The sequence below is a fragment of the Protomyctophum parallelum genome (genome assembly GCF_964188405.1).
Source record: "Protomyctophum parallelum genome assembly, chromosome: 2".
NCBI lineage: Eukaryota > Metazoa > Chordata > Actinopteri > Myctophiformes > Myctophidae > Protomyctophum > Protomyctophum parallelum.
This window is the reverse complement of record NC_139699.1, coordinates 3,037,202-3,109,290: the sequence shown is the minus strand read 5'-3', so window position 1 is coordinate 3,109,290 and position 72,089 is coordinate 3,037,202. Positions and strand designations below refer to the sequence as shown.

Below are 72,089 nucleotides of genomic sequence, written 5' to 3'. Positions count from 1 at the left end.
CAGCTGTCTGAAACTGAGGGTTCAGTGTTCACATGGATTCAGCTGTCTGAAACCGAGGGTTCAGTGTTCACATGGATTCATTCAGCTGTCTGAAACTGAGGGTTCAGTGTTCACATGGATTCAGCTGTCTGAAACTGAGGGTTCAGTGTTCACATGGATTCATTCAGCTGTCTGAAACTGAGGGTTCAGTGTTCACATGGATTCATTCAGCTGTCTGAAACTGAGGGTTCAGTGTTCACATGGATTCATTCAGCTGTCTGAAACTGAGGGTTCAGTGTTCACATGGATTCATTCAGCTGTCTGAAACTGAGGGTTCAGTGTTCACATGGATTCATTCAGCTGTCTGAAACTGAGGGTTCAGTGTTCACATGGATTCATTCAGCTGTCTGAAACTGAGGGTTCAGTGTTCACATGGATTCAGCTGTCTGAAACCGAGGGTTCAGTGTTCACATGGATTCATTCAGCTGTCTGAAACTGAGGGTTCAGTGTTCACATGGATTCATTCAGCTGTCTGAAACTGAGGGTTCAGTGTTCACATGGATTCAGCTGTCTGAAACCGAGGGTTCAGTGTTCACATGGATTCATTCAGCTGTCTGAAACTGAGGGTTCAGTGTTCACATGGATTCAGCTGTCTGAAACTGAGGGTTCAGTGTTCACATGGATTCATTCAGCTGTCTGAAACTGAGGGTTCAGTGTTCACATGGATTCATTCAGCTGTCTGAAACTGAGGGTTCAGTGTTCACATGGATTCATTCAGCTGTCTGAAACTGAGGGTTCAGTGTTCACATGGATTCATTCAGCTGTCTGAAACTGAGGGTTCAGTGTTCACATGGATTCATTCAGCTGTCTGAAACTGAGGGTTCAGTGTTCACATGGATTCATTCAGCTGTCTGAAACTGAGGGTTCAGTGTTCACATGGATTCAGCTGTCTGAAACCGAGGGTTCAGTGTTCACATGGATTCATTCAGCTGTCTGAAACTGAGGGTTCAGTGTTCACATGGATTCAGCTGTCTGAAACTGAGGGTTCAGTGTTCACATGGATTCATTCAGCTGTCTGAAACTGAGGGTTCAGTGTTCACATGGATTCATTCAGCTGTCTGAAACTGAGGGTTCAGTGTTCACATGGATTCATTCAGCTGTCTGAAACTGAGGGTTCAGTGTTCACATGGATTCATTCAGCTGTCTGAAACTGAGGGTTCAGTGTTCACATGGATTCATTCAGCTGTCTGAAACTGAGGGTTCAGTGTTCACATGGATTCATTCAGCTGTCTGAAACTGAGGGTTCAGTGTTCACATGGATTCATTCAGCTGTCTGAAACCGAGGGTTCAGTGTTCACATGGATTCAGCTGTCTGAAACTGAGGGTTCAGTGTTCACATGGATTCATTCAGCTGTCTGAAACTGAGGGTTCAGTGTTCACATGGATTCATTCAGCTGTCTGAAACTGAGGGTTCAGTGTTCACATGGATTCATTCAGCTGTCTGAAACTGAGGGTTCAGTGTTCACATGGATTCATTCAGCTGTCTGAAACTGAGGGTTCAGTGTTCACATGGATTCATTCAGCTGTCTGAAACTGAGGGTTCAGTGTTCACATGGATTCATTCAGCTGTCTGAAACTGAGGGTTCAGTGTTCACATGGATTCAGCTGTCTGAAACTGAGGGTTCAGTGTTCACATGGATTCAGCTGTCTGAAACCGAGGGTTCAGTGTTCACATGGATTCATTCAGCTGTCTGAAACTGAGGGTTCAGTGTTCACATGGATTCAGCTGTCTGAAACTGAGGGTTCAGTGTTCACATGGATTCATTCAGCTGTCTGAAACTGAGGGTTCAGTGTTCACATGGATTCATTCAGCTGTCTGAAACTGAGGGTTCAGTGTTCACATGGATTCATTCAGCTGTCTGAAACTGAGGGTTCAGTGTTCACATGGATTCATTCAGCTGTCTGAAACTGAGGGTTCAGTGTTCACATGGATTCATTCAGCTGTCTGAAACTGAGGGTTCAGTGTTCACATGGATTCATTCAGCTGTCTGAAACTGAGGGTTCAGTGTTCACATGGATTCATTCAGCTGTCTGAAACCGAGGGTTCAGTGTTCACATGGATTCAGCTGTCTGAAACTGAGGGTTCAGTGTTCACATGGATTCATTCAGCTGTCTGAAACTGAGGGTTCAGTGTTCACATGGATTCATTCAGCTGTCTGAAACTGAGGGTTCAGTGTTCACATGGATTCATTCAGCTGTCTGAAACTGAGGGTTCAGTGTTCACATGGATTCATTCAGCTGTCTGAAACTGAGGGTTCAGTGTTCACATGGATTCATTCAGCTGTCTGAAACTGAGGGTTCAGTGTTCACATGGATTCATTCAGCTGTCTGAAACTGAGGGTTCAGTGTTCACATGGATTCAGCTGTCTGAAACTGAGGGTTCAGTGTTCACATGGATTCATTCAGCTGTCTGAAACCGAGGGTTCAGTGTTCACATGGATTCATTCAGCTGTCTGAAACAGAGGGTTCAGTGTTCACATGGATTCATTCAGCTGTCTGAAACTGAGGGTTCAGTGTTCACATGGATTCATTCAGCTGTCTGAAACTGAGGGTTCAGTGTTCACATGGATTCATTCAGCTGTCTGAAACTGAGGGTTCAGTGTTCACATGGATTCAGCTGTCTGAAACCGAGGGTTCAGTGTTCACATGGATTCAGCTGTCTGAAACTGAGGGTTCAGTGTTCACATGGATTCATTCAGCTGTCTGAAACTGAGGGTTCAGTGTTCACATGGATTCATTCAGCTGTCTGAAACTGAGGGTTCAGTGTTCACATGGATTCATTCAGCTGTCTGAAACTGAGGGTTCAGTGTTCACATGGATTCATTCAGCTGTCTGAAACTGAGGGTTCAGTGTTCACATGGATTCAGCTGTCTGAAACTGAGGGTTCAGTGTTCACATGGATTCAGCTGTCTGAAACTGAGGGTTCAGTGTTCACATGGATTCATTCAGCTGTCTGAAACTGAGGGTTCAGTGTTCACATGGATTCAGCTGTCTGAAACTGAGGGTTCAGTGTTCACATGGGTCCAAGTTGTCAGTCGCCTTCGAGTCAATCGGTTAGTCGACCTGCAAGCTCACTACACGTCACAGTGCGACGTGTAGTGAGCTTGTAGATCCTTGAGATGCGTTTCTCCTCGATGGCGATGGACAGTATACTGCGTGGACAGTTGGACACACAGACCTGATCATGAGTCCAGCCTGTGTCGCGGGACATATTTCCTAATTTTGTTACTTCCCTTTCCTGTTTCTCCCCACTAATTTTGTGTGTGTGTGTGTGTGTGTGTGTGTGTGTGTGCGTGCGTGTGTGTGTGTGTGTGTGTGTGTGTGTGTGTGCGTGTGTGTGTCCATGGTACATGATCCAGGGCGTAAACAAGCAGATGCAGATGCACTTTCAGTTCCAGGACGGCCGGCCCAAACAGAAGAGGCATCGCTGCAGGAACCCCAACAAGATCGACGTCAACAGCCTGACGGGAGAGGAGAGGGTCCAGATCATTAACAGGAGAAATGCACGCAAAGTGAGTCTGTGTGTCTGTGTTTGTGTTACTGTACTTTGATGTCCCCACACGTATACTAGAATAATGTATGTATGTGTTACTGTACTTTGATGTCCCCACATGTATAACCCATTCTGAACGGGCACCCATTTTGGTGTCAGCATCATGTTATGCTTTAGCTATTGAAAAATAGCAGATCTACAAGCTCATATCGCGCCACCGAGTGGCGCGCTATGAGCTTGTAGGTCTGCTATTTTTGAAAAATCGAAGAACGACTGACATTTTTAGAATCTGATCTCAGGTCAGAATGGGTTAATCAGACCAGTGTGTGTCCAGTGGAAACCTCGTAATGAATCTGATCTCAGGTCAGAATGGGATAATAATGCTAGTTTGTGTGTCTGTGTTTGTATTACTGTACTTTGATGTCCCCACACCTATACTAGAATAATGTATGTATGTATTACTGTACTCTGATGTCCCCACACGTATACTAGAATAATGCTAAATCCACACTGTGAGGACGACTTTTGTGGACCTCACAAGAAAATGGTTGCTTTATGGTAAAAAAAAAAAAAAAAAAAACTATTACAAAACGTTGTGTTTCGGGTTAGGATTAGACATTTAGAGGTTAAACATGATTTAGTCATGCACCGAAAAATTGCCGATCAGCATGACACGTTGTGAGCTTGATTTTCAGAAAGGAAAAAAAAAGGTTAAATGTATAAAAAAAATGTCCCGCTGAGCAGAAATGTTGATGGAAAATTGCTGATCAGCATGACACGTTCGGGGCTGCTATTTCTCAGCAAGGCTTATGGTAAAAAAAACAAATGCTAAATGTATATATATTTCCTTTATTTAACCCATTCTGACCTGAGATCAGATTCATACAAGGTTTCCGCCGGACACACACTGGTCTGATGAACCCATTCTGACCTGAGATCAGATTCTAAAAATGTCAGTCGCTCTTCGATTTAAAAAAAATAGCAGACCTACAAGCTCGTATCGCGCCACTCGGTGGCGCGATATGAGCTTGTAGATCTGCTATTTTTAAATAGCTAAAGCATAACATGATGCTGACACCAAAATGGGTGCCCGTTCAGAATGGGCTAGAATAATGCTAAATCGACACTGTGAGGACGACTTTTGTGGACCTCACAAGAAAATGGTTGCTTTATGGTAAAAAAAAAAAAAAAAAAACTATTACAAAACGTTGTGTTTCGGGTTAGGATTAGACATTTAGAGGTTAAACATGATTTAGTCATGCACCGAAAAATTGCCGATCAGCATGACACGTTGTGAGCTTGATTTTCAGAAAGAAAAAAAAAAGGTTAAATGTATAAAAAAATGTCCCGCTGAGCAGAAATGTTGATGGAAAATTGCTGATCAGCAGGACACGTTCAGAGATGCTATTTCTCAGCAAGGCTTATGGTAAAAAAAACAAATGCTAAATGTATATATATTTCCTTTATTTAACCCATTCTGACCTGAGATCAGATTCATACGAGGTTTCCCACTGGACACACACTGGTCTGATGAACCCATTCTGACCTGAGATCAGATTCTAAAAATGTCAGTCGTTCTTCGATTTTTTTCAAAAATAGCAGACCTACAAGCTCGTATCGCGCCACTCGGTGGCGCGATATGAGCTTGTAGATCTGCTATTTTTAAATAGATAAAGCATAACATGATGCCGACACCAAAATGGGTGCCCGTTCAGAATGGGTTAAAAAACATTTTTTTTTAGCTTTTATTTAACCAGTAAAAACACATTGAGACTGCGTCTCTTTTACAAGTGGGAACTGGCTTCAATGCTACATCATACATGCTTGGTGCTAACAAGTACTGTTCACTGCAGGTTGGCGGTGCCTTCGCCCCTCCTCTGAAGGACCTGTGTCGCTTCCTTCAAGAGAACCCAGAGTACGGGGTTCCACCAGAGTGGGCAGATGTGGTCAAACAATCTGTGAGTCAACTATTTACATGTCATTTCCAATAGTCAAAACACCAGCTCTGACAACAATATACCTGTGCATGTTTATACCGTTTTAATTATATATATTTTACTATTATGAATTAATCAAATTGAACTTACACCTGAGGAGCAGCGACTGTGTGTTCTTTATGACCTGGGAGTTGTAGAGGATGACTTTCATTTTGTTTTCGTCCACTATACCATGATTTAAGAAACTCATTATTTGAAAAGAATTCAGGATAAGAATCCAGATTTGTTTTGGATGTCTGAATTTTTGATGTTAAATTGGTTGTTCAGCAATGAAGTTTTTGTTTTAGGACAATCTGTAGAGAAGGCAGTTACCTTGGAGAACGGTGTATCCATAAGTAACTGTCTATGTATTTTGTTTATGATGTATCACTGTGTATGTAAAGTTCATCTATCTATCTATCTATCTATCTATCTATCTATCTATCTATCTATCTATCTATCTATCTATCTATCTATCTATCTATCTATCTATCTATCTATCTATCTATCTATCTATCTATCTATCTATCTATCTATCTATCTACCTACCTACCTACCTACCTACCTACCTACCTACCTACCTACCTACCTACCTACCTCCCTCCCTCCCTCCCTCCCTCCCTCCCTCCCTACCTACCTACCTACCTACATCTTCAAATCAAGGTGATGAAGGTGATGACTTTAGGCCCAGGCTGTGAGCTAATCCATGTGTTTATTGTTCTGTGTACGATGCAGGGCTACCTCCTAATCCATGTGTTTATTGTTCTGTGTACGATGCAGGGCTACCTCCTTATTAGACCTTATTGTTCTGTGTACGATGCAGGGCTAATCCATGTGTTTATTGTTCTGTGTACGATGCAGGGCTACCTCCTAATCCATGTGTTTATTGTTCTGTGTACGATGCAGGGCTACCTCCTCCTCTAATCCATGTGTTTATTGTTCTGTGTACGATGCAGGGCTACCTCCTCCTCTAATCCATGTGTTTATTGTTCTGTGTACGATGCAGGGCTACCTCCTCCTCTAATCCATGTGTTTATTGTTCTGTGTACGATGCAGGGCTACCTCCTCCTCTAATCCATGTGTTTATTGTTCTGTGTACGATGCAGGGCTACCTCCTAATCCATGTGTTTATTGTTCTGTGTCCGATGCAGGGCTACCTCCTAATCCATGTGTTTATTGTTCTGTGTACGATGCAGGGCTACCTCCTCCTCTAATCCATGTGTTTATTGTTCTGTGTACGATGCAGGGCTACCTCCTCCTCTAATCCATGTGTTTATGGTTCTGTGTACGATGCAGGGCTACCTCCTCCTCTAATCCATGTGTTTATGGTTCTGTGTACGATGCAGGGCTACCTCCTAATCCATGTGTTTATTGTTCTGTGTTCGATGCAGGGCTACCTCCTAATCCATGTGTTTATTGTTCTGTGTTCGATGCAGGGCTACCTCCTAATCCATGTGTTTATTGTTCTGTGTCCGATGCAGGGCTACCTCCTAATCCATGTGTTTATGGTTCTGTGTACGATGCAGGGCTACCTCCTAATCCATGTGTTTATTGTTCTGTGTTCGATGCAGGGCTACCTCCTAATCCATGTGTTTATTGTTCTGTGTCCGATGCAGGGCTACCTCCTAATCCATGTGTTTATTGTTCTGTGTGATGCAGGGCTACCTCCTCCTCTAATCCATGTGTTTATTGTTCTGTGTACGATGCAGGGCTACCTCCTCCTCTAATCCATGTGTTTATGGTTCTGTGTACGATGCAGGGCTACCTCCCAGAGAGCATGTTTGACCGGATCCTAACGGGCCCCATCGTTCCTGAAGAGGTGAGTCGGCGGGGACGCCGTCCCAAAAACCCTCTGGCCAAGGCGGCGGCGGCGGCGGCGGCGGCTGCTGCCAGCCCGGCCTCCTCCTCTCTGGGCCTGAACCCTCTGCTGGCCAACGGCCTGCTCTCTGGAATGGACCTCCCCAGCCTGCAGGCCTTCCAGCAGAACCTCCAGAGCCTGCAGTCCCTGCAGCTCACCGCCGGCCTCATGGGCTTGCCCACGGACGCCGGTAACCTGGCCGCCAGCAACCTGGCCGCCATGTTCCCCATGATGCTCTCTGGCATGGCCGGCTTGCCCAATCTGCTGGGCATGAGCAGCATGCTGCAGGGGAAGCCTCCTCAGGAGGCCTCGTCTGGGGACAAGGCCAAGGATCCCTCTGCCTCCAAAGCCCCCTCCTCCCACACCTCAAACACCAAAGGAGAAAGGACAGAGGGGATCCCCAGCGGGGATCATCATCCGCCCTCCACCTCCGGCACCGCTGCCTCCTCCTCCTCCTCCTCCTCCGTCACCACCGCCGCACTAAGTGCTTCGGCTGCCTCTGCGTCCTCAGGTCACCCCCTGTCTCTAAACCCCTTGCTCCTGTCCAGTATGAATCTGATGTACCCAGGGATGCTTCTCACTCCAGGCCTTAACCTCCCAATGTCCACAGCGGCGCAGCAGCAGCAGCCGCAGCCGCAGAGCTCAAACCACACAGACCCCAGCCGCGCGGAGCACCCCGCGCGGCCCACCGCCTCCTCCCAGCCGGCATCCCACAAGACAGATCGGCCGCCCGCGCCACAGACTTTAGGAGGAGGAGGAGCCGACGACGATGAGGAAGAAGGGGAGGAGGAAGACATGCAGGAGGATGAGGAGGATTTGGCAGAACAGAAGGACAACAGTGGTGCCGAGGGCTCGGGGAAAGGTGAGTCCTCGTCATCGGGGTCCGAGGGCTCCTCGTCCTCATCAGACGACACAGACTCAAGCGACTCAGATTGATCCCCCATGAATATATAAATATAAATATATTTATGTATTACTTAGAAATGTATACATATATATACACATATATATATATATATGGATTTCCCTGCACTTAACGTTGTGATTTCTTTACATGTAAATATGAGAACTAACTAAAATGTTGTGTAATAAAGACTTGGAAAAAAAAGAAAAAAAAAAAGATAAACAAAAGAACCACGACTTAAAAAGGAACTGAAATGAAATTTCAGTGTTTGTTCACAAGGTACAGTCTTGTTTTGAGAGACATTTTGCATGTCAGATTTTAGTAGGTTTCTGAAACTCTTTGTGAACTTGTATTACACCATTATGTACAATTGCAACAAACAAACAAAAAGAAAAAAAGAAATCAAAATGGCATTATTGTAATTACCATGTCAGGATTTAATTTTATTAAAAAAAGTGAAACTACATACACGCTCCTGTCGAGCTGTACTAGTAATATATTTTGAGTGTGGAGGGGAGGGAGGGGGGGTGGGGGGGGGACTCTTTGGTTCCATTTTGTAAATATACTTTTTCCAGGTTCCTTTGACACTTATGCTTTGCAGATCATACTTTGGATATGTCAGCAATAACTCGGGCAGCTAATGAATGTCACTGAAGCTGTAGAGATCCTCTCGTGTCGGCCATTTGCAAACCCCAACTGCACAAAGTCACGCAGCCTCGCCCACCCACCCACCCACCCACCTATCTACAGCACCACCACTAAAGCCTGAGCTATACTTGGGTCACGACACAGACTCGCAGCCAAGTATAAATCAGCCCAACTGAAACGTCATATCAAACCCAAGAGTTCATTTCTAAAAATGCCATAGCTTCATTGTGGGGGTGAAAATACTTACCTGAATTTCATCATTCAGTGTCTCTATACTATTGGGGTTATTGTGTGATCTTTTTGCCAACCAATTATTTTGAGCTGGTATCTTATCGACAACAACAACAAAAACAATTTGTTTTAATTATGTGCTATCATTCTGTAAAAGTAGAGGTCAGATTTGTATTGTTGGATATGGATATTTCATATTGGAATGAAAACTCTGGTGCACTTTAGCTACACATAAAAGGCTTACACCCACACTCACTTGAGCATCCACTTGATTCCTAATACAGTGTATATGTCCAATAAAACCCGCTGGGACTATGAAGACAGAAATCAACCTTTTACTGTGTGCCAAATACTGCCCTTGTTGACTGTAGTGGAGTCTGGTCATCAGTCAGTGGTCTCTGTGTACTTCTGGTTCACATCCAGAGACTACGTCTATATACCTGCTGGTGTGTTTCAAATGCATCGTACCTCAACTGAAGCTTAAAGGGATTGGGTTCACTGTGCTAATATGCCCTCTAATTTACACGCGCGCATGGGCTTGGTGTGCTCGTGCACACGGATATCAACATGCACCTGTCTGTGTGCGACGAGGTCTTCTTGCCTTTGCCTTTCCCCCACTGAAATGTGTGTTAGTTAGAGCCATTCTCCAGAGCTTCCTTTCACTGTGTTCTGCCCGTGTGCTTGAGGTTGGCTGGGCTTCTTTTTTTCCCCATTTGGACTTGGCTTGTTGACTCCGTTGGTATTGACCGCCTCCATAACGTTCCAATCTGTATGCTTTGTATTAAGGAACAACTTAAATTGACAAGAAGACCAGGATGTGACAAGTGAAAACCACATAATATACACTCTGAGCTATTGCCTTGGTCTCTGTATTTATGCTATTTATGCCATTCTGGTTTGGAAATCATGTTGCATGACAATAATGTGCCTACTGAAGGAAGGGGTACAATACATGGTACAAGCAGTTAGCAGTTTAAAATACGGATGAGGTGGCAATTTCATTTATCAGGTGCTGAATTGTATACAGTACTTGACATGCTTACTGTAGGAAGGGCTCAATATAGCGCCTGTATTGCTGGCAGTTCTTAGGCTTTGTTTATTTAATTTCACCTGGTCTGCAAGTCTACTGGTCCACTGACAAAGGAAGCATCAGCTAGCTGTAGAAGTGTCCTTACTCTGTACCTCGCCATCTCTCTTGTCTGCTTCTGTCCCAGCAGCTCATTCCTTAACCATTGCCTGTTGTTGCTCTTTCTTTTCTCTCTCTAGTTGCCCAGGCATGTTATTTTCTTATTGCTACCACACACTACGCTGCTTATTTCAGGTGTAACAAAGACAACATGTAAACACTGGAATTCATTCAAGCCCCCCAAATAAATACCTTCTGTGGTTTATGTTTTTGGTTGAACATGGCACTCTTCCCCCAAGGGCCACGCATGCTTTTTCTTGGCCTGCTGGTACACATGAGGGCTGTTCGGTACACATTCTGAAATGAGGACAAAGCAAGATGTTTGTGTTTGAATTGGTGGACAATGGAGTGACACAGGATTACGTTGATGTCGGAGCAACCTGTGGTCACTGACTCGGTCAGTGTTTGTTTTAGTGGTTCTCTGTTGCTATATACAAACCCATTCATCAGTGGATTCACAATCACCTGGTTCAATGTGGCTTCAAAGGTCTTTATTTATCCGTCATGTGGTTTTCACTTACGATATGATTTTCTTTTTTCATTATTTTTCTTTGCTTTGTTTCAACTCCCACCGCTGAGCAGCTCTAATGAACTTAAGGAACAATTCTGTCTTATTTCGCTATTCCTTCAACTTGTAGTGTCCTTGGACAAAAATGCTCACCCACACTGTTGATTCTGCCATGGATTCACTTATTCCTTGAATGATTGTGAAGCAGACTTTGTGCTGTCAGTTCCCCACAGCGAGACACTTGGTGGGTCGACTGTGTGTGGCCGAGTCTCGTCGACCTTGACATTGTTGAACACCTTAACTGAGAACACGGAATGACATTTAGACGGGGGTGTTCGCTCTTAACATTTTTGCTTTTATTGCTTTTGTTTAGCTTTCTTTTTAATCTGATTTAGTAGGTTTTTACTAGGATTCCAAGTGTCACACATACTGTACACACACACACACACACACACACACACACACACACACACACACACACACACACACACACACACACACACACACACACACACACACGTACATACACATAGCCTACGTACACATGACCAGAAGCAGTCTTATGCCTGCTTTTAAAACAGTCAAGGAAACAATGACCAATATGCAAGCAAAAAGTCTACAACCCAACACACTACTACTGCTGTATATGGAGGTTCATTTGACTTTTACATAATGTGTAAAGTAGTCACTGAGATGACAAAAAAATAACTAGAATTATTGCCTTTGTATTATTTTTTCAAGCTTGGTAATATCCTAAATGTCACCTTGAAGTCAATTTCTTATTGTTATTTTATTTTTGTTTTTGTTTTATTGGACAGTTGCAATATTTGCAAGTTGTGGTCTGTGTAGTCAAATAATGCTTTATGTAGTAGTGGAGGAAAAAGCGTCTTAAAAAAGTTGTTTGTAATTTATTGAATTACTTTCTATGAAGTTCTATAGAGGAAATTGAGGTTTAATTATTTTTATTAAACATATTCTTCTGACTATCCATAACATCTGTGTTTGTTCGTCATTTTCCAAGTCAAGTGAAGAATATGGAATGCAGAAAAACGTTATAGCCCATTACGGACCTATAGCTAAATGATGATCCAGTTTTTGTGTGTAGACGGTGAAAAAGCACAATGTTAATAGCATAATTATGTACGGGTCGCCCCAGTAGGAATTAAACCCTCCAATGTGGTTCATTTCTCACCCACTGGGCTTCTTCTAGGGAATGGAGAACCCGTAACCCTGGCAGAGGAGTAAGGCTGGGACCGAGATTATAAACCTGGAGGTTTTTGTGTCATGCAGCTCGACCCATGGACCTATGTTTCTTTGCATAACGCGTATTATTTGCGCTGCATCAGACGTAGCCTGGAGGGGACCAGCTGGATATCGCTGACCGTCAGGGGCGTGCACACATAGACATCAAAGGCTGCCCTTTTACCCGTCTGCCCTTTCCAGACCACGAATGCATTTGCTATGCATGCCAGCATTCAGGAGAACTGCTTTTTCTACCCGAAGTCTCCTGAACTTGAACCAGGGGGGGGCAGTCAGACAGATATTTTGTGAAGCCACTGAGGAAATCGGGATTTCCTGAAAGTTCATATAATGGCCTGTTGTGGCGCTGTCACTGGGCCCAGAAAACCCCATAGCCCCATAGAAGTCCATGTATTTGGGCCCAACTTCACCTTTTATTATTACCTTAATAAACATGGTCATGAATACTTTCTGCTTCCAGTCACTAGTTTAAAGTCTCATTTCTAATGTCATAATATTCTTTTTGGAAAGTTATGGTCCCATTTATAAAAAAGATTACCATAAAGTCGCGCATCTTCTGAGGGGCGTGGCTACCGTTACAGTCTATGATCGGGATTCCCCTCCCACTCGAGTCAAAATAAAAACCAACGAAAAAGAAGGGGGGAAGTCCCGCCTCGTTGTCTGGGCCAGCCAATGGCTCAGCTGGGCCCAAATGGAGCCAGCCAATGGCTCAGCTGGGCCCAAACGGATCTAGAAAGATGGCGACTTACAATTCAAGGACTGACAGGCTTCATTTTACGTTCATGTTAGACCCGGGGAACGCTTTGTCCATATTCTTTACAGTCTATGACTTGAACACAGTATTTTGCGTTGATCAAATTTGTTTAGAAATCCATGTCGTTACACCATACATCTCCACTAGCTAAAGAGTGCTGGGTGGCCCCCCGAAAATAGCTGTATATGGGATTTCAGCCCCTGCTCCTCTGACTCTATGCACATCATGCTTACCATAGCAGCTATGGTAACTCAGTGAATGGACAAGTGACTGATGTTAGTCTGCCTCAAACGTTACTCTTTTACCTGCTTTTTACTAACACTAACATTACAAAGATGCCCAGAACATCGGGATGAACCTGTGTAGTGTATGGTTGCTCCAACAGTAGTGGCAACTACAAAAAAAAAAAAAAAAAAAAAGAATGTCAAAATATCCACCGCGGTGGCTGAGACCAGAGCCATGGAGTAATGGTTGGGACAAAGCAGTGAAAGGGCCTGAAAGATACATAAGGCCAGTCTTGCGCAATACCCAATCTTTCTGTTTTATGAGCACAAGGCTGCTGTACTTTATACCTCATACTATGGATTTAAAGTATGAGGTATAAAGTACAGCAGCCTTGTGTTCATAAAACAGAAAGATATTGGGTATTGGGTAAGACAGACGTATCAGTCCAGAGTGGCGCCTGGCTATAGCTGTGTGTCCCTACGTTACTGCTTCGCACCGACCACCCTGCCCTGGTGCGGGAGGCGGTACAAGGGGAAGTCAATAAGGAAGTCAAGGAAGAGAGAGAGGAGAGAGAATTTCAGAGAAGCCAAAACTTAAAAAAAAAAAAGATTAAAAATACTTAACGGCATCGGCGGTTAATGCAGTTTCTCCCACGTTTCTGTTGTCTTCTATAGCCGTGTTATGCATCTTTGAAACATCTCACCAACACTCAAGCGGCATCTCAATGTGCATCTGCATCCCATGGAGAGTGGATTAACCGATCAGGGACCCTAGGGGAAGCAACGTCCAAACTTCAGAAAAGCTTAACCGAGGGTTCGGAAAGGGGCTACTTCCACCCCTGCCCCCTATAGTGACACCGGCACTTTGACACCGGGAACATTATTGCAATATGAACAATAACTCTGCACTACACTCTGCATTTATTTTCCCTGCACGGTGTTGTCTTGTGTCTGTTGTTGGTTGTTGTATTTTTTGTGAAAAAAAGAATTGAACGCACACAAAACACATTCCTATGTGTGTGTATACACAATGGCAAATAAAGGAATCTGAATCTGAAAAAGGTAGGAAAAAAGTGAATGGAGATAAGAGGTTGTGATGATAACAGTGATATGTGGCTCACAGCCCGTCTTCTAGCTCTGCCAGAGTTGAACAGGGTGCTAAATGGTTTTATCATTCCTCCAGTCATCATAATCGCAGGCCCTGCTGTGTTGCGTCATCCATCCTGCTGCATCACAGCTTCACAGTAACCCTGCCCTCCGGTTGAGTCACCTCCGCCTCCTCCTCCTCCCCCCCGGCCCACTGGGAGCTTTATCATCATAGCAACCACATGCAGATGACAAGTCAGGGCATGTCTTCTGTAGGCCAATCAGCTGAACTTCCTGCAGGCTTGCAGAACCATTGCACCCTGCTTGCCTGTATGCTCTCTCTCTCTCTCTCTCTCTCTCTCTCTCTCTCTCCCTCTCTCCCTCTCTCCCTCTCCCCTCCACCACCACACATGCTGCCCTGCACACAGAGGCTTCTCTGTGAAGGAGACACTACTACTGTATTTGGTCTACAATAGGCTTTCTGTGAAGGCACACTTACTCACAACAAGACTCCATTTGTACATGTAAGTACTGTAGTAACTGCATTGCCTTTGGGCCTGTCATCTGTGTTAGTTGGTCTATTTTAGTCTTTAACATGAAAAACATCATCAGGCAACAGGTTGTGTTACCCTTCCTGACAGATGGCAGGTCGTGTGAGTCGGTTGTTGAAAGAGACCTCACACACCCTCTCAAGCAAAAATGAATTTACTTTCATTTATGCCTTTTTTTGCCTCTCCTTTTGGTTTCATTCTTCTCTGATTAACTGTGCTGTGGTGTGGAACATTTTTAACTTGGCCTACTGTGTTGTCCGCACACTGATTTTTTATTTAATTGAAACAAGTGTTCTTGTAGTAGCAGCAGTGTACTGTTGCCCTTACTTGACATCAGGGGTGATTCACTCCAGATTGCACTGTACTGTCACAAAGTGGACAGTGGCTCATTCTGGTGACATGGTTCTGTCACTGTGTACAGCACTGCTTCCCAAACACTGGGTCGGGACACATTTTTATGGATCTCCTTGTTTTTAGTTTTCTACATTTAGTTTTTTAAGTGGTGCAACCACTTCATTAAGCAGCTTTGTGTGTCTCTGCCTGGCTGCCTGTGTCTGTCCCTGGCTGGCTGTGTCTGTCCCTGGCTGGCTGACTGTGTCTGTCCCTGGCTGCCTGTGTCTGTCCCTGGCTGGCTGCCTGTGTCTGTCCCTGGCTGCCTGGGTCTGTCCCTGGCTGGCTGGCTGGCTGCCTGTGTCTGTCCCTGGCTGGCTGCCTGTGTCTGTCCCTGGCTGCCTGTGTCTGTCCCTGGCTGCCTGTGTCTGTCCCTGGCTGGCTGGCTGGCTGGCTGCCTGTGTCTGTCCCTGGCTGGCTGCCTGTGTCTGTCCCTGGCTGGCTGCCTGTGTCTGTCCCTGGCTGCCTGTGTCTGTCCCTGGCTGCCTGGGTCTGTCCCTGGCTGGCTGGCTGGCTGCCTGTGTCTGTCCCTGGCTGGCTGCCTGTGTCTGTCCCTGGCTGCCTGTGTCTGTCCCTGGCTGCCTGGGTCTGTCCCTGGCTGGCTGCCTGGGTCTGTCCCTGGCTGCCTGGGTCTGTCCCTGGCTGGCTGCCTGGGTCTGTCCCTGGCTGCCTGTGTCTGTCCCTGGCTGCCTGGGTCTGTCCCTGGCTGGCTGGGTCTGTCCCTGGCTGCCTGGGTCTGTCCCTGGCTGGCTGCCTGGGTCTGTCCCTGGCTGCCTGGGTCTGTCCCTGGCTGCCTGGGTCTGTCCCTGGCTGGCTGGGTCTGTCCCTGGCTGCCTGGGTCTGTCCCTGGCTGCCTGTGTCTGTCCCTGGCTGCCTGTGTCTGTCCCTGGCTGGCTGCCTGTGTCTGTCCCTGGCTGCCTGGGTCTGTCCCTGGCTGCCTGTGTCTGTCCCTGGCTGGCTGCCTGGCTGCCTGTGTCTGTCCCTGGCTGGCTGCCTGTGTCTGTCCCTGGCTGGCTGCCTGGCTGCCTGTGTCTGTCCCTGGCTGCCTGTGTCTGTCCCTGGCTGGCTGCCTGTGTCTGTCCCTGGCTGCCTGTGTCTGTCCCTGGCTGCCTGTGTCTGTCCCTGGCTGCCTGTGTCTGTCCCTGGCTGCCTGTGTCTGTCCCTGGCTGGCTGCCTGTGTCTGTCCCTGGCTGGCTGGCTGCAGGGTCTGAGCACGAAAATAGCGTTTGGTTGGTTTTCACAACCAAGTGTCACTGTTGCACAGCCTAACACACACACACACACACACACACACACACACACACACACACACACACACACACACACACACACACATATTAACTGTGATGATTTTGGGTGTGACAGTACAGTACAGTGACAGTAAAGTACTGTACAGTACAGTAGAGGGACCCCCACACGGTAACTCTGTCACTTCTCCACCATTTCGGACGCAGGGCCGCTCACCGGAACCGGAAAGACATTCCCAATTATTTTTCCAGTAATGTCATGAAGATAAAAGAAAAATCTAAGAAATGTAGTAAATTAGAAAGCAAATGTTTAAGAAGTAGTGAAAACCGATCTACAAGCAACAAAGTGACACGTTGTTGATACAAAATGGATGTGTCAAAAAGTAATTAATTTTGATAATATTCAGAAGACCATAGAATAAGCCATTATCGCCAAAATGTAATGAAAATCCAAATCTGATAGTGAAAAAACTCAAGGCGGGCTTCAAAAGGCCCATTGACCAAATATGCAGGGGGGGAAACACACCATTGGCTGTCAAAGTGTAAAAACTCTGATTCCCTTTTATCATACAGGCATTTATAATAAATAATAATAATAATAAAACTTTATTTGTATAGCACCTTTCATGACATGAAATGCAGCTCAAAGTGCTTTACAGAACAATGGAGAATAAAAGAAAAGCAAGGCAACGACATTAAAAAAACAAGCAGTAATGCAATACAGTGAGGACATGAATAACAAAAAATAAAAAATAAATTATCAATTAAAAGCAACGTTGTAGAAGTGGGTCTTGAGCTGAGCTTTAAAAATGTCTACAGAGGCTGCCTGACGAAGGTACAGTGGGAGCTTGTTCCATGCCGACGGCCCGTAGAAGCAAAAAGCTGCTTCCCCGTATTTTTTAGTTGCCATTTTCTTTAGGCAAAGCGAGCAGGCCAGCAGTGGAAGACCTTAGCGGGCGGTTTGGGACATATTTAGGCAGGCAGTCATGTAGGTAGGAAGGTGCGAGACCATTGAGAGCTTTATAGACAAGTAAAATAATTTTTGTAATCTGTAATTTAAAGCCTTAACACCAGAAAAATGTCATTACCAATATAGAAAAGCTGTTAACTCTCTAACACCCGCATTAATTTCTACTTGCAAAAAATAGATTTAAAAAAAAGTAAACACTTGGTAGAAGGGTTTTAAACATTAAAGTGAATAATCATAAATAAGCGGGAAAATATTAGAGTAAAAAAATATCTATAAGGAGTCTGAACTGAAAGAGGAACTGAAATGTAGGAAGAAATGTCCTAGTTTTGTTCTCTCAAATAAAAGGTTACAATGTCGGAGTACCTACAATACACCAAATTCACAGTCATCAATCAGTCCCAAATGTACATAAGAATGTCTCTGAGTAGTATAAGTATTCGTTGTGACGTAAGCATCTGATGATGAGTGACAGCTTGGCCTGGTGAAGAGAAGTGCGATGATTAGCTTGATGGTGAGGGAGGTGTCTGGGCACCCCGGGTGGCCCAATTGGCTGTGGTCTCCACCTCTGATCGGATTTGAAATCTCACTGTGGCTAAAGGATTGTTTGGCCTAACTTAACCATAACACTGGGACCCCATTTCCACTGCTTGGTTCCCAATGTGAACCGTTCAGTTCTTTTTGAGCCAGAGCCCCAAAATTGGTAGGAAAAACTAGACTAATATTAAATTGATTATAGTATCAATACAGTACAAGTAAATTAACCCATTTTGGGCGGGAACCCCTTTTGGTGTTAGCATCATGTTATGCTTTAGCTATTGAAAAATAGCAGATCTACAAGCTCTACGCGCTACGAGCTATTCTTGAAAAATCGAAGAACGACTGACATAGAAACATAGCTTTTTCAGAAAATATGACATTTTTAGAATCTGATCTCAGGTCAATACATGATAACCCTTCCACAGTAGTAGCTTCTTCATATTTTCGATTATTTTGCATATTTTCCTACATAATGCCTCATTTGCATATTTAAAAATGTTAAATTTGTAATACAATAAATCATTGTCTTCGTGTAAGTTCGGGGAAGTTTCATGGTGATAACAATCTAATATAGGTATGGTTTTGCACACTCAATTCATAATTAACGTTCCAGTTTTGGAGCCCTAGCTGGCTCATGGACTAAAAACCAAAAAGAACTGAACCCGTTCCCATTCAACCAACCTGTGGAAAAGGGGCCTGTGAGAGAGAGCAGACAGGAGCAAGTCATCTTGGTGTACAGTAACGTCTGTCTGTCTGTCTGTCTGTCTGTCTGTCTGTCTGTCTGTCTGTCTGTCTGTCTGTCTGTCTGTCTGTCTGTCTGTCAGTCAGAAATAAAATCACCACTCTTTATCTACTTGTATCTCTGAGAGTATATAGAAATGGATAATACTAATTATTATAATATTCTCAGAGTTAACACTGAGAATGCTGGATGGACTGCAGAGGGGTAGAGCTATAAGAAGAGGGCTGTACGTTTCCTTGACATAATGACAAGACATGCAATACTGTACAGTGCACTGTACACAGTAAAATCCTCTATACAAGAATTTCACTCTCTGAGCCACAAATTGATACATTAACAGGATTAGTTTTTACTGTGAATGTCAACGGGTTGAGCATGGCACTGACACAGACAGGGTTCAGGGTTTGAATCCTGATTCCACCATTACTTCATTTATTATAGGATACAGTAGAGCAGGGGTAGGCAACCTTAGGCACCAGTGTATTTATTATAGGATACAGTAGAGCAGGGGTAGGCAACCTTAGGCACCAGTGTATTTATTATAGGATACAGTAGAGCAGGGGTAGGCAACCTTAGGCACCAGTGCCAACATTGGCACAAAGGAGGGTGATCACTGGCACACTGGCAAGTGTGTGAGAGAGTATTTATGTTGGAATTTTTCCTGTGGTGTCATTACAATTAATTAATGTTGATATGGCACACTGACGATCTAGAAAATAAAAACATGGCACTTCATTTAAAAAAGGTCGCAGACCCCTGCAGTAGAATGACATTTGGACCCAGTGATCTACAGGTAATCCATCATTGTCATAACAACAAAATTATATATATATATATATACACACACACACACACACACACACACACACACACACACACACACACACACACACACACACACACACTATAACTTCCTTTTACTAGTCTTGTCGCTGAGGACACCTGAACTGAAATAACCCTGTGACAGAGAGATAATTTACAGCAGTGTTAGGGCCGATTCATACTCTGTATTGTAGAGCCTACAATGTGACGTCATTTGAGGTTCGGGGGGGGGGGGGTACCGTCCTAAAGTCGGCTCTTCGGTGCTACTGAAAATTTCTGACGAGCCGAAATCATTTGGGAAAGTTTGGGGCAGAGGTTCATCGTTGGCATCCAGGGAGTGTGTGTGCAAAATTTGGCATCGACCGGGTTAACGGTGGCCGAGATTAGCTGCTCACGGACGGACACACGGACGGACGGACGGAGTGCAAAACATACTCTCCCCCCATGCCTTCGGCCTGGTGGAGACAAAAATGTTTAATGATTCTGTCATTTAATTAAGTTAAGTTAAAAATGTGAAGTGCATTGTAACAGTTCTTACTGTTTGCACTGCCATCTAGTGGTGGAGGTAACAGGTATGAAAGCAAGAGGAAGTGAACTCAGTAGAATCAGCATTTCCCCATTTAATTGAACAGTGAGCTGTGCACATGGTCTGCTGAGAATTCATCTTATACGCTTTTGCCTTGGACATTATTTGTCTGTAAGTACATTTTAGTTGTAGTTAATCGATGGGATGTTTATATTTCATGATGAATGATGTTTGCAACTTTCCTGTGTAAGCTAGGTTAATTGTTTGTTTGGTAATAGTGTAAGCATTTCTGCAGTTCATGTTAGCTTACTGCAGCAGTGGCTGCAGTGCATTCTGTGTTTCAACTTTGTGTTCCTACTAGTTCAATGCAAATAGCCTACAAGGCATACTATTACTCACACACATTTACCTGTGTGTTAATTCATTTACAGTGCATATTTACCTGTGTGTTAATTCATTTGTTGTGCTTATTTACATGTGTGCTAATACATTTTTATGTTTATTTCTGTACTGTTTCAGTTTGACAAAATTACCTTTTTCTAGACTCAAGAAAAGTCAATCCGTGTCTCTTTATTGGAGGATCTCAGAAAGTGTTAACTAGTTGCACATACAGTAGGCAGCACAGCTTCTGTCATACAGTCTGGAGCAACGGAAGCTCTATCATGAGTAAAATATAAAGCGGAAACCATCTAAGCATATATAGCTTGTTGCTTAGTAGAAAATAAAATAAAACAATGAAATGTAGAGATATTTTCGTGAAATAACAGAAATAGCAGCTTCCTTACTCAGATTTTGGGAGCTGTAGTTCCAGACTATAGCATTCGGAGATTGTGGCATAGTTGTCTGGCTACGCGAGACTACCAACTGAAGAATCATTCATTCATTCATTCATTAATCATTCATTCATTCATGAACAATTCATCTTCAGAGTGAACTGATTGATTGATTACTTTATTAGTCAAAAATGTAACAAGGTCAGACATTCAACACAAACAAACGTATTTCCATAATAACAGGGAGCTGTTTCATAAAGCTTCTCTCCATATCAAGAGACCTTGAGCTCCTATCCTATACTATGAAAGAGCTTCTCAGTTGGAAAGGGAGTCTGTCTGTCTCCAGATGTTCTGTTTGAACCTTTTAATAACTAAATATGCCCTTTGTACAACATTCCATTACACACGCAGTTCTATCAGTACGGAGTTATACCACACCTTTATTAACTTTTGCAGCAAAACTGCATTTGCATGAGATGCTCAGTCAAAGTTCCAGTTCTTAAATTAACCATTGATTATGTTCTGGCCCACCATCGAATGTCTCGGGTCTCGAGTCCAAACGTACTTGCGAAGTTGACCCCTGACCCCTGTATTAAGTAGTATATCATGGACAGATACACTAATGCACCTATTAGTCCGGTTCCTTATGTAATTTTGTAGGCTTTAGACAGAGATTTTTAAAACTATATATTTTTGGAAACCTTATAGCCTAACGAATCAGAAAAGGTTTGTTGCCATTTTTTTCGAGGTCGGTAAAGCGGCCATCTTGGAACTTTAAAAATGGCTACTTTCAAAAACGAATTTCTCAATATCTCGCCTACTAAATGACCTAAAATCAAGATTGCAGTGGTTAAATCTACATTTTTGGGGGCAAGGAATCCAATGGAGCCGACTACATTGTAAATGAGACATGTATGGGTGGGTATTTTGCATTTTTACATGATCAAATGGTATTATTCTGGTAATCTGGATATGTATATCTTCCAAACAATGGAATATTTCACAAACACTTTATCACATCTCTCAAAAGACAGGAGACAACTTGAATCAAGACAAAGGGACCTTTAATCAAGAATTTAACAAAAAAATCACACCTGTGTGAAGTGAGGGGCGCTCTTGTCATCGTACATCATCATGACGTAGTACACTATGACATCATCAGACACTATGACGTAAAATTCTCAATTCAGGACAAAGTTTGTGAACATACACTAAAAGCTGGACCTAGGAGGGGATAGTGCCCCTCAAAAATCCAAAATATCCCATAATATCTGTACATTGAACGTTCAATGAACTCTAACAAACATGTCCAACATAATATCCATCAAAATATAATATAAATATAAAAAACATAACAAAATGTACAATCTCTCATTGTCTGTTGTTGTTGAAAAACACAGGCTGTTGTCTACATAAGCTAATCTCCATCATTTTCATTGTCATCACTGTCACTTGCATATGTGATATCACGACAGTCTTCCTCATTCTGGCAGTCAGAGCTACACTGATAGAGTTCTGTGCAGGGGAGCCCGACTGAATTGCACGAACATCTGTGTGAAGAGCAGTCTGCTTTACACTGACATCTGACCATCTCAATGATGGATTCTGGTGCAGGGAGGAGCTCAGTTGTGACTGGTTTCAGCTGGCCGTCCTTGTCCTTGTGGTAGCCGTTCTGTAGTGGGTCAAGGAACACTTGCTGAGCGATGTCAGCCTGACCCCACACGCTGGCCTGGATATGGGCCCTTAGGACATGCTGCTTGAGGGCACCAAGTGTGGGTGGAAGCTTCTCACTTTCTGCCATGTGTTTGCAGAAAAGATGCCACCTCAGTTCAGGGATATTGTCGATTTTGATCCCTTTTGGAGAGTATGCAGTGCAAACAAACGTCGCTAATCGAGAATGAAGATCCTCTGTCACTTTCCTAGTCTGTGAAAGCATTTGAAGAGCCTTAACGGCATGGTCATCTGCTTTTAGGTAGATGCTCAGCCAGGTAGCTTTGCCTATTCTAGAAAAGCGCCCTGTGTTGTCTGCTCCTGTAAATGCATGAAACGCTGGTGTCTGCTTCTTCGTGGTTGTTGCCTTCAAAGTACAATCCACTGTTGCTCTCAGTGTGACCTGCAGCAGAAGCGATGACAAGCTTGGGGGACTCTTGGCTGTATTCAATGGTCTTTGATGCCAGATACTCTGTCAGATCCGCTTTTGTTTGGTCATGTGAAAGTAAGCGGCTCATTGGAATGTTCTTGATGATTGTGTCGTCCCTGATTTGATATTGAATTGGATCCTTTCCTTTTTTTCTTTTCTCTCTTGTGATGTGCTTCAAAGAATCAGCCTTGTAGGTATCAAAAACCAGAATCACCTCATCGTAGTCTCTGGTTAGGGACATCAGTCTACCGTAGAACCATACACTTAAATCTTTTACTGTGACTACTGTTGGTGGCTTCTTTGTCAGCTTTTGGACAACCACCATCCCATCCAATCAAATCATCAAATCAGGGACGACACAAGCATCAAGAACATTCCAATGAGCCGCTTACTTTCACATGACCAAACAAAAGCGGATCTGACAGAGTATCTGGCATCAAAGACCATTGAATACAGCCAAGAGTCCCCCAAGCTTGTCATCGCTTCTGCTGCAGGTCACACTGAGAGCAACAGTGGATTGTACTTTGAAGGCAACAACCACGAAGAAGCAGACACCTTGTTAATCCACCATGCAGTTCTGGCTTCACGTCGCAACCTTTCCAGTGCACAGCTCATGTTCTTCTCCCCGGACACAGATGTACTTGTGTTGGTTGTGGCAAATTATGAAATCCTGCTGCAAAATACGTCTGTTTCCATGGTATCTGGGATTTTGGAAGTGAAGCCAATATGGAATGCTCTTGTTGCAGATCGAGCAAAAGCTTTGCCAGCGTTTCATGCATTTACAGGAGCAGACAACACAGGGCGCTTTTCTAGAATAGGCAAAGCTACCTGGCTGAGCATCTACCTAAAAGCAGATGACCATGCCGTTAAGGCTCTTCAAATGCTTTCACAGACTAGGAAAGTGACAGAGGATCTTCATTCTCGATTAGCGACGTTTGTTTGCACTGCATACTCTCCGAAAGGGATCAAAATCGACAATATCCCTGAACTGAGGTGGCATCTTTTCTGCAAACACATGGCAGAAAGTGAGAAGCTTCCACCCACACTTGGTGCCCTCAAGCAGCATGTCCTAAGGGCCCATATCCAGGCCAGCGTGTGGGGTCAGGCTGACATCGCTCAGCAAGTGTTCCTTGACCCACTACAGAACGGCTACCACAAGGACAAGGACGGCCAGCTGAAACCAGTCACAACTGAGCTCCTCCCTGCACCAGAATCCATCATTGAGATGGTCAGATGTCAGTGTAAAGCAGACTGCTCTTCACACAGATGTTCGTGCAATTCAGTCGGGCTCCCCTGCACAGAACTCTGTCAGTGTAGCTCTGACTGCCAGAATGAGGAAGACTGTCGTGATATCACATATGCAAGTGACAGTGATGACAATGAAAATGATGGAGATTAGCTTATGTAGACTCAACAGCCTGTGTTTTTCAACAACAACAGACAATGAGAGATTGTACATTTTGTTATGTTTTTTATATTTATATTATATTATGTTGGACATGTTTGTTAGAGTTCATTGAACGTTCAATGTACAGATATTATGGGATATGTTGGATTTTTGAGGGGCACTATATCCCCTCCTAGGTCCAGCTTTTAGTGTATGTTCACAAACTTTGTCCTGAATTGAGAATTTTACGTCATAGTGTCTGATGATGTCATAGTGTACTACGTCATGATGATGTACGATGACAAGAGCGCCCCTCACTTCACACAGGTGTGATTTTTTTGTTAAGTTCTTGATTAAAGGTCCCTTTGTCTTGATTCAAGTTGTCTCCTGTCTTTTGAGAGATGTGATAAAGTGTTTGTGAAATATTCCATTGTTTGGAAGATATACATATCCAGATTACCAGAATAATACCATTTGATCATGTAAAAATGCAAAATACCCACCCATACATGTCTCATTTACAATGTAGTCGGCTCCATTGGATTCCTTGCCCCCAAAAATGTAGATTTAACCACTGCAATCTTGATTTTAGGTCATTTAGTAGGCGAGATATTGAGAAATTCGTTTTTGAAAGTAGCCATTTTTAAAGTTCCAAGATGGCCGCTTTACCGACCTCGAAAAAAATGGCAACAAACATTTTCTGATTCATTAGGCTATAAGGTTTCCAAAAATATATAGTTTTAAAAATCTCCGTCTAAAGCCTACAAACTCATTTGGCTGACCATAAGGAACTGCACTATATAGAGGTTGTTGCTGTCGGACAGAATACAGTATATCCATGTTTTTACTTTTTGTATTTTGTTCTCATATATTCTTAACATCATACTAGAGCTTCACACGGAAGCATCCATAGTAGCAGATCTACGGCTACGTGCCACGCTATGGATATGCAGATCGACAAGGGTCGATCTGCTACCGTACTTTGGCTATTCTTTTGTTTGGACATAATGAGGTTTCCACCAACAAAGATGATCATGCAACCATATGGAAGGTGTGTATTGTAACCATAATGTAACCATATGGAAGGTGTGTATTGTAACCATAATGTAACCTTATGGAAGGTGTGTATTGTAACCATAATGTAACCATATGGAAGGTGTGTATTGTAACCATAATGTAACCATATGGAAGGTGTGTATTGTAACCATAATGTAACCATATGGAAGGTGTGTATTGTAACCATAATGTAACCATATGGAAGGTGTGTATTGTAACCATAATGTAACCATATGGAAGGTGTGTATTGTAACCATAATGTAACCATATGGAAGGTGTGTATTGTAACCATAATGTAACCATATGGAAGGTGTGTATTGTAACCATAATGTAACCATATGGAAGGTGTGTATTGTAACCATAATGTAACCATATGGAAGGTGTGTATTGTAACCATAATGTAACCATATGGAAGGTGTGTATTGTAACCATAATGTAACCATATGGAAGGTGTGTATTGTAACCATAATGTAACCATATGGAAGGTGTGTATTGTAACCATAATGTAACCATATGGAAGGTGTGTATTGTAACCATAATGTAACCATATGGAAGGTGTGTATTGTAACCATATGGAAGGTGTGTATTGTAACCATAATGTAACCTTATGGAAGGTGTGTATTGTAACCATATGGAAGGTGTGTATTGTAACCATAATGTAACCTTATGGAAGGTGTGTATTGTAACCATATGGAAGGTGTGTATTGTAACCATATGGAAGGTGTGTATTGTAACCATATGGAAGGTGTGTATTGTAACCATATGGAAGGTGTGTATTGAACCATATGGAAGGTGTGTATTGAACCATATGGAAGGTGTGTATTGAACCATATGGAAGGTGTGTATTGTCGAGTGAAATATCGGCTCAGAAACTTGCACCTGTTTATGAGAGAACTTGACATTCCTCCAGTGTAAACCTCTGCCCAAATAGGGTCAGTTTTACTGTATAGTTCCAGTGTTGTGTGTGAGGCTTTAAATTGGCCTAATGCACCATTGTTTCCTGTTGTGTGTGAGGCTTTAAATAGGCCTAATGCACCATTGTTTCCTGTTGTGTGTGAGGCTTTAAATTGGCCTAATGCACCATTGTTTCCTGTTGTGTGTGAGGCTTTAAATAGGCCTAATGCACCATTGTTTCCTGTTGTGTGTGAGGCTTTAAATTGGCCTAATGCACCATTGTTTCCTGTTGTGTGTGAGGCTTTAAATTGGCCTAATGCACCATTGTTTCCTGTTGTGTGTGAGGCTTTAAATAGGCCTAATGCACCATTGTTTCCTGTTGTGTGTGAGGCTTTAAATAGGCCTAATGCACCATTGTTTCCTGTTGTGTGTGAGGCTTTAAATAGGCCTAATGCACCATTGTTTCCTGTTGTGTGTGAGGCTTTAAATAGGCCTAATGCACCATTGTTTCCTGTTGTGTGTGAGGCTTTAAATAGGCCTAATGCACCATTGTTTCCTGTTGTGTGTGAGGCTTTAAATAGGCCTAATGCACCATTGTTTCCTGTTTCCTGAGGCTTTAAATGGGCCTAATGCACCATTGTTTCCTGTTGTGTGAGGCTTTAAATAGGCCTAATGCACCATTGTTTCCTGTTTCCTGAGGCTTTAAATAGGCCTAATGCACCATTGTTTCCTGTTGTGTGTGAGGCTTTAAATAGGCCTAATGCACCATTGTTTCCTGTTGTGTGTGAGGCTTTAAATCGGCCTAATGCACCATTGTTTCCTGTTGTGTGTGAGGCTTTAAATAGGCCTAATGCACCATTGTTTCCTGTTGTGTGTGAGGCTTTAAATAGGCCTAATGCACCATTGTTTCCTGTTGTGTGTGAGGCTTTAAATTGGCCTAATGCACCATTGTTTCCTGTTGTGTGTGAGGCTTTAAATAGGCCTAATGCACCATTGTTTCCTGTTGTGTGTGAGGCTTTAAATAGGCCTAATGCACCATTGTTTCCTGTTGTGTGTGAGGCTTTAAATAGGCCTAATGCACCATTGTTTCCTGTTGTGTGTGAGGCTTTAAATAGGCCTAATGCACCATTGTTTCCTGTTGTGTGTGAGGCTTTAAATAGGCCTAATGCACCATTGTTTCCTGTTCCTTGTGCAGGTGCACGTCCCTCCTCCTCCTCCTCCTCCTCACCGCCCCCTCCCAGCAGTGAGAGGTCACCATGGCAACCCAGCTGCAGGGCATGCTGGGAGGGCAACGGATCGGCCCCAGCGATACTCTGGCTAGCGAGTTCAGGTTAGTGTTATTTTATAGGCTGGTATGACTTCATATGATTAATACTGGGACTATAGGCCTCTCACAACAATTATTACATAATCGTCTTTCTGTTTTGTAGATAATCGCAATTATTTTGCATTTTACTGTACATAATACACATCTTCATTTCACATAAATTCAGTTGTCATCTTACATTTCATATATCATACACCCCTCACTTCACACGGGTGTGATTCATGGGGGTCCTGGTCATGTTCGTTCCGGGAAGTTTTTGCAAATCCCACCGCCTCCCCAGCATCCACCTGTAGGCCCTGATTCTAAATCCCACCGCCTCCCCAGCATCCACCTGTAGGCCCTGATCCCACCGCCTCCCCAGCATCCACCTGTAGGCCCTGATTCTAAATCCCACCGCCTCCCCAGCATCCACCTGTAGGCCCTGATTCTAGATCCCCTGCATGGGGGTTTTAATTAATTCCCTGTCATTCTATTTGGCTTATAACTTAAACTAAAATGATACAGGGAAGGACAGAGCCCTGATGCCAATCTATGCTTCATATATCTATGCTCAATTATGCTCAATACAAATATATTATAAATTAGAGTTGTCTGACTGAAGTTATATTTTTGTCAACAAAAAAGGTAGTCGAACAGGGGTGTCATTTGGGTCATATGGGGATGGCGATTGCCACTGGCACTCCCCTAGTGTTCACATTTAACCTTATATTCAGTTATTTCATGCATATTTTCCCCCCAACTCTTTTTTAGCAGATTAATCTGATTTCATTGCAATCGATGCCCGTAAATCTTCATGTGACGCATGATAATTTAGACAAGCCTTTAACCATTAATTTATGTATCACTTTTTTTTAAGATATAAAGGCCACAAAGGCCGTCAGGATCGGGAGTCGAACCTGCAGCACACTGCCAGACGGGATTACCAGCCAAGGTGCCCAGATGGTTATGCCAGCTGCCCGGGCCAATTTATTAACCACTTTCAACATCTTTGTGATTTCGCCCCTGAACAAAATAGTAAAAATAGGCTATTTGATCTACAAGCTCTCATCGCTAGAGCTAGAGCTTGTATGTAGATCCACTATTTTTGCTATTTTAGAAATGGGGCTATGGTACAGTAACTTATTTTTTGCCGCCCCGTTCCTTTCTTTCTGAAATTACACCTCGAAGAAAGTGAAGAATGTACCTTTCCCCCCATACTGTACAGGTCTGTTCCAGAGACTCAACGGAGGCTGTTTGGACCACACTGAGACACATGCTGCATGTGTTTATGTTTATACTGTACAGGTCTGTTCCAGAGACTCAACGGAGGCTGTTTGGACCATACTGAGACACATGCTGCATGTGTTTATGTTTATACTGTACAGGGCCTGTTCCAGAGACTCAACGGAGGCTGTTTGGACCATACTGAGACACATGCTGCATGTGTTTATGTTTATACTGTACAGGGCCTGTTCCAGAGACTCAACGGAGGCTGTTTGGACCATACTGAGACACATGCTGCATGTGTTTATGTTTATACTGTACAGGGCCTGTTCCAGAGACTCAACAGAGGCTGTTTGGACCACACTGAGACACATGCTGCATGTGTTTATGTTTATACTGTACAGGTCTGTTCCAGAGACTCAACGGAGGCTGTTTGGACCACACTGAGACACATGCTGCATGTGTTTATGTTTATACTGTACAGGTCTGTTCCAGAGACTCAACAGAGGCTGTTTGGACCACACTGAGACACATGCTGCATGTGTTTATGTTTATACTGTACAGGGCCTGTTCCAGAGACTCAACAGAGGCTGTTTGGACCATACTGAGACACATGCTGCATGTGTTTATGTTTATACTGTACAGGGCCTGTTCCAGAGACTCAACGGAGGCTGTTTGGACCACACTGAGACACATGCTGCATGTGTTTATGCAGCATCATCACAAGGAGCCTGGGAATGGGAGCATCCGGACAAACGGTACGCAGACCACGTGTTTCAACCTGTAGCAACTCTGAGAAGTGGAACAAGTGGAACCAAATGGACCACTTGTACACTGTCAAGAGTTACCAATCATTATTATTAATAGCTAGGGACCCCCTGAAACCCCTCAAGGACCAAAAACGGATTTTCGAGCATGGGGCTAAATATTTATTTATTTTATTTTCTTCTTTTTTATTGTATTTACCGTAATTTCCGGACTATAAGCCGCACCGGACTATAAGCCGCAGCTACATTAGCTCAGAGCCTGAGATGGCTCTGCGTTAGCTGTAAAAATCCATAGATTAGCCGCACCGTTGTATAAGCCGCAGGGTTCAAATCATGGGTAAAAAGCCGCGGCTTATAGTCCGGAAATTAAGGTACTATAGTCCTACTAGACCCAAAGAAATTACATCTGGCCACAAAAGATCACGGGATCTACTGAATGTGTCAAACTGACATATTGAGCCTATGACACAAAGTGTGGCTTCCCCCCAGTAGGCCTCCTTCACATTCAGTAGACATTCTGTAAAATCTTGTAAAAAAATACATATTTAGCCCCATGCTCGAATGCCCCTGCCCCCCCTGTCAAAAACAGCTAAAATCCGAAAGAAAGCAGCAAATGAAAATAAATAAATAACACTCATCTTTTACTTTCTCTAATAACAACCTAAAACATGAACCTTGGTTGAAAAAAACTAAAGTTGTCCTTTAAACAACATTTAAAATGTTTCATATCCCATGTTTTATTTCCATATGTTTGTTGTTGTTGTTGTTGTTGTTGTTGTCAGAGATGGCAGCGAGAATCTCCCATCAGACTCAAGTGTTATTCTACAGGGTCTTGGAAGCAACCGTCACTCATGAGAAGAAGAGACTCGGAGTCAATGACATTTCGGTGAGTCTTTTACTCATTGATGCCCTCTCATGGTGACCACTTAGAACTGCGAGTTACTGCCCACTGGGGGAGCTACCCCGAGCTATTTCAATTACATTTTTATTAAAGGTATATTCAGTGATTTCACTTAATTCAAATATCACTTATTTGTTTGTATTGTTGTGATAATCCTCTCTACTATATAGTGTGCTGGCCATATAAGGAGTTCCTCCCTGTCCCCAGTTAACCCCTGGGGGTCAAAAAACCTTAGGTTTCGTTTTTGACTCTCTATCCTGATTGGACGAAAGGCTGGGTCCCACAGCCAAAAACGAAACCTAAGGTTTTTTGAGTGAAATCACTGAATATACCTTTAAAGTAGCAATTCACAACAAGTTGTCTCATGAAGACACTTTGCATAGAGCAGAGACCCGACATTGAATCACCCCTAAGCAAGTCATTTAGTGACAGTGTAAAAACTCCCCCTTAACTGGAAGACGCGTCCAGGCAGACCCTCCAGACCCAGGCTCTAGGGTGGGCGGGCATCTGCCTCCACTGTGTCACAGGCTCTAGGGTGGGCGGGCATCTGCCTCCACTGTGTCACAGGCTCTAGGGTGGGCGGGCATCTGCCTCCACTGTGTCACAGGCTCTAGGGCGGGCGGGCATCTGCCTCCACTGTGTCACAGGCTCTAGGGTGGGCGGGCATCTGCCTCCACTGTGTCACAGGCTCTAGGGTGGGCGGGCATCTGCCTCCACTGTGTCCCAGGCTCTAGGGTGGGCGGGCATCTGCCTCCACTGTGTCACAGGCTCTAGGGTGGGCGGGCATCTGCCTCCACTGTGTCACAGGCTCATTTGTCAAATATTTATAAACCAACCTCATTGTCCAAAAGACCAAAACTGTTACTTCCAGGATTCAAATAAAAAAAGTAGCAGATCTACTGTTCCTACTGGAACAGTAAGCTACAAGCTCTAAACGCTCCGCTTTGCACCATGTTTCAAGCTTGCGGTCAGCAATAATAAATTGTTAATAATAATAATAATGGAATTGTTATGTTTCATTGTTTGTGTGTGTGTGCGTGTGCGTGTGCGTGTGCGTGGCTGCGTGCGTGTGCGTGCGTCCGTGTGTGTGTGTGTGTGTGTGTTTACCAGGGTACTGTGGGAAATGAGATGTTCATACGTTCCCTGGTGGCGTCTTGCCTGGAGATGGTTCTGTATGAGCTGTCCCTGCCAGGAGGCTTCCCTGCTCTCCTCCACCTATTCAACCTGCCTCCATACCACTTTTACGGGGTGTGTGTGTGTGTGTGTGTGTGTGTGTGTGTGTGTGTGTGTGTGTGTGTGTGTATCACTATACTGTAGCTGTGAGGACCACATGTCCCATTATGTAGAGATAATGTTTACAATTAGGAAACAATTCAGGTCAGGGGTTAGGTTTACGATTAGACATTTAGAAGTTAGCTTTAGGGATCTGAGATAGACTTATGCCAAGGGTTCCTCAGGGTCAAGGAACCATCAGGGTCCTGGATTATGAGCGACTCTGTGAGCCAATACATGGGGATCCTTTTCAAATCAACATGCACTCATACATGCACCTCTGCATTGTTCCTCCAGGTGATAGAGCTGCTGCTGCGGGCTGAAGAGAGCCTGCCGGCCGCCGTGGTCAGACACCTGGCTGTGGTGGAGGAGCAGGTTGTGGAGGTGTTGGCCTGGACCACTGACTCACCCCTGTGGCAGAGCATCAGCGACAGCCAGGCCCCGCTCCCTGGCTGCCAACAGGTTGGTAGCAGACACATGTTGTGTGTGTGTGTGTGCGTGTGTGTGTGTGTGTGTGTGCGTGTGCGTGTGCGTGTGCGTGTGCGTGTGCGTGTGCACGTGCGTGCGTAGACACCACTTTGTTCCTAACTATCAATCATTTAGCCTGGAAACCAGACACATCTGGGCCAGATCTGGCCTGTGGGACACCAACCAATCAGGGCCCATCATTATATTGACGTCTCGAAAGAGCAAATACTGCCACTTCAGTGAATGAGGCAACAAGCCAACTTTAATGATCTTAAGTCACTATGTTAGATCGTTTTAAGGAGACTTTAGTTGTTACTGTACAATACTTTAAAACAGTTGTCATGTTGCACACGAACCTAAAATCGCTGATATTTGTTCCACTCTCATTGAAAACAAACAATGTATTTAAAACTCAAGTGCTGCCCCTCATTGGCGTTACTCTACACATCTCTGCACACACTCAGACATACAGCGACCTGTCACTTATAAATAAATATGTGTCTGTCAGTTTTGCAGTATAACCCATTCTGACCGGGCACCCATTTTGGTGTCGGCATCATGTTATGCTTTAGCTATTGAAAAATAGCAGATCTACAAGCTCATATCGCGCCACCGAGTGGCGCGATATGAGCTTGTAGGTCTGCTATTTTTTGGAAAATCGAAGACCGACTGACATTTTTTAGAATCTGATCTCAGGTCAGAATGGGTTCATCGGACCAGTGTGTGTCCGGCGGAAACCTCGTATGAATCTGATCTCAGGTCAGAATGGGATAAACATGACCTCGTACAGTCTCACACTTACTCCTGTCTCCTTTATGCCGTTTGTCTCTCAGCTTTCCTACTCTTTGTCTCAATGAAGGAAACTCTCAATCTCTTTTAACCCATTCTGACCTGAGATCAGATTCATACGAGGTTTCCACTGGACACACACTGGTCTGATTAACCCATTCTGACCTGAGATCAGATTCTAAAAAATGTCAGTCGTTCTTCGATTTTTCAAAAAATAGCAGATCTACAAGCTCGTATCGCGCCACTCGGTGGCGCGATACGAGCTTGTAGATCTGCTATTTTTAAATAGCTAAAGCATAACATGATGCTGACACCAAAATGGGTGCCCGTTCAGAATGGGTTAAAGCTTCAAAAAGTTTGATGTCCTCTCCTGCTGGATTAAGAGAGTCTCTTTAGCAATGAGTATCAGAAAATAGAGCTATTTAACATTTATTTAAAAAATGACAATCGAGTAGTACAGTACAGTACAGAGCCTGTAAAGTACAGTACAGAGTACAGTGTAGTACAGTATGGTGAACAGTACAGCACAGTACAGTACAGATTACAGTTTATGCATGGTGCTAGCCACTCCAAGGAACATGTCCGCTTGAGTACGCAAATACCGCACATTGACCGAAGGGGTCACTGTTGTTTTATTATTATTATTCCCATCCCTATCAGGTGATGCTTTCCAAACATTTTGAAGATCCAAATGAAGTGGTTCACAACCTTGGACAGACAAACTGTCCTGAACACCAGCCTGGAGGACAGACCTGTCCTGAACACCAGCCTGGAGGACAGACCTGTCCTGAACACCAGCCTGGAGGACAGACCTGTCCTGAACACCAGCCTGGAGGACAGACCTGTCCTGAACACCAGCCTGGAGGACAGACCCGTCCTGAACACCAGCCTGGAGGACAGACCTGTCCTGAACACCAGCCTGGAGGACAGACCCGTCCTGAACACCAGCCTGGAGGACAGACCCGTCCTGAACACCAGCCTGGAGGACAGACCTGTCCTGAACACCAGCCTGGAGGACAGACCTGTCCTGAACACCAGCCTGGAGGACAGACCTGTCCTGAACACCAGCCTGAACACCAGCCTGGAGGTACAAACAGACAGACCTGTCCTGAACACCAGCCTGGAGGTACAAACAGACAGACCTGTCCTGAACACCAGCCTGGAGGTACAAACAGACAGACCTGTCCTGAACACCAGCCTGGAGGTACAAACAGACAGACCTGTCCTGAACACCAGCCTGGAGGTACAAACAGACAGACCTGTCCTGAACACCAGCCTGGAGGTACAAACAGACAGACCTGTCCTGAACACCAGCCTGGAGGTACAAACAGACAGACCTGTCCTGAACACCAGCCTGGAGGACAGACCTGTCCTGAACACCAGCCTGGAGGTACAAACACAGATGGTACACATTCTCATTCCTCACTGTTTCTCACTGAGTCATGTCTGCTTTATACTTGCAAGCTGACATCCAGCACCACAAATAGCGGATTCCAATAGAATCCAGCATGTTACGCAGCGGAAACAGGCTATGTACAAAGCTCACAATGTGAGCAAATAACCCTCACAAAGCTCACAATGTGTCGCACTGCGATGCGTTGTGACTTGTTGATGGCCTATTTTCGGTTATTAGTTATTTTAAGATTTTACGAATATAATAATAATAATAATAAACTTTATTTGTATAGCACTTTTCATACATAAATGCAGCTCAAAGTGCTTCACAGGGCAGGACATAAAAATTAAATACAATAAAACACAAGTAGTTAAAATGATAGAACAATAGCAGAGAACAAAACCGAATATAAGAACATAAAATAAATAAAAACACATACAAAAATAAAAATAAAAAATAAAACTCAACTAAAAGCAAGGGTGAAGAGGTGAGTCTTGAGTTGAGATTTAAAAATGTCTACAGAGGGTGCGTGTCTGAGCTCGAATGGAAGTTTATTCCAGGCTGTTGGGCCGTAGAAGCAAAAAGCTGCCTCACCATACTTTTTTGTGAATATAGTCTTCCCAAAAATCCTAGTGATCTCGGGGGGGGGCACGCGTTTTACTTATTGTGCCAATTGTTTATGAAACACAGCGCTGATACTTTCAAATCCCGGAAAAATGAGGACTTTTATTTTTGCTTGAATCCATGCAGACACCATGAGGCCACAGGGAAAGAGCTCCCAGCTCGGGCTATTCCTTCGCAAGGTAGGTTCCAGTCCTGGCTCACCCACATCTAACTTATTATTAGGTTCCAGTCCTGGCTCACCCACATCTAACTTATTATTAGGTTCCAGTCCTGGCTCACCCACATCTAACTTATTATTAGGTTCCAGTCCTGGCTCACCCACATCTAACTTATTATTAGGTTCCAGTCCTGGCTCACCCACATCTAACTTATTATTAGGTTCCAGTCCTGGCTCACCCACATCTAACTTATTATTAGGTTCCAGTCCTGGCTCACCCACATCTAACTTATTATTAGGTTCCAGTCCTGGCTCACCCACATCTAACTTATTATTAGGTTCCAGTCCTGGCTCACCCACATCTAACTTATTATTAGGTTCCAGTCCTGGCTCACCCACATCTAACTTATTATTAGGTTCCAGTCCTGGCTCACCCACATCTAACTTATTATTAACCCATTTTGAACGGGAACCCATTTTGGTGTTAGCATCATGTTATGCTTTAGCTATTGAAAAATAGCAGATCTACAAGCTCATAGCGCGCCACCGAGTGGCACGCTACGAGCTTGACGAGCTACGAGCTTTTTTGAAAAATCGAAGAACGACTGACATTTTTAGAATCTGATCTCAGGTCAGAATGGGTTAATCAGACCAGTGTGTGTCCAGTGGAAACCTCGTATGAATCTGATCTCATGTCAGAATGGGTTAAGTGGCTCGGAGGGGGGGCAGAGTGGCATTCCGAACCAATGCCATTCTGACTATTTGGCTTCCACGTCTGTGGTTAGATTTAGGGACAGGGTTAGTATTGAGCGCCGCGCGCGTTAGAATGGCGGTGCGTCGGAATAGCGGATTTCGGAATGGCGGCGTGTAACCGCTCGGGGGTAGAGTAGAGTGGCCAGTAGAGTGGCCTGGATGGTTCCCAGTTCGATCCTGGGAGTTAATGTCGAAGTGTCTTTGAGCAAGGCACTGAACCCCTAATTGCTTCCGATGAGCAGGTTGGTGCCTTGCATGGTTTCCTCTGCCATCGGTGTCGTGTGTGAATGTGTGTGTCAATGGGTGAATGTAATGCACAGTCTATGCAAAGGGCTTCTATATAAATGCACCATTTACCATTTAACCTGCTGTAGTTTTGAACCTGAACTGGAAACACATGTCAAAACACATACATCATCCCCTTTTAAGACCTACTGTATGTACTTTGCTTTATGATAATAGTGAAAATAGTACAGTAGATCAGCATGCTCATAACCTATTGCTTGGTGAGGCACATACTTTAACAGCTCAACATTCTCTGTTGAGATATTAGTGGGTACAGTTCATTTTAAGCTTAAGTTACCACAGAACTTATTTGTATGCATAAGACAAGTTTTGGAACTATAAACTGTAAAGATCAGATCATGTCAAGCAGGTTAATAGCAACCAATAACAAAGACATGAATTAAATTGAGTTTTCCTTTGACCTTTTTTGCAGACCTCTCTGAGGTGGTGTACCATCCATCCACTACCAAATTAATCTAAAACAAATTATTTAACAAATGCTATACTCTTTGCCCTAAAGCTGCAGTCCTTTACTTTCATGCACTACCTGGGATTTGAAACCCAGACAGAAATGTCTACTCTCTCACTTTTATAGACCACATTGGAAAATAAATAAATTAAATAACAAACTGTGACGGCCAGAGTCACAAGTGACTCTTAAGTGAATAATGAACAGGCCATCACCAGGTAACGATGATTGACACCTGGCAATCTCCCTACTCAGGTTATAGTTGCCACAGGTGTGTCACTCTGGGTGTGAGAAACCAGTTTGTGTGCTGGCAGCAGCTCTGAAGGACAGTGTCCAGCACTCTGCTCTCTACCTGTTTGTTTATTTTTAGCTCGAGTTAGAGCATGTTTAGAGATATATGCACCCCCTGCAGAGCATGTTAGAGCATGTTAGAGCATGTTTAGAGATATATGCACCCCCTGTAGAGCATGTTAGAGCATGTTTAGAGATATATGCACCCCCTGTAGAGCATGTTAGAGCATGTTAGAGCATGTTTAGAGATATATGCACCCCCTGAAGAAGAGTTAGAGCATGTTTAGAGATATATGCACCCCCTGCAGAGCATGTTAGAGCATGTTAGAGCATGTTAGAGCATGTTAGAGCATGTTTAGAGATATATGCACCCCCTGCAGAGCATGTTAGAGCATGTTAGAGCATGTTTAGAGATATATGCACCCCCTGCAGAGCATGTTAGAGCATGTTAGAGCATGTTAGAGCATGTTTAGAGATATATGCCCCCCCTGCAGAAGAGTTAGAGCATGTTTAGAGATATATGCACCCCCTGCAGAAGAGTTAGAGCATGTTTAGAGATATATGCACCCCCTGCAGAGCATGTTAGAGCATGTTAGAGCATGTTTAGAGATATATGCACCCCCTGCAGAGCATGTTAGAGCATGTTAGAGCATGTTAGAGCATGTTTAGAGATATATGCCCCCCCTGCAGAAGAGTTAGAGCATGTTTAGAGATATATGCACCCCCTGCAGAGCATGTTAGAGCATGTTTAGAGATATATGCACCCCCTGCAGAAGAAGGCCTGCCGTCGAGACTCTTCAAACTCCTCTGTGATACAATCCAGGGAGGAGAAGTAAACGGAGGAGGTGAATTGCTGCAGGAGGCTTTGCCTCTGTTTGAGTGACCGAGTGGGACATTAAAACACACTCACAGGTAACCCAGACAAACACCAACATTTGGACAACAAACAATAACATTTGGACAACAAACAATAACATTTGGACGACAAACAATAACATTTGGACGACAAACAATAACATTTGGACGACAAACAATAACATTGGGACAAAAAACACTTCATTACCAGCAAGGACAAACAATAACATTGGGACAAAAAACACTGCAAAAACAGCAAGAGGATCTTATTTTGTTATCATTAACTAAACTCTCAAAGACCAATTTTGCTTTATTTCAAAGGAGTGGTGAATTGAATTAATAACCCCATTTGTGCCCAAGATTTTGAGTTGAACATTTATTGAATATATTTTGTGGGGGTTTCGTTATTTGTTGATTTTCGTTCTGAATATTGATCGCCATTTGATGCTTTTTGTTTTCATTGAAAAGTAAATAATGTTGTAACCTAATTAACCCACCCCTGGTTTCAATACAAAGACTGCTCCAATCCAACACATTTAAGGGTTCTTTATCTTTTATTGAGTCCTTTGTCAGTTTCCTCGAACCACCTGGCTACATTAAAAAAAGGAGAGGCTAAGTACTCTCTGGTAGGTACACACCTGCCTGGCACCTAGCCCTCCAAGCAGAACCCAAATGCTACTGAAGTTTCTGACATTTTGACGACCCAGATAGCATTGGGTCCTGTTGCACTACTACCATGCCACCTGTTTAAAACATTTACTCCATGTTTAGCGCCTCTCCGCGCTCTATGACGAAATGTTTCCGTGTGAGGCTTTCTGAATATGTAAAGTATAAGTACCCATACATGCCGCTGCGAATATCTCCTGTGGCGCGGAAGCCGTTAAGTATTTTTAATCTATGTTTGCCCGATTTGGAAGCTTGGATTCTTCTCTTCCTTCCTTGTTTATTGACACCTCATTGTACTGCCTATCTGGCTAGCTAGTGGCGCTATAGCTATGACACAGCAGATCAGAGGCAGGGACATAGCCTCACAAGCCAACCGCACACCGGGAGGCGGTACAATAAACGGTAAACAAACAAGAAGAAATAAAGCGACCAAATCGGTCAAACAAAGATTAAAAATACTTAACGGCTTCCGCGCCACAGGAGATATTCGCAGCGGGATGTATAGCTACTTAAAGTTACCGAATTCAGAATAACTCAAGGAAAATAATGCCGTCACTTGGCGCAGATCCTATTTTAGAGAGAATTTCTACTTCCGCGTACTGGAATTTCCATACGAAAATATAGGTCTGACCAGGGACCCAACATAAAACTCATCAAAATTTCAGAAAAGCTTTATGTAGGGTCCCGAGAGGGGCTACCTGGCACCCCAAGCTACTGAGGAAACCGCTACAAACTGTACTATAAAAATGGCCAAACATTGGCCAAATTGTCAAATATTACCTAAGAAAGAGGCAGTAATTGTGAAAATGATCTACAAGTGAGCTTATAGATCGGCTATTTTCACAATATTTATCTGTAAAATCGAATTAAACTAAATTAAATGTCTCAACGCCTACAATTCAGTGCTTGTCAGGGTGGGAGTCGCCAGTTCAAATATGATTATTCTGGGGCGTGACGGCCTGAAAAGTTTGAGAATCACTGTTCTAAGGAACAGCTCATTGATTTGATGCAATACCCCATGTCAGCCAGTTGGGGTAGTCCTACCCTACCACACAGGATCTTGATGTCTTAACCCATTCTGACCCGGGCACCCATTTTGGTGTTGGCATCAACATGTTGGCATGCTTTAGCTATTGAAAAATAGCAGATCTACAAGCTCATAGCGCGCCACCGAGTGGCGCGCTACGAGCTTGTAGGTCTGCTATTTTTTTTAAACCGAAGAACGACTGACATTTTTTAGAATCTGATCTCAGGTCAGAATGGGTTGATCAGACCAGTGTGTGTCCGGCGGAAACCTCGTATGAATCTGATCTCAGGTCAGAATGGGTTAATGGAAGAACAGGGACACAACCACCACTGTTGTGTTAGATGGTATTCTGTCCTCCTAGATTGGTTAAAAATCACTTTTTATTCATTGCAAACTCTGTCAGGGTTCCAGGAAACCACCAGGGGTCCAAATGGAGCCGTTCTGTAACTCTGAGAGTGTACAAATGGAACCATTTTGGTTCAATTTGTACACTCTCAGAGTTAAATTAACTCAGAGGATTATACAGTGTCAATTTGGGTTTTAGAGATAAAAAAACTAAACTTGGAACAAAAAAAATAATATATATATATATATAGAAAAATGTTTTAAAATGACCCCTGCAGCAAAATGTTTGAAAACCACCGCATTCAATAAAAATAAAGCTTATCACAAAGGATGCAATCTGGAAAAATTGGTTGTCTTTACCTCTAGAGGCACCACCTCCTTTTTTGTATGTAGAAATGGAAACTCGCGTTGGCTCCTCTCCTTTTTTGGAGGAGTGATTCTGTGTTTAGTCCTACTAACAACATTGGCACAGTGGTGCTGGCAGATTGAGAGATTACAAAGGATGTGACTGATGTGTTGGGGCTGCTCTACAGGTGTACAGCTTGATGAGCAAAGGATGTGACTGATGTGTTGGGGCTGCTCTACAGGTGTACAGCTTGATGAGCAAGAGATTACAAAGGATGTGACTGATGTGTTGGGGCTGCTCTACAGGTGTACAGCTTGATGAGCAAGATTACAAAGGATGTGACTGATGTGTTGGGGCTGCTCTACAGGTGTACAGCTTGATGAGCAAGATTACAAAGGATGTGACTGATGTGTTGGGGCTGCTCTACAGGTGTACAGCTTGATGAGCAAGATTACAAAGGATGTGACTGATGTGTTGGGGCTGCTCTACAGGTGTACAGCTTGATGAGCAAGATTACAAAGGATGTGACTGATGTGTTGGGGCTGCTCTACAGGTGTACAGCTTGATGAGCAAGATTACAAAGGATGTGACTGATGTGTTGGGGCTGCTCTACAGGTGTACAGCTTGATGAGCAAGAGATTACAAAGGATGTGACTGATGTGTTGGGGCTGCTCTACAGGTGTACAGCTTGATGAGCAAAGGATGTGACTGATGTGTTGGGCTGCTCTACAGGTGTACAGCTTGATGAGCAAGAGATTACAAAGGATGTGACTGATGTGTTGGGCTGCTCTACAGGTGTACAGCTTGATGAGCATGAGATTACAAAGGATGTGACTGATGTGTTGGGGCTGCTCTACAGGTGTACAGCTTGATGAGCAAGCGTCTGAGGGATCTGTGCTCCAGGCTTGACATGGGAGATGAGCTGCGTCTGAAGATCTGGACATGTTTTGAACACTCGCTGGTCCACTGCACCCGGCTCATGTTGGATCGGCACCTGGACCAGCTGCTGATGTGTGCCGTCTACGTCATGTGCAGGGTGCGCTTCACAACACCTTTTTATTTTCATTTCATAACATAACAAAACAAAAAAAAATAGCAAGAAGCAAAGGGTTTAAGTGGTTATAATGAGATAATAGAGTGAGAGGAAAAAGGAGTGGGTGGCATTTAGTGCAAATGATGATGAGTCCATAAATCATTTGTGGATAATTATATATCATCTTGTTTATGTGTATTATTTTCACAGATTACCAGGACAGACATTCCTTTCAAGCACATAATGAGATGTTACAAAACCCAACCCCATGGCAGCAACAGTGTAAGAGACACTTTTGTTCTTTATTTATTTTTTTAATCCTGAAAATTAACAGTTTGACACCAACAGAGACGTTAACTTAGTCCTACATCAGCAGCCAATTTACCAAATAAAGCAATAATTATGTATCACTGCTCTTGGTTCAAAAACGACACAGCTTGTTCTGTACACTGGTGGCTTTATTTTCGCTACAGGGAAACAACCCAACATAAAGCTGTACAAAAACAAAGCATAAACAATAGACGCACATAAATAATGGAACATGAAACAAACATAGTACAACATAAATGTACATAAACGTACAAATAAAATTCTAAACAAACAAACCTGCATACAGTATGACCAAAATGGAATGAGGTTGAGTGCCCAGGAACATACAGCAAAATACTGTAATAAACTGTAATGGATCAATACTCAATGTTCGACCCAATGTTCGAACATGATGATTAGATGCCAAATGTTTTCTCTGTGTTGCTTGCGACCGTCACTGAGCGGAGGTGTTGGTGTTACCCGCTTGTGGGACTCAATGAAACTACACAATATAATGGGTTCCAGCTAGGGGTGGGTCCCAAAACTCGGGACCAAGTATGTACCGAACCGAACGTGCCTGGGTACCGGGTACCCATTACAATAATTCAATTTCGGTTCTCTCTATCGGTTCTCACAGACACGCGGTCACACGCTATTTATTTATTTTCTACCCTTTTAATAGAAGCGCAGGGAACAGAGCTGATCTACAAGCCTACACCGTGTTGCATCAGCGACGCGTTGTGGGCTTGTGGCTTGCAGAGGCGGGGCTATTTCTCTGCATGGAGTTGTCGAGGAGTGTAGAGACAGAGAGACGCGCGGTGCAGAGAAGCATTGAAGCAACATAATTATTAAAGTTTCTTAAACGTAATTTTCAAGTGAAGTTTATGGGAGGAAACTTTTAAGAGAGGGGACAGGAGTCTTGTGCCCTGCTGCCTCACTGCATGATCATGCATGTGCGCTGCACAGCATTGAATCAACATCAACCCACCTCGGATGCGTGTGTGTGTGTGTGTGTGTGTGTGTGTGTGTGTGTGTGTGTGTGTGTGTGTGTGTGTGTGTGTGTGTGTGTGTGTGTTTGTGTGTGTTGCTCTCAGATCTCAGACATGCTTTTATTTGTCATTGTCAGTAGTTAGTTAGTAGTAAGAGAAGTAGTCTACAACACTATTGTACATCCCTAGTTCCAGCACAATCACAAACAAGAGAATTAGCTTTTCCGTTATCTCAAGTACATGGGCAAGTAAAGTTCAGGGCATATCAATTATAGAACAATAAAGAATAAAAACTATAAACTTATTATCTTGTGACCACCTTTTGGCTTCTGTCCCACTAGTTGACAAACTTTTGAGTGGTTAAAAATGAACAGATCACAAGCCATATTTTGATACACTTAAATGGAACATACTGACTTGCCTTTCCATAGGTTTGCAGAAATGTGTTGATTTCAAGAAGAGTTGCAGAGAATTATCCTGCTGGGAGTAAGTATTGTACTTTTATAAGCATACAAATACAGTATAGCCTTACTGTAGTACATTTAGAGCAATATATCGTCATGGCACTCTGCATTGCAAATAAGCCATTCTGGATAAGAGCGTCTGCGACAGTAAATGCCTGAATTGGACATTTTATAGTTTGACAAAATTGTCACAAATAACCATAATATGGTTATTTGTGACAATTTTGTCAAACTATAAAATGTCCAGTATATTATACTGTATTACACGGTCGCAATATTGTTATCACCATCTCAGGACAAGATTGTATGGAATGTGTTATTACTCACCATGGCATGTTTTCATTAAAAAATGTTCCCAGTATTATTAATTTTTTTATTGCGACGCACATTACGTTACCTTCAGGTTCAAGAGCAATTCTTTGTGACTCTAAATAACACAGACAGCAGTGAGAGCTTCCCCACTCCCAACACACCATCCAGGCAACTCACAGCTGATCAGGAGGAGAGAGGAAACCTCATCTATTTCTACAACAATGTCTACATATCACAGATCGAACCATTCGCTGTTCGCTTTTCCCCATCTTCTCAAGCCACAGTTGGGGTAAGCTTAATAATAATCTCAGCAGGTTTTGTGCCAAAATTATTCAACATTGTATTTTCCAAACATTTTCGATATTAAAAAAATAAAAAGGGTTATGGATGGTTTGTGGTTTAAAATGATTATATATTAACCTATTCTGACCGGGCACCCATTTTGGTGTCAGCATCATGTTATGCTTTAGCTATTTAAAAATAGCAGATCTACAAGCTCATATCGCGCCACCGAGTGGCGCGATACGAGCTTGTAGGTCTGCTATTTTTGAAAAATCGAAGAGCGACTGACATTTTTAGAATCTGATCTCAGGTCAGAATGGGTTCATCAGACCAGCGTGTGTCCAGTGGGAAACCTCGTATGAATCTGATCTCAGGTCAGAATGGGTTAACTACTTTTGCTGGGGAGTAGTGGGCACACACTGGAACTTCTCCAAGCTTGTACCCCACTTGGAGAACCAATATAACAATGTATGCTACGTAGTTGAATTGTCTGCGAGAATGAGAAGCAAGCAGTTCTGTTCAGTCAGTGTTCTGTGGGATAAATAAAACCCTTTACTACATTTCTGGACCCGGGCCATTGGTCGAGGAACAAATGGACCCGGGCCATTGGTCGAGGAACAAATGGACCCGGGCCATTGGTCGAGGAACAAATGGACCCGGGCCATTGGTCGAGGAACAAATGTTAACTGACTCCGTGGATTCCATTCAATTAACCCATTCTAAACGGGCACCCATTTTGGTGTCAGCATCATGTTATGCTTTAGCTATTTAAAAATAGCAGATCTACAAGCTCATATCGCGCCACCGAGTGGCGCGATATGAGCTTGTAGGTCTGCTATTTTTGAAAGAAATCGAAGAACGACTGACATTTTTAGAATCTGATCTCAGGTCAGAATGGGTTCATCAGACCAGTGTGTGTCCGGCGGAAACCTCGTTATGAATCTGATCTCAGGTCAGAATGGGATAAACTTTTTCAATCACCCCGTGGGCGATGCAGGCGCAGTTGATATACAGGCAAACTAAATGCCTTAGACATAATAGACAACAATGTCAACTGACATAGAAAATAAATCAAAACACACAGAGAGAGAGAGGGAGCAGAGGCATTGTGGGTAGTTGAGCACATCAGTCCACACAGGGCTTGTGGTTGCTGTGAAACTTAGGAGGCCATTATGTCCTCCTGGCAACCATAGTCCAGCAAAAACATTACAAAAACAATACAATTATATTACACGAGACCCAGACGGAAAAACTCAGATGCAGTGCAAATGGGCTAATGAAACTGAACAAAGGAAAAACTCATCATTGCAGATAGTGGGAAAATAATCACAAGCCGTGCAAAAGGTCAAGTGAAAGTCAAAACACTACAATCCAACTCTTTCCTATAGAACAACCGCAGGTATCACAGGCAGGCAAAGATCTGTTTGATTTGATAGTTATCTATCTCAGTGGTTCTCAACCTTTTCTGGATTATCCAGGGCCCACTGGAACCCATCTGACCTCTTAACCACTGGCGTGGCTGGGCTGTGTGCATTCTCAGAGCGTATGATGTTTATTTTTAATGATCAATCAATCGATTGTGAGCTGGCTTGGATCAATGGAACTAACACAGTATTCCTATTTATCGGTATCACAATTTTTTCAAGGTCTTAAAGTAAGAAAATAATAATATATATATATATATATATCATTACAATCTCAGTGTCATCTGATCTAGTGAATCAGTGAATCACTATCAACTCTGTCGGGGGTTACTTTTCAGGATTCAAATCCAAAAACAGCAAAATTGGCAGATTGCATTTGGAACTTGTAGATCTGCTACTTTTGGTGCGTTTGTGTGACGCTGTAGTATGATCAAGACAAGTAGGCCGTTAATTTACAAAAATCACACCCTTGTGAACAGAGCGGTGCAACTATACTTTTATTTTGTTACTGTACTGTACTGTACTCTACTGTACTGTATAGTTTTATTATTAGTTATACCTTTATTGTTATAGTTTTGGCGCTCACTGCGAGTGGCCCTTTGGGGTGCTCAACAGTGCCACTGTAGGTCACCCAGCCGTATTGCAGCTGTCCATACCCCCAAACGGACATAGACACATAGACACATAGGGACACAGACGGCCAGTCCATTAAAACATGTAAGGTTTCTGCCCCGACAGCAGCGATATATTTGGTATTGTCCGTAATGTTGCATCATGTGCTCCTCTGTACACAGGACAGTACTCCTCCCCTGACTCCATTCCCCAGACAACAGAAAGGAGCTCCTCCAAGACGCCGTCCTTCCAGAAGACACTCCCTCTACATAACACCATTAAACACTGAAGGCCAGCCCTCTGCTCCATCCGTCCGCTCGGCTCCACCCAGCCGCTCTGCTCCGCCCGGCCGCTCTGCTCCACCCAGCCGCTCTGCTCCGCCCGGCCGCTCTGCTCCACCCAGCCCCTCTGCTCCGTCCATCCCCTCCAGCCCTTCTATCTACCCACGAGTTGCACTCAACTATTACTTCTGCCGCAGCTCCTCTACGGTCAGTGCCACCGTACGTCTCACACAGTACACAAATGTGACATTCCAAAGTTTCTGAGTCCTTTTATGATGATTTTCCTGTTTTTTTTATTATATAGAAGTGTATATTTGTATGTCTCTAAATGTTCTGATGAATTGAAAAAGGTGGACCCTATTATAATAAACAAGTGTAATTCTTTATGGTGTCGTCCACAGTTAACAGCTAGTCTTTGTATTGAGTTGTGCTTGAAATGTACTGTAATTCTCCAAACTGTTAATAAATTCTTCAATCAATCAATCAATCAATCTATCTTTATCATAAAGATAGCCTGATGAAGGCCGCATAGGCCGAAACGTTGCTGTTTCCCTATTCAAAGTTGGTCACTGCATTTGAAGACAGTGTGCGGGTGTTTGTTCCTTTTTCATATAAAAAAAAGGAGAAACTGAACATATCGGCAGTACAGCGTGCGTCAAACTCCTCTGAGCAACTTTCATTGAAATGAATAGCTGCGGAGGTGGGGCAGTCTACCTTCTACAGTAGATATTATTATAACTCTATGCCCTGCACAGCTGCAGTCTACCTTCTACAGTAGATATTATTATAACTCTATGCCCTGCACAGCTGCAGTCTACCTTCTACAGTAGATATTATTATAACTCTATGCCCTGCACAGCTGCAGTCTACCTTCTACAGTAGATATTATTATAACTCTATGCCCTGCACAGCTGCAGTCCACCCGGCCCTGCATGGAGTTATTTTTTATCTAGACAAATTCTTAAAGGTTTTATGACATTTATTTTCATTTCTTTTTCTTTTTCTTTTTTCTTTTAGGTTTTATGACCTCAATTACACCCAAAAAACCTGAACTTTGAACATTCAGTGGATTTTCTGTGGTCTGAAGTTTTCTTTGGTTTTTTTTGGGCCTTTTGAGCTACAATGAAAACAGGCAACACAGTGAAACAGTGACATCTGCTGGCAAATCCCATTGACATATATTGGATTTGCAGTAAGTGATGTCACTTACTGCCGGCAAATCAGAGCACCTGTTTGAGCCAGAAAACCCCAGATCACAGAAAATCTACAGAATGTTAAAAGTTCATATTTTTTGGGTGCAATTGAGATTAGAAAACCTAAAAAAAACAAGAACAATTCCAAAACCTTTTTTTTAATGTCACAATCCCTTTAATATACATACAGGTACAGGTAAACTGCAAAACTCAGTGAAGTGATACTTTATTATCAGGTTACTGCAGCAGAGTACACAATGCAGAAAAGGTACAGTATTGGATCATCTGACAATCTATTGAGTGTTTTTCACATCACAGAAACATTCATAACCGGCATCACAAGGTCCATTTCCCTAATAGGACCAATCCCCCCCCCCCCCCCCCAAGTATGATGTTTGACCATCTTCATTGTTGTCAGAAATAGACAAACCATCTTCATCCTCCCTAACGGAGTGACAGTAAGTTACAAAGTTGAATCAGAGCGTTGCTGGTTGGTGTCAATTTCTGAGCATCCTGTATGTCCAAACATAAGATACAGGATGCTCCGAAATACCCAGCAGCCAGACCGGTAATTAGAAAATTACAAAACATTGTGACCTTACAGTACAGACATAAACAGTGCCATGTGCTAGGTCACTGTGACCTTACAGTACAGACATGTACTGTATATTCAGCACATAAATATAGACATTTTCTGTTCAAAATAAATAGAGGAAAGGTCATAATAATGGGTGAGAGACAGGACACGTCAATTGTACTTGACACACAATATGATGCATTAAAGACCCAGATTACTTGAGGAAGTGATCATGCCGTCAGTAATGACAGTGATTCATGAGACAAAATTATGAATACATTCTGTACATATTTATCCCATTCTGACCTGAGATCAGATTCATACGATGTTTCCGCCGGACACACACTGGTCTGATGAACCCCTTCTGACCTGAGATCAGATTCAAAAAAATGTCAGTCGTTCTTTGATTTTTCAAAAAATAGCAGACCTACAAGCTCGTATCGCGCCACTCGGTGGCGCGATATGAGCTTGTAGACATACATACAGTACGTAGGGCATTCAGGGTTTCAGCGGCAGCTAATATGAATGTACTTTTACCAAAGTCAGAGGAAATGTATATACTGTAGCTACAGTACAGTTACTTTAGAGAATACTAGTATGTAATATTATGTAACAGGCATTTCTTGCCACCGTAGTTTTATGTTTTATTATAAACGAATTAAAACGTATCTGAAATTCAAAGCGTGAAGGCAAAACCAAATAAAACTTAAAACAAATGAAAACTCCATAACTGTAATCATAACGTTGCTCCCATCTCCGTCGGCAGCGCCTGCACGAGATCAACAACATGCTCAAGGCCGGCAACAGGAGACGCTCTGCACGGCCGCTGCAGCGAGAGGAAGACGAGAACCGCTCAGAGGAAGAGGAAGAGGAGGAGGGTGTTCCTGCTCTGAAGAGGCCACGCCCGCTTCCTCCTTCAGCCTGGCTGACCCGCCTGGAGACCGTAGTCAGCGACAGGGGCCAGAGGCGGAGACCACACCTGGAGCAGCTGGACGGCTAAGGTGCATAATATTGCCTTTTACACGGCTTGGTGGGTTATTTCTTGATATTGGCTGCGTTTATATGAAGGGTGATCATTCCGAATAAATACTTCGGAAGTAATGTTTTTTGCTGCGAGTTTCCATGGGAAATGGTCATTCCGAATGAGTGTTTATATGGAGAAGTGATAGAAGACATGATACATGTTAATTCACGTGAAACTACGCCATCTGTTGGACACAACATATATAAAATATAGGCAGTTCATTCATTGTGACTGTCTCAACAATACGCCGTAGTCTACGCCGTAGTCTGAAAACCCACCTTTTTAGACTCCATCATGGCCCATAGCACTTACCCTACCCCCTTAGATAGCATTTCTGTAGACTTAGATAGCATCTGATACAGACTTGTAGCATGTTATGTAGACAGCACTATAATTGTATTGTATATAGTCATAGCACGCCATAGTACATATGTATAGCATAGTAGTATATATATATAGTTTATATGTATAGTCTCATAATATAGATATTCCACTGTTACTTTCTTAGCTTACGCATGTTTTATGATAAATGCTTTTTTGTGATGTATTCCCATGCTTTTGTTCTTGCTTATTGTAAGTCGCTCTGGATTAAGAGCGTCTGCTAAATGCCTAAATTGTAATACAAACCTATTACAGACGAAAGACGATACTTTGAAATCCCATCATTTCATTCCGCAGTAGCTTTGAGGCTGCTGGTTGGATAGGGACGGGCAAATATGTTTACCGTCTTTTTTTCCCCACCCGCTGCGGCTCCGCTTCTCCGCTGGGAAGGTGATCATCTCGTTTTTATTTGTACTTTATTATCTACAGCACGGCCAGGGCACGCAACACTGATTATTATTGTATCGGGTCGCTCGTTATTTTTGAGAGAGAGACCGAGAGAGACCGTTGAACACACACACACACACACATACACACACACACACACACACACACACACACACACACACACACACACAGATCAGGGGTATCGTCATCTGCTGCTGCTCCACGTTTTTTTGTGGATTTCGGATCTGAAAAAAGGAACGAAATAACGCGCTCTATGTGCAAACTCCTCGGCGCGCCTTGGATATGAGCGCCTTGGAGCATGCTCAGAAAGACCAGAATGAATTTACATCCGAAGCAGTGTATACATGAGTCCAATTTTCTTTCAATCGCATTGAACATTGGAATAATCCGGCCAGTGAAATCGGAATGGTTTTTAGATCGCATCAAGCATTTTCATTCGGATTTAAGTTTTTGTAGGTGTTTACATGACAACGTGTAATAGGATTGAACTTCTATTCGGAATGAAAAGGGGATTTAACTGCTCATGTAAACGTAGCCATTGACCGCTTGGCTCTATAACAGGCCGCTTGTCTAATCAAAGGCTCAGAGCACCTGCTCAATTTTAGAGAGTCCTAGACCACCGATTGCTGACATATTTTGTCAAAGAATGTAACATTTTCTAATACATTTGAAAAACGTATCTAAGCATATATAGCTTGCTGCTTAGCAGAAATGGAAATTAAAAACAAAAATATAAAGATATTTTAAGATATATTTTCGTGAACGTCAGCCTCCTGCCTCGGATTTCTGGAGGTGTAGTTCCAGACTATAGTAGTTGTCTGGCTACGTTACGCGAGACTACTGAACCCCTAACTGCTCCCGATGCCTTGCATATTTTCCTCTGTCGTTGCCGTCAGTGTGTGAATGTGTGTCAATGGCTGAATGTGAACTACATTGTAAAGTGCCCTATATAAATGCAGTCCATTTACTGGCTCTGTCTTTGGCACAGGCAGTTACACCTGAATGTTTTGCAATCATTCCAGATAATAGCTTTGTCAATCAGAATGTATAGTTTTCTTTCTTGTGGTCTGCCATTAAAGGAGAATTCCATACTAGAACGCTTTCTTACCTTTATTTGCAGTTGTTACGTCCCCACCAAAGATTTTATTTAATTTTGTGCAAAAGTGCATTATTGGCTATTTCCCCTACTGTACCATAAGCCCTCAATGGGGATTGGGTTTTTGTGCTAATTCGCTTATTTCCATCGAAATAAGTAGTAAAGTGTGCCGCTTGGGATACTATTTATGAACAGAGGATAATATACATTTTATTTATTTTTTTGAGCGATGGAAATAAGCTAATTAGCTAATTAGCAAATTAGTTAAAAAAAACACCCCATGCATATCCCCATTCAATTCAATGCAATTCATTGAGGGCTTATGGTAGGGGAAATAGCCAATGATGCGCTTTTGCACAAAATAACACCTGGACCTCTTTGGTGGGGACGTAACAACCACAAATAAAGGTAAGAAAGCCTTCTAGTATGGAATTCTCCTTTAAGGCAGACAAATCAATGACTTTGTCAGGTGTTTTTTTTTCTGGAGTGCACTATTTAATCGCCTACCGTACACGGTACAAGTTTTTAAATGTCTAATGTTACATTTGGAAATGTTCGATAATCTGGAAATGTAATCCGGCAATGGCAGTAATTGCACCAACCACACTAAATATATATATATATATATTCATAAACTATTTGTATTTTGTTTAGTTTTTTTTGTGTCATGTGGTTTATTATCATGATGTCATGATGTCAGTGTCATAAGCATATGTTGCATATCATCATTTATATTACTTATATATAGAATGGCTCCATATGGATTTTAATATATTATGCTTTTAAGTACTAGTTTTAAATTCCCAATGTTTTAAACATTTGGGTTTTAGGATCATTGCGGTAATTATCAGAACATGGAGGGATGTTTTTCAGTAAAAGTGGTGGTATGAGGGCCTCGACGGAGCGGGGTGCTACATGTGGTATGAGGGCCTTGACGGAGCGGGGTGCTACATGTGGTATGAGGGCCTCGACGGAGCGGGGTGCTACATGTGGTATGAGGGCCTTGATGGAGCGGGGTGCTACATGTGGTATGAGGGCCTCGACGGAGCGGGGTGCTACATGTGGTATGAGGGCCTTGATGGAGCGGGGTGCTACATGTGGTATGAGGGCCTTGACGGAGCGGGGTGCTACATGTGGTATGAGGGCCTCGACGGAGCGGGGTGCTACATGTGGTATGAGGGCCTTGATGGAGCGGGGTGCTACATGTGGTATGAGGGCCTCCATGGAGCGGGGTGCTACATGTGGTATGAGGGCCTTGATGGAGCGGGGTGCTACATGTGGTATGAGGGCCTTGATGGAGCGGGGTGCTACATGTGGTATGAGGGCCTTGATGGAGCGGGGTGCTACATGTGGTATGAGGGCCTTGATGGAGCGGGGTGCTACATGTGGTATGAGGGCCTTGATGGAGCGGGGTGCTACATGTGGTATGAGGGCCTTGATGGAGCGGGGTGCTACATGTGGTATGAGGGCCTAGATGGAGCGGGGTGCTACATGTGGTATGAGGGCCTCGACGGAGCGGGGTGCTACATGTGGTATGAGGGCCTCATGGAGCGGGGTGCTACATGTGGTATGAGGGCCTAGATGGAGCGGGGTGCTACATGTGGTATGAGGGCCTTGACGGAGCGGGGTGCTACATGTGGTATGAGGGCCTTGATGGAGCGGGGTGCTACATGTGGTATGAGGGCCTTGATGGAGCGGGGTGCTACATGTGGTATGAGGGCCTTGATGGAGCGGGGTGCTACATGTGGTATGAGGGCCTTGACGGAGCGGGGTGCTACATGTGGTATGAGGGCCTTGACGGAGCGGGGTGCTACATGTGGTATGAGGGCCTTGATGGAGCGGGGTGCTACATGTGGTATGAGGGCCTTGATGGAGCGGGGTGCTACATGTGGTATGAGGGCCTAGATGGAGCGGGGTGCTACATGTGGTATGAGGGCCTTGATGGAGCGGGGTGCTACATGTGGTATGAGGGCCTAGATGGAGCGGGGTGCTACATGTGGTATGAGGGCCTTGATGGAGCGGGGTGCTACATGTGGTATGAGGGCCTAGATGGAGCGGGGTGCTACATGTGGTATGAGGGCCTTGATGGAGCGGGGTGCTACATGTGGTATGAGGGCCTTGATGGAGCGGGGTGCTACATGTGGTATGAGGACCTTGACGGAGCGGGGTGCTACATGTGGTATGAGGGCCTTGATGGAGCGGGGTGCTACATGTGGTATGAGGGCCTCGATGGAGCGGGGTGCTACATGTGGTATGAGGGCCTTGATGGAGCGGGGTGCTACATGTGGTATGAGGGCCTTGACGGAGCGGGGTGCTACATGTGGTATGAGGGCCTTGATGGAGCGGGGTGCTACATGTGGTATGAGGGCCTTGACGGAGCGGGTGCTACATGTGGTATGAGGGCCTCCATGGAGCGGGGTGCTACATGTGGTATGAGGGCCTTGATGGAGCGGGGTGCTACATGTGGTATGAGGGCCTTGATGGAGCGGGGTGCTACATGTGGTATGAGGGCCTTGATGGAGCGGGGTGCTACATGTGGTATGAGGGCCTCGATGGAGCGGGGTGCTACATGTGGTATGAGGGCCTCGACGGAGCGGGGTGCTACATGTGGTATGAGGGCCTCGACGGAGCGGGGTGCTACATGTGGTATGAGGGCCTTGACGGAGCGGGGTGCTACATGTGGTATGAGGGCCTTGATGGAGCGGGGTGCTACATGTGGTATGAGGGCCTTGATGGAGCGGGGTGCTACATGTGGTATGAGGGCCTTGATGGAGCGGGGTGCTACATGTGGTATGAGGGCCTCCATGGAGCGGGGTGCTACATGTGGTATGAGGGCCTTGATGGAGCGGGGTGCTACATGTGGTATGAGGGCCTTGATGGAGCGGGGTGCTACATGTGGTATGAGGGCCTTGATGGAGCGGGGTGCTACATGTGGTATGAGGGCCTCGATGGAGCGGGGTGCTACATGTGGTATGAGGGCCTTGATGGAGCGGGGTGCTACATGTGGTATGAGGGCCTTGATGGAGCGGGGTGCTACATGTGGTATGAGGGCCTTGATGGAGCGGGGTGCTACATGTGGTATGAGGGCCTTGATGGAGCGGGGTGCTACATGTGGTATGAGGGCCTTGATGGAGCGGGGTGCTACATGTGGTATGAGGGCCTTGATGGAGCGGGGTGCTACATGTGGTATGAGGGCCTTGATGGAGCGGGGTGCTACATGTGGTATGAGGGCCTTGATGGAGCGGGGTGCTACATGTGGTATGAGGGCCTTGATGGAGCGGGGTGCTACATGTGGTATGAGGGCCTTGATGGAGCGGGGTGCTACATGTGGTATGAGGGCCTCCATGGAGCGGGGTGCTACATGTGGTATGAGGGCCTTGATGGAGCGGGGTGCTACATGTGGTATGAGGGCCTCCATGGAGCGGGGTGCTACATGTGGTATGAGGGCCTCGACGGAGCGGGGTGCTACATGTGGTATGAGGGCCTCGACGGAGCGGGGTGCTACATGTGGTATGAGGGCCTCGACGGAGCGGGGTGCTACATGTGGTATGAGGGCCTTGATGGAGCGGGGTGCTACATGTGGTATGAGGGCCTTGATGGAGCGGGGTGCTACATGTGGTATGAGGGCCTCGATGGAGCGGGGTGCTACATGTGGTATGAGGGCCTTGACGGAGCGGGGTGCTACATGTGGTATGAGGGCCTTGACGGAGCAGGGTGCTACATGTGGTATGAGGGCCTTGACGGAGCGGGGTGCTACATGTGGTATGAGGGCCTTGACGGAGCGGGGTGCTACATGTGGTATGAGGGCCTTGATGGAGCGGGGTGCTACATGTGGTATGAGGGCCTTGATGGAGCGGGGTGCTACATGTGGTATGAGGGCCTCCATGGAGCGGGGTGCTACATGTGGTATGAGGGCCTCGACGGAGCGGGGTGCTACATGTGGTATGAGGGCCTTGATGGAGCGGGGTGCTACATGTGGTATGAGGGCCTCGACGGAGCGGGGTGCTACATGTGGTATGAGGGCCTCGACGGAGCGGGGTGCTACATGTGGTATGAGGGCCTCGATGGAGCGGGGTGCTACATGTGGTATGAGGGCCTTGATGGAGCGGGGTGCTACATGTGGTATGAGGGCCTCGACGGAGCGGGGTGCTACATGTGGTATGAGGGCCTCGACGGAGCGGGGTGCTACATGTGGTATGAGGGCCTTGATGGAGCGGGGTGCTACATGTGGTATGAGGGCCTCGATGGAGCGGGGTGCTACATGTGGTATGAGGGCCTTGACGGAGCGGGGTGCTACATGTGGTATGAGGGCCTTGATGGAGCGGGGTGCTACATGTGGTATGAGGGCCTTGACGGAGCGGGGTGCTACATGTGGTATGAGGGCCTTGACGGAGCGGGGTGCTACATGTGGTATGAGGGCCTTGATGGAGCGGGGTGCTACATGTGGTATGAGGGCCTTGATGGAGCGGGGTGCTACATGTGGTATGAGGGCCTTGACGGAGCGGGGTGCTACATGTGGTATGAGGGCCTTGATGGAGCGGGGTGCTACATGTGGTATGAGGGCCTTGACGGAGCGGGGTGCTACATGTGGTATGAGGGCCTTGATGGAGCGGGGTGCTACATGTGGTATGAGGGCCTCGATGGAGCGGGGTGCTACATGTGGTATGAGGGCCTCGATGGAGCGGGGTGCTACATGTGGTATGAGGGCCTCGATGGAGCGGGGTGCTACATGTGGTATGAGGGCCTCCATGGAGCGGGGTGCTACATGTGGTATGAGGGCCTCGACGGAGCGGGGTGCTACATGTGGTATGAGGGCCTCGACGGAGCGGGGTGCTACATGTGGTATGAGGGCCTCGACGGAGCGGGGTGCTACATGTGGTATGAGGGCCTTGATGGAGCGGGGTGCTACATGTGGTATGAGGGCCTTGATGGAGCGGGGTGCTACATGTGGTATGAGGGCCTTGATGGAGCGGGGTGCTACATGTGGTATGAGGGCCTCGATGGAGCGGGGTGCTACATGTGGTATGAGGGCCTTGACGGAGCGGGGTGCTACATGTGGTATGAGGGCCTTGACGGAGCAGGGTGCTACATGTGGTATGAGGGCCTTGACGGAGCGGGGTGCTACATGTGGTATGAGGGCCTTGACGGAGCGGGGTGCTACATGTGGTATGAGGGCCTTGATGGAGCGGGGTGCTACATGTGGTATGAGGGCCTTGATGGAGCGGGGTGCTACATGTGGTATGAGGGCCTCCATGGAGCGGGGTGCTACATGTGGTATGAGGGCCTCGACGGAGCGGGGTGCTACATGTGGTATGAGGGCCTCGACGGAGCGGGGTGCTACATGTGGTATGAGGGCCTCGACGGAGCGGGGTGCTACATGTGGTATGAGGGCCTTGATGGAGCGGGGTGCTACATGTGGTATGAGGGCCTTGATGGAGCGGGGTGCTACATGTGGTATGAGGGCCTTGATGGAGCGGGGTGCTACATGTGGTATGAGGGCCTTGATGGAGCGGGGTGCTACATGTGGTATGAGGGCCTCGATGGAGCGGGGTGCTACATGTGGTATGAGGGCCTTGACGGAGCGGGGTGCTACATGTGGTATGAGGGCCTTGACGGAGCGGGGTGCTACATGTGGTATGAGGGCCTTGACGGAGCGGGGTGCTACATGTGGTATGAGGGCCTTGACGGAGCGGGGTGCTACATGTGGTATGAGGGCCTTGATGGAGCGGGGTGCTACATGTGGTATGAGGGCCTTGATGGAGCGGGGTGCTACATGTGGTATGAGGGCCTTGACGGAGCGGGGTGCTACATGTGGTATGAGGGCCTTGATGGAGCGGGGTGCTACATGTGGTATGAGGGCCTTGATGGAGCGGGGTGCTACATGTGGTATGAGGGCCTTGACGGAGCGGGGTGCTACATGTGGTATGAGGGCCTTGATGGAGCGGGGTGCTACATGTGGTATGAGGGCCTTGACGGAGCGGGGTGCTACATGTGGTATGAGGGCCTTGATGGAGCGGGGTGCTACATGTGGTATGAGGGCCTCGATGGAGCGGGGTGCTACATGTGGTATGAGGGCCTTGATGGAGCGGGGTGCTACATGTGGTATGAGGGCCTAGATGGAGCGGGGTGCTACATGTGGTATGAGGGCCTCCATGGAGCGGGGTGCTACATGTGGTATGAGGGCCTCGACGGAGCGGGGTGCTACATGTGGTATGAGGGCCTTGATGGAGCGGGGTGCTACATGTGGTATGAGGGCCTAGATGGAGCGGGGTGCTACATGTGGTATGAGGGCCTCCATGGAGCGGGGTGCTACATGTGGTATGAGGGCCTCGACGGAGCGGGGTGCTACATGTGGTATGAGGGCCTTGACGGAGCGGGGTGCTACATGTGGTATGAGGGCCTTGATGGAGCGGGGTGCTACATGTGGTATGAGGGCCTTGATGGAGCGGGGTGCTACATGTGGTATGAGGGCCTTGATGGAGCGGGGTGCTACATGTGGTATGAGGGCCTCGATGGAGCGGGGTGCTACATGTGGTATGAGGGCCTTGATGGAGCGGGGTGCTACATGTGGTATGAGGGCCTTGATGGAGCGGGGTGCTACATGTGGTATGAGGGCCTCCATGGAGCGGGGTGCTACATGTGGTATGAGGGCCTCGATGGAGCGGGGTGCTACATGTGGTATGAGGGCCTTGATGGAGCGGGGTGCTACATGTGGTATGAGGGCCTTGATGGAGCGGGGTGCTACATGTGGTATGAGGGCCTTGATGGAGCGGGGTGCTACATGTGGTATGAGGGCCTTGACGGAGCGGGGTGCTACATGTGGTATGAGGGCCTTGATGGAGCGGGGTGCTACATGTGGTATGAGGGCCTTGATGGAGCGGGGTGCTACATGTGGTATGAGGGCCTTGATGGAGCGGGGTGCTACATGTGGTATGAGGGCCTTGATGGAGCGGGGTGCTACATGTGGTATGAGGGCCTTGATGGAGCGGGGTGCTACATGTGGTATGAGGGCCTTGATGGAGCGGGGTGCTACATGTGGTATGAGGGCCTCCATGGAGCGGGGTGCTACATGTGGTATGAGGGCCTTGATGGAGCGGGGTGCTACATGTGGTATGAGGGCCTCCATGGAGCGGGGTGCTACATGTGGTATGAGGGCCTCGACGGAGCGGGGTGCTACATGTGGTATGAGGGCCTCGACGGAGCGGGGTGCTACATGTGGTATGAGGGCCTCGACGGAGCGGGGTGCTACATGTGGTATGAGGGCCTTGATGGAGCGGGGTGCTACATGTGGTATGAGGGCCTCGATGGAGCGGGGTGCTACATGTGGTATGAGGGCCTCGATGGAGCGGGGTGCTACATGTGGTATGAGGGCCTTGACGGAGCGGGGTGCTACATGTGGTATGAGGGCCTTGACGGAGCAGGGTGCTACATGTGGTATGAGGGCCTTGACGGAGCGGGGTGCTACATGTGGTATGAGGGCCTTGACGGAGCGGGGTGCTACATGTGGTATGAGGGCCTTGATGGAGCGGGGTGCTACATGTGGTATGAGGGCCTTGATGGAGCGGGGTGCTACATGTGGTATGAGGGCCTCCATGGAGCGGGGTGCTACATGTGGTATGAGGGCCTCGACGGAGCGGGGTGCTACATGTGGTATGAGGGCCTCGACGGAGCGGGGTGCTACATGTGGTATGAGGGCCTCGACGGAGCGGGGTGCTACATGTGGTATGAGGGCCTTGATGGAGCGGGGTGCTACATGTGGTATGAGGGCCTTGATGGAGCGGGGTGCTACATGTGGTATGAGGGCCTTGATGGAGCGGGGTGCTACATGTGGTATGAGGGCCTTGATGGAGCGGGGTGCTACATGTGGTATGAGGGCCTCGATGGAGCGGGGTGCTACATGTGGTATGAGGGCCTTGACGGAGCGGGGTGCTACATGTGGTATGAGGGCCTTGATGGAGCGGGGTGCTACATGTGGTATGAGGGCCTTGACGGAGCGGGGTGCTACATGTGGTATGAGGGCCTTGACGGAGCGGGGTGCTACATGTGGTATGAGGGCCTTGATGGAGCGGGGTGCTACATGTGGTATGAGGGCCTTGATGGAGCGGGGTGCTACATGTGGTATGAGGGCCTTGACGGAGCGGGGTGCTACATGTGGTATGAGGGCCTTGATGGAGCGGGGTGCTACATGTGGTATGAGGGCCTTGATGGAGCGGGGTGCTACATGTGGTATGAGGGCCTTGACGGAGCGGGGTGCTACATGTGGTATGAGGGCCTTGATGGAGCGGGGTGCTACATGTGGTATGAGGGCCTTGACGGAGCGGGGTGCTACATGTGGTATGAGGGCCTTGATGGAGCGGGGTGCTACATGTGGTATGAGGGCCTTGACGGAGCGGGGTGCTACATGTGGTATGAGGGCCTCGATGGAGCGGGGTGCTACATGTGGTATGAGGGCCTCGATGGAGCGGGGTGCTACATGTGGTATGAGGGCCTCCATGGAGCGGGGTGCTACATGTGGTATGAGGGCCTCGACGGAGCGGGGTGCTACATGTGGTATGAGGGCCTCGACGGAGCGGGGTGCTACATGTGGTATGAGGGCCTCGACGGAGCGGGGTGCTACATGTGGTATGAGGGCCTTGATGGAGCGGGGTGCTACATGTGGTATGAGGGCCTTGACGGAGCGGGGTGCTACATGTGGTATGAGGGCCTTGACGGAGCGGGGTGCTACATGTGGTATGAGGGCCTTGACGGAGCGGGGTGCTACATGTGGTATGAGGGCCTTGATGGAGCGGGGTGCTACATGTGGTATGAGGGCCTTGATGGAGCGGGGTGCTACATGTGGTATGAGGGCCTTGACGGAGCGGGGTGCTACATGTGGTATGAGGGCCTTGATGGAGCGGGGTGCTACATGTGGTATGAGGGCCTTGACGGAGCGGGGTGCTACATGTGGTATGAGGGCCTTGACGGAGCGGGGTGCTACATGTGGTATGAGGGCCTTGATGGAGCGGGGTGCTACATGTGGTATGAGGGCCTTGATGGAGCGGGGTGCTACATGTGGTATGAGGGCCTTGACGGAGCGGGGTGCTACATGTGGTATGAGGGCCTTGATGGAGCGGGGTGCTACATGTGGTATGAGGGCCTTGACGGAGCGGGGTGCTACATGTGGTATGAGGGCCTTGATGGAGCGGGGTGCTACATGTGGTATGAGGGCCTTGATGGAGCGGGGTGCTACATGTGGTATGAGGGCCTTGATGGAGCGGGGTGCTACATGTGGTATGAGGGCCTTAACGGAGCAGGGTGCTACATGTGGTATGAGGGCCTAGATGGAGCAGGGTGCTACATGTGGTATGAGGGCCTAGATGGAGCGGGGTGCTACATGTGGTATGAGGGCCTAGATGGAGCAGGGTGCTACATGTGGTATGAGGGCCTTAACGGAGCAGGGTGCTACATGTGGTATGAGGGCCTTGATGGAGCGGGGTGCTACATGTGGTATGAGGGCCTTGATGGAGCGGGGTGCTACATGTGGTATGAGGGCCTTGATGGAGCGGGGTGCTACATGTGGTATGAGGGCCTTGATGGAGCAGGGTGCTACATGTGGTATGAGGGCCTTGACGGAGCGGGGTGCTACATGTGGTATGAGGGCCTTGGTGGAGCAGGGTGCTACATGTGGTATGAGGGCCTTGATGGAGCGGGGTGCTACATGTGGTATGAGGGCCTTGATGGAGCGGGGTGCTACATGTGGTATGAGGGCCTTGACGGAGCGGGGTGCTACATGTGGTATGAGGGCCTTGATGGAGCGGGGTGCTACATGTGGTATGAGGGCCTTGACGGAGCGGGGTGCTACATGTGGTATGAGGGCCTTGACGGAGCGGGGTGCTACATGTGGTATGAGGGCCTCCATGGAGCGGGGTGCTACATGTGGTATGAGGGCCTTGACGGAGCGGGGTGCTACATGTGGTATGAGGGCCTTGACGGAGCGGGGTGCTACATGTGGTATGAGGGCCTCCATGGAGCGGGGTGCTACATGTGGTATGAGGGCCTTGACGGAGCGGGGTGCTACATGTGGTATGAGGGCCTTGACGGAGCGGGGTGCTACATGTGGTATGAGGGCCTTGACGGAGCAGGGTGCTACATGTGGTATGAGGGCCTTGACGGAGCGGGGTGCTACATGTGGTATGAGGGCCTTGACGGAGCGGGGTGCTACATGTGGTATGAGGGCCTTGACGGAGCGGGGTGCTACATGTGGTATGAGGGCCTTGACGGAGCGGGGTGCTACATGTGGTATGAGGGCCTTGACGGAGCAGGGTGCTACATGTGGTATGAGGGCCTTGACGGAGCGGGGTGCTACATGTGGTATGAGGGCCTTGATGGAGCGGGGTGCTACATGTGGTATGAGGGCCTTGACGGAGCGGGGTGCTACATGTGGTATGAGGGCCTTGACGGAGCGGGGTGCTACATGTGGTATGAGGGCCTTGACGGAGCGGGGTGCTACATGTGGTATGAGGGCCTTGACGGAGCGGGGTGCTACATGTGGTATGAGGGCCTTGACGGAGCGGGGTGCTACATGTGGTATGAGGGCCTTGACGGAGCAGGGTGCTACATGTGGTATGAGGGCCTTGATGGAGCGGGGTGCTACATGTGGTATGAGGGCCTTGATGGAGCAGGGTGCTACATGTGGTATGAGGGCCTTGATGGAGCAGGGTGCTACATGTGGTATGAGGGCCTTGATGGAGCGGGGTGCTACATGTGGTATGAGGGCCTTGATGGAGCGGGGTGCTACATGTGGTATGAGGGCCTAGATGGAGCGGGGTGCTACATGTGGTATGAGGGCCTTGATGGAGCGGGGTGCTACATGTGGTATGAGGGCCTTGACGGAGCGGGGTGCTACATGTGGTATGAGGGCCTTGATGGAGCGGGGTGCTACATGTGGTATGAGGGCCTAGATGGAGCGGGGTGCTACATGTGGTATGAGGGCCTGGATGGAGCGGGGTGCTACATGTGGTATGAGGGCCTCAATGGAGCGGGGTGCTACATGTGGTATGAGGGCCTTGATGGAGCGGGGTGCTACATGTGGTATGAGGGCCTAGATGGAGCGGGGTGCTACATGTGGTATGAGGGCCTTGATGGAGCGGGGTGCTACATGTGGTATGAGGGCCTTGATGGAGCGGGGTGCTACATGTGGTATGAGGGCCTTGACGGAGCGGGGTGCTACATGTGGTATGAGGGCCTTGATGGAGCGGGGTGCTACATGTGGTATGAGGGCCTTGACGGAGCGGGGTGCTACATGTGGTATGAGGGCCTTGACGGAGCGGGGTGCTACATGTGGTATGAGGGCCTTGATGGAGCGGGGTGCTACATGTGGTATGAGGGCCTCATGGAGCGGGGTGCTACATGTGGTATGAGGGCCTTGACGGAGCGGGGTGCTACATGTGGTATGAGGGCCTTGATGGAGCGGGGTGCTACATGTGGTATGAGGGCCTCATGGAGCGGGGTGCTACATGTGGTATGAGGGCCTTGACGGAGCGGGGTGCTACATGTGACTGCAGACTGCTTTACAGTATTCAGTATGTTACATTTGTTGTTTCATTTTATATATTTATTTTATTTCTGCCATTTCTTTAATCTTATACGGAGGCCGCGCTGTACATTTTCCTCAGACCAATTTTCTCGTCCATTTTCAATTTCTAGTCTGCCTTAAAACCACATTAAATAAAGTTACCGAAGTGTAGACGGTGTGCGGGTCATTTCATTCTATTCTGTAATACGCCTACACACAGTTTCATTCTATTCTGTAATACGCCTACACACAGTTTCTGTGTGCCTTTCTGACAGTAAATTGGTGGTACTGGGACTGGATGTCCTTTGTCCTAACCTAACCAACCCACCACGACATTTCTATGCGATGTCGGAAATACGTTTTAGTCAAATGAATTCTTATTTTTGCCTTCAATTTCTGTTTCAAGTGTCTTTGCGCGGGGGGCACAGTTGGTAGTGCTGTCGCCTCACAGCTAGAAGGTCCTAGGTTCGATTCCCGCTCGGGGCGCTGTGGGTGCTGGCGGCATGTTTCCTCCTCCGCGACATCAGTGCCCATACCCGAAAGCGGGGTTGGCGAAAGGGCCTTTCTGTGTGGAGTTTGCATGTTCTCCCCGTGTCCCCTAGGGTAGATACCCTCACAAAAACATGCAGTAATCCTGGTCTCTAAACTGCCTCCCCCTGGCCAGCCGGGGCGCCTGATGGAGGGGAAAGGAACTGGTTGGAATAACGTGTTCCTTCCACGCGCTACGTCCAACCAGGGAAACTCCCCCCTGTCAGGTGTAAAGGAGCAACTTGGACACTCAAGCATGAAGGAATTGATTGATTGATTGATTGAAATATTTATTAACAGTTTGTAGAATTTACAGTACATTTTAAGCACAAACTCAATACAAAGACTGTCAACTGTGAGTGGACGACCCAATTAAGCATTACACTTGTTTACAACAGGGTCCACATTGTTCAATTCATCAAAACATTTAAAGACATACAGACATTTAGAGACATACTAATAGACATTTCTATGTAGCTAAAGTACAGAACAGGAATTCATCATATGGGAAGCAAAAAAGGGAAAAGATACATATACAGTGAGGGAAAATGGGGGGGGTGGGGGGGTGGGGGGGATTCAGATTTTACAGAGGCCAGTTTCGAATTGCATGAGTTAAGTCCGTTGCTCTCCCTAGGTTGGCGGAGGGTGTGTAGAGCCCAGGATCACATCACAGGATGATTGACACAGGGGTGAAAAATGGGTTACAAAATCGTGGGACAAAAAATATAAATTAAAAAAAAAGTGTCTTTGCGCAATATGTCACGGTTGACCACCTCCAGCGTACTTTCTTTACAGCACACACAGGAACATGCCACACTTTGATGAATGATTATTATTATTTCCATTATGTGTCAATAATAGTACTAATACGGTACATTGGTAATAACCTTGTAACACTAAGTGTAATCACTTACAGTACGCACGCATGTTATGTAATCATACTAAAACAATAACCCTCTAAAGCTCCTCTCCAGTGATTGACAGACAATCTCTCTCCACTGTTTATCAGCAACCATGTCCTGGCACGCTGCAGCGGTTAATTCTGCGGTTAACAACTGTTGCTTGGCAAGTAATCACAGAGAGGGTCAGAGGGAGGTCAGAGCTGGCAAACAAAGGCCTGGAAGGTAAAACCCTGAGAGACGAGACGAGGCGCAGGTGATCCAATCAGCAGGAGGTTCAGTGGTGGGAAGTAATTAAGTGCATTTACTTAAGTACTGTGCCTACACTTTACTTTTCTAGAGCATGTCCAATTGTTTTTTACTTTAAACTTCAACTCCACTACGAGGCATACTGTATATTGTACTTTTTACTTCATTACAATAATTAAATAATCGACAGCTTTAGTTACTTGTACTTTGCAGATTTACATTATTATGACAAAATATACATTAACCAATTTAGCCCTATTTTATACTTTAGGATATTCAAAAATGGTCACTGTACACGTTCACAACATTTTGAGTCCTTTTACTTTGAGACTAAGTATATTTTTAGGACAATGCTTTTGTACTTTTGCTCAAGACACATTTTGACCAGGCAATTTGACCTAGGCTGTAACAGAGTATTTCTACATAGCGGCATTGCTACTTTTACCGTGAAGAATCGGAGTACTTCTTCCTCCACTGAGGATAATGTCTCAAACGTTGTCACGGGGAACGAGGAGCACCTGCTGCCACAACAAGTCCAAAGAACTGATTACGATTTGCGACCCGTCTGCCCAGTCTCCATATGCCTCCAGACATTCATCAGCTCAGCAGCCGTACAGTAGAATAGACTTTCAGCTCCTTCCATTTGTGTCCTGCCGTGCCAAAGCCATGGGGTGCAACACCAGCAGGTCTGCCAAAGTCGTGGACCCCGCAGACAAGCCAGAGAGAAGGCCAAAATCGTCCGGCTCGGAGTCCTCGGACAGACAACTGGCCGCTGCGGAGGAAACCGACAGCACGACCAATAATAAGGACAAAGATGACCAAGTCCCACCGAGGGCGGAGTCCTGCTGTGAATGAGGGTCATCTTTAACCTTGTCCCCAAACTGCTGTTTCATGGGTAAGAGATCTGATGAACTACGTATAAAAATCTAAAGCTGTCTTGTGTTAACTTTATCTTTTACATTCCTATATACAGTATGCTTTGTTGACTGGGGTCAACACATCACATTGTGAGATTGTATAGATACACTATTTTATTGGCGAAAGTACAGTACTCCCCAGAATAGAGGTTATGCGCATGCATAAAGTGAGTGGCAAAATGAGCTTAACGTCGTTTAATGATGTTTAATGCAATCAGATAGGACTTTTCTGTTTGGATGTATGGGCTGGCAAGGCCAAGTGGTTTTTTGCCACTCAGTAGGCGTTCCTGTATAACTTCCGGGTATGATGATGATGTCATGCGCTGCATACCCTCTAAAGGGATGCTGTGGTTAACTATTATACCTGAACAAGTAATCAATATTTTTTTTTTTTTTTTTTTTTTTGCGGCTTACGCCTTTTATTGATTTTTGAAGGGACAGACAGTAGGCTGACAGGAAACGGGAGAGAGATGGGGGATGACATGCAGTAAAGGCCGTGTCGGGTCCGGGAGTCGAACCCGCGGCACACTGCGACTGGATTACCAGTCCGGTGCCCAGACCGTTACGCTACGGCCTGGGCCAAGTAATCAATATTGACCAATGAAATCTATTACTATTATACCTGAACAAGTAATCAATATTGACCAATGAAATCTATTACTATTATACCTGAACAAGTAATCAATATTGACCAATGAAATCTATTACTATTATACCTGAACAAGTAATCAATATTGACCAATGAAATCTATTACTATTATACCTGAACAAGTAATCAATATTGACCAATGAAATCTATTACTATTATACCTGAACAAGTAATCAATATTGACCAATGAAATCTATTACTATTATACCTGAACAAGTAATCAATATTGACCAATGAAATCTATTACTATTATACCTGAACAAGTAATCAATATTGACCAATGAAATCTATTACTATTATACCTGAACAAGTAATCAATATTGACCAATGAAATCTATTACTATTATACCTGAACAAGTAATCAATATTGACCAATGAAATCTATTACTATTATACCTGAACAAGTAATCAATATTGACCAATGAAATCTATTACTATTATACCTGAACAAGTAATCAATATTGACCAATGAAATCTATTACTATTATACCTGAACAAGTAATCAATATTGACCAATGAAATCTATTACTATTATACCTGAACAAGTAATCAATATTGACCAATGAAATCTATTACTATTATACCTGAACAAGTAATCAATATTGACCAATGAAATCTATTACTATTATACCTGAACAAGTAATCAATATTGACCAATGAAATCTATTACTATTATACCTGAACAAGTAATCAATATTGACCAATGAAATCTATTACTATTATACCTGAACAAGTAATCAATATTGACCAATGAAATCTATTACTATTATACCTGAACAAGTAATCAATATTGACCAATGAAATCTATTACTATTATACCTGAACAAGTAATCAATATTGACCAATGAAATCTATTACTATTATACCTGAACAAGTAATCAATATTGACCAATGAAATCTATTACTATTATACCTGAACAAGTAATCAATATTGACCAATTAAATCTATTTCAGAACTCCTTAGCTGGCCATTGTTACAATATGTAGGCTACGGTGTTCAAAAACTACACTGTCGTTTTTATCTCCCTTAAATGTCACTCAAATATTACTTTAAAAAATGTTTTTGATGAATTTACTGCTTCGATCAAGCTGCAAAGGCTGCGAATCCTTTGCTCCTTTTTCAATCCTATCAAGGGAACGCGGGGGTACAGTTCACACACATGCTCCTTTATCAATCCTATCAATGGAACACAGGGGTACAGTTCACACATAAAACAAGCAATTTATGGCCATCGCCTCGGGGTCACTTTGATACGATCACCTCTATAACTTAAGCGCTGCTTCTGTCTGAAGCTGTTTGACTTGACAAATGGCCTGTGTGTGTACTGAGACACTGTGTGTGTGTACTGAGACACTGTGTGTGTGTGTGTGTGTGTGTGTGTGTGTGTGTGTGTGTGTGTGTGTGTGTGTGTGTGTGTGTGTGTGTGTGTGTGTGTGTGTGTGTGTGTGCGTGTGCGTGTGCATGTGCGTGTGCGTGCGTGCGTGCACAGATTGGCCTGTCCAGGGTGACGGAGGGCCTGTCAGCAGGAGGAGGCTACGCTGCACAACTGTCCATCAACCACCCTGTGTCATCTGACCAGCAATGATACATACAGACACACACACACGCGGGCAATGGGTGCACAACATGCAAACAGACACACACACACACACTAAATGAAACTATTTTGTGATAAATAAACCTGTTGAAGAATTTTACGCTGATGTGTGATTTTATTTTAGTTCTAAAGTGTCTATTCAGTTGATTTTATTTTAGTTCTAAAGTGTCTATTCCGTTGCCGATACCGTGCCTTGCTTCAGTGTTTCTCAACGCCCAGTTTGATATTGTCTCTCTCAGGTGGAAACCTCATTTTCATGTCAGACGTTCTTTGATTTTTCAAAAATAGCAGACCTACAAGCTCGTAGCTATGAGCTTGTAGATCTGCTATTTTTCAATAGCTAAAGCATAACATGATGCTAACACCAAAATGGGTTCCCGTTCAGAATGGGTTAAATTCAAAAACGGCAAAAGTAGCAGATCGACAAACTCAAAATGCGATGCGTTTCGCGCTTGTAGATCTACTTCCGCGTTTTGAGCTTGTAATAATAATTTCTAAAATGTAGGCCTATAGCCTATTGCGCTTTTCTAAGTGCCCAGAGACACCTTACATGGGGGGGAGAAAACAATAAACGATGCTCCTTCCTCCTCCTCCTCCTCTTCCTCGTTACATGAACGATGCTCCTTCCTCCTCCTAGATCTGCTACTTTTGATGCTGTAGTGTTTAGTGTGATGCTGTGGCATGATCAAGTAGCGAGTTAATTTATGAAAAAAGATTTAACCCATTCTGACCTGAGATCAGATTCATACGAGGTTTCCACTGGACACACACTGGTCTGATGAACCCATTCTGACCTGAGATCAGATTCTAAAAATGTCAGTCGTTCTTTGATTTTTTTCAAAAATAGCAGACCTACAAGATATGAGCTTGTAGATCTGCTATTTTTCAATAGCTAAATCATAACATGATGCCAACACCAAAATGGGTGCCCGTTCAGAATGGGTTCAAGGTTAGAATATGGAGATAAAGAGGTTTCTGCCCGACAGCAACGATAAGCATTAGACCACAGGCAGCATTTTTTTATAGTTTTGGTTTTAATCTCCATGGTAACCCAAACTCTAGGCCTACTGTAAAAAATATTTTCAGTGTTATTTTAACTCTGAAAGTGTACAAAATAATGATTAAATGAAACCTTTTACATGTGTACACTGCTAGAGTTACAGACCACATTTTGTCTTTGCATATGCTTCTCAAAAAACAATCACATATTTATTCTCTTCTAATTTCCCCTTGCCTTGCACACCTCTGATCCAGTCTCTTTCAAAGGCTTTCAATTGCATTGCACGCTTGTGGCACACAGTCTCCCATACAGTACATGTCTTGTGGCACACAGTCTCCCATACAGTACATGTCTTGTAGGCACCAGTAGCTCGGCTCGTGTTTCAAGCATCAATGGGTTACCTCCCAGCCCTCCAACAAGACAACAGGCCCTGCATTAACACAGAATCAAATCTGCTGTTCATTTTGAATAGACGGCGGTGTGCTCTCGCTATATTGCCAATAATGAAGCACTGCCAACAAAATGGCATAACGTCCCAGCTTTTTAATATGTTCCTGTATTTTGCCAGCAGGGGGCTTTCAGACCAATACGGGCTGCGGTTCACTCCCACCGCCACCAGGGAGCAGAAGTGATCTTTCCACATTGGATAATGCACATCAGAGAGAGGCCAGCTCCATTTGCTGTAGACATTTAATCTGAAATATAGGTTGTAAGTTTATTACCAGCTAGTGAATGGAGCTGGAATGGAATAGCCATTTCACAAAGCCATATCACAAATACCCATCTCCGAGGCAGCGGGAAATTACATGAAAATATTACCATTATACAAATGGAAAGTGTGATTGAATAATGTGCTGGAGAACAGATAAATGAAAAGCACTTTGTGGGAAAACGCAGTGCTAAATATGTTTTTAATCTCGGTAGGCGGATGAAAGAAGCACCGTTTTTTTTCTTCTTTTTTTCCATTTTTTTGCTGCCAATTGATTAGTGGCTGCACCACACCTGCAGATAGAGGAGAGCTTATCTTCTCATTATCAACTAATTAATATGCATGGACACATGCCAATTATCTCTCCTCTGCCATTTAGCAGAAAGGAGACATTGATGTTTTAATGGCACCACTGTTGCCTTAACCCATTCTGAACGGGCACCCATTTTGGTGTCAGCATCATGTTATGCTTTAGCTATTGAAAAATAGCAGATCTACAAGCTCATAGCGCGCCACCGAGTGGCGCGATACGAGCTTGTAGGTCTGCTATTTTTGAAAAATTGAAGAACGACTGACATTTTTTAGAATCTGATCTCAGGTCAGAATGCGTTAATCAGACCAGTGTGTGTCCAGCGGAAACCTCGTATGAATCTGATCTCAGGTCAGAATGCCTTAAAGACGAGCACAGCACATTGATGGACATAAACATAGCCTGGGATATCCCGGGCCATGTGAGACATTAGGTTATTTTATTGCTCCTCTTCATCACATGACACATGAGAAATAAATACATCGATCTACAAGCTCACAGTGCGTCACAATCAACATGTGATGATGTGAGCTTGTAGATCTGCTATATCTTTTAACATAACAAACAAACAAAAGGTTTGGACAATGCTGAAAATGTGCCCATATACAGTAAGATGCCAGTGTTATTATTGTGTCTTAGCATGACTGTAGTTAGTAGCAGTACTATGTGTGTGTGTGCGTGTGTCCTTGCATGTGCGTGTGTGTGTGTGCGTGCGTGCGCGCGTGTGTAGTGCGTGCATGCATGCGTGTACGCATGCGTGTGCGCATTCTGTGTGAACTGCACTGTGCATATGATAGGAAAAGGGCATGGTTCATGGTGCTCCATATATTTCTAGCAAAGAGAAAGCAGTGTGGAAACATTTTATTTGAAGGACATGCAGAATGGTAAGCTATTAAATGTCCCCACTCTGCTATGGTTTGACTATTAAAGGGCCCAAGGCCACACCCGCTGAAGCAAAGCCTAGATGAAAGTTATATTAATCATTACACGCTTACTCTACTGTACTGCATGGCCTGAATTTATGTTCATGAGTCATCGCGCTGCTATGTATTCCACTGATGAAATATGAAATCTAATGGAAAGTGGTTTTCTATTGGTGTTTTTTTCATTTCTGCATAAACGCTGTGTCTCATTTTGCACATTTCCTTTGCCCAAGGTCGTTCGTTTTGTGGTTGTGCCATTTGAGTTGAAGGCCACCAAATGTCAGCGTGATGTTGCACTAATCAAAAACATATTATTGTCCTATAGGCTGTATGAAGCAAAATCAAACCTTGAATCCATGGTTTCCACAACATAAAACAGCGTGCTGGCAGAGACGTGCTGGCCGTTGGGAAATCCGGGACAACTCCTGAACGGCCGGTCCAGTCCAGGCCGGTCTGGAGAAAAAAAAAATCATATATTATTTAATTTCGAAGATACACAATTATCTTTTAAACCCATTCTGAACGGGCACCCATTTTGGTGTTGGCATCATGTTATGCTTTAGCTATTGAAAAATAGCAGATCTACAAGCTCATATCGCGCCACCGAGTGGCGCGATACGAGCTTGTAGGTCTGCTATTTTTTGAAAAATCGAAGAACGACTGAATTTTTTTTGAATCTGATCTCAGGTCAGAATGGGTTAATCAGACCAGTGTGTGTCCAGTGGAAACCTCGTGTGAATCTGATCTCAGGTCAGAATGGGTTAACAAGGTAACAGCCTATATAATCATGTTGCTTTGTGACATAATGTTGTGCACAGCAGCCGCTCTCAGCCATCTTGGCTGTTAGGTCACCTAAAGCGACCTAAAAAGCGCTCGCACGTCCTTGATTGGTCTGTGTTTCGTTTCGTCCTAGAGGGCCTCCGCAACGCCACTGAATTATGGGCCCACCACGTCCCTGCATGCTGGACAAACTCTTGCAAACAACTGATCACTGAATCGTATACCGATAATAAAGGGGACAAACCTCTGGGTTAGGGGTCTTCAACATGGGGCCAGGGACTACTAGGGGGTCCTTAGAGTTACTATAGTGGGACCATCACATATTTGTGTGATAGCAACTTTTTCATTTAATCTTTTTTCATGAACCACATAAACCCTAGCATCCCGGACCAAATGGTCCATATGGGCGGACCGTTACATTTTGTTGAAAATTGCAGATCTAACAACATCTTAACGCATCACGGTCCTTAAGTGGTTGAATGTCTGAAAATACACATTGACATGAATCTAACATTGATGACAGTGCTGTTAAAAATCTATGAAGCAATCTATATGAAATCTATGATTTTTTTTTTTTTAATCTGCAACACAATTACAATATGTTTATTGTGAGGGTCCCTGAATGCATATGCTTCATCTCTCTCTCAGCTATAAGGGGTCCTTGGGCTGGAAAACGTTGATGACCCCTGCCCTAGTGTAATCTCCTTACCCGGCAACAGCCTAGTGATGTGTATAATACTCTTGTCTGACACAAATAAGTATTCGTCTTATATTGAGCGAGCTTGGCTTTAAAGAGATGCCTTTGCGCAGGGTTTCTTTAGTGAATATATGATCAGAGGCATGGCAGACCCCACTCTTTAATCTAACTCTTATCTGGCCTTGAAGAATGTCACTGATCCCTCCTTTACACTGCATGCCGCCGCCTCGACTGCACGCTATCGAGATGCTGCCATCCTACACATAACTGTAGTAGTGTATTAAGATCACATTCTCCGATTGTTTGTGCATATCTTCAGGGACAAAAATCACTGCATATTCATAAACGCTTGCCGTGCCTATCTGTGCATTCTGAAGTGTCATTTTGGAGAGCCTGATCGTTATCAGTTGATTGAGTGGCGGGCACGTTGTGAGCTACTGTAGCTTGTAGGTACAGTAGGCTATGTTCACTATTTTTAAAATAGGGCTTAAGTGGTTTTAAAGGGACACTTTACAACCCCTTTTGCAACCAGATCTTAGTTTAATGATGTTTGGGAGACAAGAAACACTTTCCTGGGGTAATATGTGTTTTTTAGATATGTTAGTATTTCAAAGTGTCCATGATGTCATGGATACTGGGCTCATTTCCTTCCTTCCTGGACTACAATTCCCATAATGCTTTGGTGCACTGCATTTCGGGGGTCCCGAAATCATTACAGTACTCGAGTAGATGTACTTATAGTTACCGT

General features: G+C 45.3%; 3 protein-coding genes and 1 long non-coding RNA gene across 10 annotated transcripts in view; 3 read left to right on the top strand and 1 right to left on the bottom strand.

Moving 5' to 3' along the window:
- Positions 1–8,736, top strand: part of chd9 (chromodomain helicase DNA binding protein 9) — a 213,241-nt gene extending 204,505 nt beyond the window's left edge. For all 7 annotated transcript variants that reach the window (XM_083759950.1, XM_083759949.1, XM_083759952.1 and 4 more), the window contains 3 exons: positions 3,399–3,551; positions 5,386–5,490; positions 7,268–8,736. In XM_083759950.1, coding sequence (XP_083616076.1) covers positions 3,399–3,551; positions 5,386–5,490; positions 7,268–8,302 — 1,293 coding nt within the window. In that variant the 3' untranslated portion in view covers positions 8,303–8,736. The remainder of the gene's footprint in view (positions 1–3,398; positions 3,552–5,385; positions 5,491–7,267) is intronic.
- A 2,127-nt stretch (positions 8,737–10,863) lies between these two features.
- Positions 10,864–11,830, bottom strand: LOC310855080. Its single transcript, XR_014568958.1, has 2 exons — positions 11,329–11,830; positions 10,864–11,272 (listed from the first exon to the last, which is right to left on the bottom strand). It is a non-coding gene; the product is annotated as an uncharacterized lncRNA (long non-coding RNA).
- A 15,628-nt stretch (positions 11,831–27,458) lies between these two features.
- LOC310877212 (retinoblastoma-like protein 2) lies at positions 27,459–32,997 on the top strand (the record flags this gene model as incomplete). Its single annotated transcript, XM_083790991.1, has 6 exons — positions 27,459–27,532; positions 29,378–29,490; positions 30,282–30,385; positions 31,511–31,648; positions 31,970–32,134; positions 32,974–32,997. 6 exons carry the CDS (start codon positions 27,459–27,461, stop codon positions 32,995–32,997), a joined length of 618 nt encoding a protein of 205 aa, XP_083647117.1.
- Positions 32,998–35,076: 2,079 nt separating this feature from the next.
- LOC310855079 (retinoblastoma-like protein 2) lies at positions 35,077–48,842 on the top strand. The gene is made up of 7 exons (XM_083759955.1): positions 35,077–35,128; positions 41,003–41,179; positions 41,387–41,458; positions 42,906–42,960; positions 43,379–43,539; positions 45,751–46,056; positions 48,386–48,842. The coding sequence occupies exons 1-7, from the start codon at positions 35,081–35,083 to the stop codon at positions 48,617–48,619; spliced, it is 1,053 nt and encodes a 350-aa protein (XP_083616081.1). The 5' UTR covers positions 35,077–35,080; the 3' UTR covers positions 48,620–48,842.
- The last annotated feature ends 23,247 nt before the right edge of the window (positions 48,843–72,089 follow it).

Bases quoted from the DNA above. Each gene is read 5' to 3' on its own strand.
- LOC310855079 (XM_083759955.1), top strand. From the start codon at position 35,081: ATGAGGCCACAGGGAAAGAGCTCCCAGCTCGGGCTATTCCTTCGCAAG. The intron at 41,459-42,905 runs GTAAGAGACACT...GCCTTTCCATAG, and splicing joins AACCCCATGGCAGCAACAGT to GTTTGCAGAAATGTGTTGAT. The intron at 46,057-48,385 runs GTCAGTGCCACC...CTCCGTCGGCAG, and splicing joins TCTGCCGCAGCTCCTCTACG to CGCCTGCACGAGATCAACAA.